Below are 72,089 nucleotides of genomic sequence, written 5' to 3'. Positions count from 1 at the left end.
GCTCGTAGATCTGATATTTTTGAATAGCCAAAGTATAAAATATGGATAAAGTGGTTAAAATGATTGTGATGCTGTATTTTAAATTGAATCGATTTTTTAAAAAACATACTGGTTTTAAATAGACAATTTATTCAAATATGTAAATGTTCTCATTAAATATACACGATTCACATATGCAAAGTACAAAAGTATTCACATTGAAATATACTTAAGTGCTGAAAGTAAAAATAAAAGGATTCCCTCTGCTTGCAATGAGGGAACAGGGCGCATGCGCACGCAGTGACAGTGAGAGATATGTTTAATGTATGTAATATGTTTTGCTAACTCTTGCTGTAAACCTATTTGCCCTTTTGGGACATTAATAAAGTTAAACCTTGAAAGTAAAAGTACTCATTTTTCAGAATATCCCATTTCACACGTTTCCAAAATTTGGAAACGTGTGAAATGGGATATTCTGAAAAATGAGTACTTTTACATTTGGAATCCAAATGTGTAAAAATGCTTTGAAAAGAAAAAAAAACAGCAGATCTACAAGCTCACAACCTTTGTGAGCTTGTAGATTTCAAATAGCCTAAGTATACATAGGACTGTAGTGGTTAATGTATGTTTTGTAATAATATTAAAAATCTATAAAGTAACTAAAGTTTTCAAGTAATTGTAGTGAAGTTAAAGTACAATATTTGCCTCTGAGGTGTAGTGGAGTAGAAGTAAAAGTATTGGAAATACTCAAGTAAAGTACAAATAACTCAAAATTGTACTTAAGTACAGTACTTGAGTACATAGTTACTTTACACCGCTGCTCTGCACAGGTGAAGATGATTTAGTGTTGATGAGTAAAAAGCAGTCTGTGGGGATCTATTCACTCTGCAGGATGAAGATCCGGTCAGAAAACGGAAATGGTTTGTCCATGTGACGTTCGGTTGAACGTGTTCAACGCACCGGATCCAGTAGGCGGGGCTTTAAACCGGATGTGAATACAGATTTAAAAATGGACGCAGGCGCACTAAGTCTGCTTTCAAACATTTTAGATTGCACCACGTCGCGCCGCTCTGCTGAAGGTAATGTTTGATTTATATCTAAAGTTTAAACACTCACTGTGTGGGGGTTTGTAGATCTAACCCTGCCATATGTTCATGTGTGTTTATAAATCTACTTTAGCCTTGGATCAAGACGGCCCGTCAGGGATTGTATTATTTATGGTGATCGAGTCTGATGTTTGTTGGTAGTTTTAAACGGATCATAAATCCCCATAAATGAACCCAATCCAACATATAAAGTGTTTAAACACAAAGACACGGATGTTACCCATCCATACGGGTCTGTTGTGTTCCGTAATATTACGTAGAGTTTAATAAAGACGCGTTTTAGTCCCGTGTGTGTCTGAACGCCGTTCTAGTTCCACATTTACATGGACATTTAATACCTGCTGCAACAGCGCCACTTTACCAAATAGTTTGTGGTTCTGTGTTTAAGGCTCGTGCGTCTATACTTATGTATGCATTGTAAATATAAAGTGATTATCTTAAAGCCACAGATGTTATCCGTACATACGGGGTGTTAGAGTTCAGTTAATGTTCAGTATAGATTAATAAAGAAGTGTTTTAATCCCCTCTGTGGACGAACGTCATTGTATTTCCTGGATTACATGGGGTGTAATACCGGTGTTCACCTGCAACAGCGCCACTTACACCCATTGAATGATATATAATATACAGTGATGTTCAGACAGACCAGATTGAAACATTTATTTATTGAATAATGCGGAATATTACTGAACATAAAGGGTCTGTATGGTGGGATAACATCTGTGGCTTTGGGATAAACACGTTATATTTAGAGTAACATACATTTATCAAGATGTTTGAGACTTTAACATGGAACTAACTCCAAACACCATTTTTGGAGAGTGTTAAGAATGTCAAAGATAGGATAATGATAATAATAATGTCATTTTATTTGTACAGCACTTTTCACATTTCATACTTTTCATGAAATATCTAGAACAAAACAAATGTAAAAGCCTAAGGATAGAGATTAAACTGAGCTAAATTGTAACATAAAATAAATAACACTCAGGCACAGTGGCGTGCACAGACATTTTGAGGGGCAGGTGCTCAAGTAAATTATATTTTTTTGTTTACTTGGTCTGCTCTTTTTTCCCTCTACACCTATACCTCTTTGCCAAAAATAGCCGATCTACAAGCCCACAACGCCTCGCGCGAGGCGTTGTGGGCTTGTAGATCTGCTATTTTTGGCTAAAGTTCTCCTCAGAAAAGGGATGCTAGGTTTCGAGTGGTTATGGTAAAAAGAAAAATCATATCACATAAAGATTTGGCGGACCCCCTGTAGTAACTCTGAGGACCCCCTAGGGGTCCCGGACCCCCTGTTGAAGACCCCTGCTGTAAACTGAAGTGCCCTTTTTTTCAAAAGGGCACTTCTGGTCAAGAGGGCAAAGGGCAGGTGCTCTAGCACCACCCAGAGTCTATCTGTGCACGTCCCTGCTCAGGCAGGATAATAAGTAATCTAAACTAAATATCGATATCAAAATCGATAAGAAATCTGAGTCTTGATCTAAGGCTAAGATGAAATATCGTCTCTATCGGGAGGAAACCCCAAATAGACATTTATTAGCCCGCCGACCCCCATTTGAAAAGATAAGCCAGGGACCCCCATAATAGTAGATTTTTACGGCTCTAGCAGTGATTTTCAACCATTTTAATTTCAAAGACCCCCAGTTTGACATGCATTAGGGCTACAGACCCCCATTTAATGGCATGTATGTCTCTGGGACCCCAATTCATATTGTAAAATCAATGTGAATTGATTTAACTCTGAGAGTGTACAAATGGAACCAAATGGACCCTAACGGGTCCATTTGGTTCCATTTGTACACTCTCAGAGTCACAGACCCATAAGGGTCCATTTGGTCCCTGTCCATCATTTAGCTGGGGACCCCCTGGAACCCCCTCAAGTACCCCTGGGGGTCCCCGGACCCCACTTTGAGAACCAATGTTCTAAATCATACGTTTTTTGAAAAAAAACTTATGTTGCTATAATCAAACTTTTTCATGTCAAGGACAAGGACCACCCAAAATGATATGTATATTTGTTCCAGGGACCCCCCCAGAAGCAAAAATTTGAGTAAAAGAAATTCAGAAATTTTTGAATAGCCAAAGTATAAGATAATGGTTAAAGTGTTTACACTGACGCGTTGCCGGTCTTAAAGGGTTAACACTATAGCATACATGGGCAACTGGCGGCCCGGGGGCCACACGCGGCCCTCACCTTAACTTAATGCGGCCCGCAGGTTAATGGTGATATATTATTGATTTCAGCTGTTCCAATTCCAAACATGCAATCATGACCCGCTTTAATTACTTTAGTCTATATTATTAGTTCAATGACTTTATATCCAATGTATTTGTATTTAACCCATTAATACCTGGAACTGTGTAATTTTTTGATTTTAGCTAAAAAGCATTATTTTACACTTTGGGCTATTCAAAAATAGCAGATATACAAGCTCATAGCGCGGCACCGAGTGCCGCGCTACGAGCTTGTAGATCAGAAGCGAACATTTTTAACTCAAATCTTTGCTTCTGGGGGTCTGATAGATTGCTTTATCATTTTACAAACACCTTAGGCTCAGATCACACATTGGAATAAGATAGACACAGACACAACGGAGATCTCCTTCACGTTTTACTTGCCGCAAGGAAAAATGTACAGCTTGACCTGAATCATTTCTGAAGTACAAATACTTTACATTGGTTTATATACAGCAACATGAGACAGGAGATACAGTTAAGCAGGAGGCAGGGCTTAGGAAGTACTCTATGAGTACTCAGTACTTGAAGTTAGCAGGCAGAGCAGAGGATACAGAGACAGCAAGCTTCTGCTGGACTTAGAGATAAGGAAACTATGTAAACATCTGTAGCTGTAACGATAACAAACCACCTAATATGCAGTCTCTGGCTCCTGCACACATAAGGAGAAGAATATACATCATCTATTCAATTGAATGATTAATTAGTTGAACACATTAACAATATGAATAGAACTTATAAACCCACATTACATAGAACTGAGAATCGGCTCTGTCATTTCCCTCCTGTTGATCAAATTTATTAATCTTCACATTCTTCTTGTTTTCCGCTTTTTCAAAATGGACATCATAACAGGAATCACTTGCCTCTTTTGCTTTCAGTGGCCTTGGTACTTAAGCTATCCGCTTTTCGCACTTTGTCATACAGAGCATAGCACAAAGCTGTTATCAGGGCACATGATGAGACTATTAGAATGTCAATTGATCCTGATCAATAATGATATAAACGATTGTAGATAATGCTGAAAAAACCCACGGATAGGAAAAAGGACATTATCACTCTCAGAATGTGTGGCTTTCTTGTGAGCAGTGGTTGTAACACTTAATAACCTTCAACCGTTTGTATCATTAATTTGACCATTATGAACTGACAATTCATTTTCAAATATTAACAGAGCTTAAATGTCTGTGTCATTTTCATCTTCGAAGGGAGAACACATTCCCGTCATCTTTTAAGTCTTGCCCAGTCTGGGATACCGCAGTATACGTTTGAACGAACGTGTCAGCAACCATGCGTTTCACTAAGGTCCTGATGCACGGGATCACACAGACCGATAACACGCGAAACAGCACCAAAGCACAGAGTACCATTGTTTCAAATTTGCACAGAGCTTGAATCCAACCCCCTCCCATTAACCAAGAAAAACCACCCCTTATCGTGATGTTACCATTCATAGCTTTCTGAAGGGCACGTAGATTGGACATCGCGTTATTGGCCTCCTTAGCATTAATGTCATCTGAAATGTAAACACAACAGGTACTTGTTCGAAAAGTACTTCTCACCAGGACCACTGGATCCCCAGTGGTGTCACGGTGTTTTGATGGCATCATTAGTATGTGGCTTCGGAGAGGGTTTGATGGCATGTTAGGGTGTGGCTTAGCCCAGATGATGACCGTTTGGTCGGTTATCCCGCCCCTCCCTTCGGAGGTTGTCTTAAATGCGCCCTCATTCCACACTAACACATTTACACTCCATGATATGCATTTAACCTCCTCACACTTCATACTTAGTCCGCTTCAGAGTGACATAAAAGCTCTTATTTATGTGCTTAAAACTGATCATACGTTTTGCACGGCAAATAGCATTGACCCCCAAGGCGCACTCACTATTTTGGATTCGAGGCACTTACTTACTACCAGTTAACTGCAACAGGAAATGTAGGATGTAGACATATATATATGCAACATAACAATCATAATTATCTTAGCTTTAGCCTTCCCCTGCTTAACTTTTAATAATAGAGACAAAAGATACATAGAAAAATATACAATAACATAGATAGGAAAATATAAAAATAAAAACAAGTGTGGTGCATCGTCCTTTTAAGTGTAATCAGGTGAGGGGGGGGCACTATTCTAAGTGGATTCTTCACCGGTTAGGGCCTAATATCACTCTATATGTGAGACTCCACCCCACAAGCCGGCCTTCTTCACCTTCTTACGTAATGTTCGATGATGTTTGCACCAACTTGCGAATGTTTTTGTGTGGATTGGACAAACCACACGTCTCACATCAGGTGACATGTTGACCAGGGACTGCATCTCACAGCAGTTGGCATGTTGACGTGACCCGGGCATGGACCCTCCTAGCACGGAGAGTTCAGTTCACACTTGATGACCTGGTCAGCATCACCATAAGCAGTCCCATCGTTCCTGTGGAAGAGATAAAATCTTGGCAGCTTACTAGTTCTTTTGACCTTTGTAACGTCTTCAAATTCATTTTTACAGTGTATGGCTTTTACCAGAATTTTTAAAATATAAGTGTGAATATAGTGTGAATATGCTTCATAATCTTCAACTATCCCTCCTGTTGAACCATTACTCAGATGATTGGTTCAATATATTTCAATTACTGCATTAAGACACTATAATTATAAAAAAATAAAAAAATAAAACAATCGCCTTATAACACTGCTTGGGTACTTCAAATATAGGAATTTGACACACTAGTATCAAGACACAACAAATGAAAGATAAGTTCCATGAGAACTGAACTCGCTTCCTTTGCTTTTTTTTTTTTATATAAGCGTTCCCATGGGCTTGGGACGAGGTAGTCACTGCTCTACCCATAACATCTTGCAGGCTGAGATTAGAATGTCTTCACATGATATACTCCACAATTTGAGTAGAAATACTCTAGTTTCTTACATGTGGAGAGGGAAAGGGCCAAAACTATGAATACTACTGATTCTCAAACATGTACGAAGTGTCAGTTTTGACATAGGGTAACTTTACATAAGTCTTCTAATACTTATGATACTTTTCATTATTGAGTATTTCTTAAAATCAACAACTGCTCTACAGCTTGTAGATCTGCCATCTTTTGGAAAAAGATTTCCATTGCTAGTTAAGACACAAATGTCACTTACAAAAGTAGAGCTATCTTCGCTTAAGTCTTTTAACTATTTTTAAATCAAAACAAAAATATTGAATATAGTTTTAATACAAAAAAAAATGCTCCCTATCTCCCCAAAGTCTGTGAGCCACTTTTCATTATAATGGAGCTTTAGATGGCCCTGCAGTGCCATCGTTCACACCATGATCCTGAAAGCCACACACAAACCCTGGGCTAACTTGCTGGACAAAAATGACCCTTGACCTGTGAGTGCACATGCCTAGCTTGGGGTACTTGCACCTAATACATCGTTCTGCTGGGACTGCTGGGTGTGTGACAACTACTACAATGCTCAATACTTAAGCGCTTTGCTTAGATAATTTACTAAAAACTTCATATTTTACTGTAACAGAAATCATAAAACATCATGTCCAGGGGGGTGTACTTGTACATCAAAACTGGCTCACACTAAGGAAACAGGAGATAGGCTCCTCCCCTATGGGCCTCACACTGTTGCTGGGCAAGGCTTACTTAACAACTTATTATGTAGACAATAAAATAATGTATTGGAAATGCTCCCCACACCGTCACTAGTTTTACTCTTCCTGTGCAAACACTTTGTCGGTCTTGTGTGTCACTAGTTGACTACTGGGAAAGTTTTGGGTATCTACAAGGGGCATTTAACTGTAGCTTTAGACAAAAGGCTTACTGTAAACAGGAAAGGAGCCAAGACATCGTAGCTAATTAATACCAAATGTGTGCCCTCACCATATAAATATACATATAGATAAGGGTTTCTGTCCCAATTAAACCAATGTCCTGCCATGTATCATCTTTCTCCATTCTGCTCTTAGGTTTACGTGTCTTTCTGTTATTATGTCTTTCCTCTTCCCATCCGTCAACCGTAGTGCTCGATTTACAATCTGCTATGAAATGGCCGCTATGGCCACACCGATAACATACTCGCTCTCGCGGGTGCCTAGCGGGGCCTCTCCTCCCTTTTGACTTATCACCCCACTCTCTTTCGTTCTCTCTCACATCCATCTTGCACACCCGCGCGCACTCCCACACAGTCCCACACACAGCACGTTTGAGTACAGTATCTGAGTAAATGTACTCAGTTACTTTTCACACACACGGCTTTCTCTCAAGCAGTCGCTATCTCTCTCTCTCTGCCCACACATGCCCACACACACATTCACTTGTATTCCTATACTCGTGAGGACATACACAGACACTGAAAATCTCATTCATTCAAAGTCACAACACTTTGTCTGCTCATTCAAGCCTTAATGCATCACGTGTCCTGGTACACCACGACATGTAGAGTAATACAAACACACACAAAGTCTTACAAATGACACAGATCTTGACTAAATCACTGTATCTATGTACTTCAATTTCATTCACATACTCATGTCATTCACCAGGCACGCACATTCGCTGGGATCCCATCCATCACACTGTATTTTCATTCATAGATTCATACAGAAATCACCAGTCCACGCGACTGTCCCAAACAGACCTCGTCTCTCAACCACCGTGATTATCATTCATACTTATTTCGAGCGTTATTTACACTGCTGTATACTGGTTGAATCGCACTTCACACATTCCTTAATAACACATCTTAATATACACTATCACCACGTTCCAACGGATTTCTCCGGAAAGGTGCTCACGGTAGTGAGGATCTTTTAGTAATATTAAGCACAAACATACAATATAAACACATTCAGTTTCACCACGTTCCAACGGATTTCTCATCGAACACCCAAGAGTACTCTCATCCAATCTAGACCGAACACCCCTTAGAATGAAATGGGGGTTATTCTAGATTTAGACTGAATACAGATACCTCGTGGGTTATTCTAGAAGATGATCCGGAAAAGTGCTCACGGCTCACTCCTAGTGATGACCGCGGAGAGAAAATCGTTAGACCCGGATAACTCACTCAGATCGCGTTTTGGATACACATATTGATGACGCACGTCTGTCAATATCTGTGATTTCATACACACTACAGTATACAATTTGCAGGAAATAAATCACTCTGTTGCTTCTAAAACGTAGCAAAATATCCTAAGATTTCACTGCTTATTCAGTGCTTAGGCCTATGTCTATATTCACATAGACAACTTTTGTGTCTCACTTACGTGCTATCTTAGTTGTGTGATCAGCGTTCAAATGCCGTCGGCCGTTCCTTGAAGAGCAGATGATAAGACGAGATGACCACCGGCCTGGAGGCGAATTCAACGCTCCAGGATTTTTTCAGGATCCGGGTCCTGGCTGCAGACTTTTCCAGCGGCGTCTTCCTTCTTACTCTTCTTGGAACAGCTCTGACATCCAGGCTCGAGGGACCATTGTAATGATAGATTGCTTTATCATTTTACAAACACCTTAGGCTCAGATCACACATTGGAATAAGATAGACACAGACACAACGGAGATCTCCTTCACGTTTTACTTGCCGCAAGGAAAAATGTACAGCTTGACCTGAATCATTTCTGAAGTACAAATACTTTACATTGGTTTATATACAGCAACAGGAGATACAGTTAAGCAGGAGGCAGGGCTTAGGAAGTACTCTATGAGTACTCAGTACTTGAAGTTAGCAGGCAGAGCAGAGGATACAGAGACAGCAAGCTTCTGCTGGACTTAGAGATAAGGAAACTATGTAAACATCTGTAGCTGTAACGATAACAAACCACCTAATATGCAGTCTCTGGCTCCTGCACACATAAGGAGAAGAATATACATCATCTATTCAATTGAATGATTAATTAGTTGAACACATTAACAATATGAATAGAACTTATAAACCCACATTACATAGAACTGAGAATCGGCTCTGTCAGGGTCCCTGGAACAAAATATTTTGATGGGGGTCCGCGGCCAAAAACATATAATTTTGGGGGTCCTTGACATGAAAAAGATTGAGCACCACTGATATAGAAACATACGTTTTTCAGAAAACTGTTGAGATTTAGGAGACATGTAGAGTCGGCTTCAGGTCTCAATGGGTTAAGTTCATGAAGTTAACTTAATTATAAGCAAATCCATTTGAAATTAAATTAAAAAAAAACTTCAGGATTCCAATTCCAAAATAGCTGATCTACAAGCTCAAAGCGCGTCGCGATGCGACACGCTTTGAGCTTGTAGATCAGCTATTTTTGCTACTTTTGTGTGACATACTAGAATGACGAATTTAATTTACAAAAAAAGTAAAAATAAATATGGAGATAAGAGGTGTCTGCCCGACAACAACAATAATATGCAATGTGTCCCTCTGGAGTGAGTGTGGAAATATAGTGGCCCTCTACACCATCAAAGTTGCATCACCCCTGCACTATAGCCCATTGGTTCTCAAAGTGGGGTCCGGGGACCCCCAGGCGTCCTTGAGGGAGTTCCAGGGGGTCCCCAGCTAAATGATAGATTAGGCACCAAATGGACCCTTATGGGTCTGTAACTCTGAGAGTGTACAAATGGAACCAAATGGACCCTAACGGGTCCATTTGGTTCCATTTGGACACTCTCAGAGTTAAATTAACATTGATTTTACAATATGAATTGGGGTCCCAGAGACATGCATGCCATTAAATGGGGGTCACTCTGTAGCCCTTATGCATGTCACACTGGGGGTCCTTGAAATTAAAATGGTTGAAAATCACTGCTAGAGAGCCGTAAAAATCTTCTATTATGGGGGTCCCTGGCTTATCTTTTCAAATGGGGGTCCGCGGGCTAATAAGTGTCTATTTGGGGGTCCTTGGCACGGAAAAGTTTGAGAACCACTGCTATAGCCTACTTAAAAACTGTATTTTCTATTATTATTGTTATTATTATACAATGTATTAAATTTAATGTTGGTATATATCTGTGTCTTGCAGGTTAATCATGTGACCTTCTGCAGAGTGGACTAAATCTACTTCATACAGTGAGTTAAAAACGCTGAGTCATGGCTCCTAGCTATGACTCAGCGTTTGACTCGCTGTATGAGTTCTTCAGGGAAGGTTCAAAGGATGGATGGAGTCATCAGGAGATAGCTGGTAATAGAGTGTCTGTAACTCAGGACAAGGGGCTTGAAGATGGAACCTCGATGGAGTCGACGCAGCAACGAGGCCCTGAGAGCTGAAACGTATAACGGTGCCAACGAACGTTCTCCGTTTGAGATGCAAGGCGTACGGTGCTCGGGACGTGGTGCCATACAACCTACGCGGCTCTATTAATACCAGCTATCTTCAACCACGCGGCGGGAGACCCCGCACGGTACGTACCTGGATCACACCTGGCCAGCAGTGGTGGAAAGTAACTAGGTGCATTTACTTGAGTACTGTATTAAGTGCAACTTCAAGGGATTTGTACTTTCCTTGAGTATTTCCAAATTTCAATACTTTTACTCCACTACATCTCGGATCCAAATATTGTACTTTTTACTTCACTACATTTATTTGAAAACTTTATTTTAGTTACTTTGTAGATTTTGACTATAATTAAGAAAAAAATGTATTAACCACTTCAGCCCTATATACATTTTGGCCATTTGAAATTAGCCGATCTACAAGCTCACAATGCGATGCGACGCATTGTGAGCTTGTAGATCGGCTATTTTTAAAAGATTTTAATATATTTTGAAAACTTGTGAAACGGGATATTCTACATAATGAGTACTTTTTATTTTTGGTACTTCCAAGTACATTTTGATACCTGTACCTTTGTACTTTTACTCAAGTGAATTTTGAATTCTGGACTTTAACTTGTAACAGAGTATTTCTATATTGCAGTAGTGATACTTTTACTTAAGTAAAAACAAATCAGTATTTTCTTCCACCACTGCTGGCCATTATAAACTAGGGCTGTGTCACCATTACAAAATGGAAGTTGACGATTCATTGTCACATGATTGATTGCGATCAAAGATTTAATTGTGTTTGACGTTGAGCATTGGAACATTATGAATACAAATGTAATTTATTTTTGGCTTTTAGGGCTTCGTAAACAAAAGTTGCACAAGGTAGATATGACACATAATATACATCATTTAATTACAACAAATACATTCATAGTGGGATTAGCAGAGTGGAAATAGCCAATCTACAAGCTCAAAACGTGTCGCATCGCAACACGTTTTGAGCTTGTAGATCTGCTATTTCCACAAAATGTTTGAAAATATATGAACATTATTAACATGGTAATGATTATGACGATTATGCAAAACATATTTGCAAATTCAAATAATTGCAATTAGGCTATTGCGTAATAATTGTGACCGGTCTAGTATAAACCCTAGGGTTTATACTCATGGTAACTGATGGCTGATATCAGACATCACTTTGAGAGCCACTGGTCTAGCGGCTGAGAGCTGAACCAAGACGTCTGTGGTTTTATTTTCAAGCCGAATCCCAACCCTCAACATTCTGCCTCCTCCAGTGTTATGGAGAAATTGGTGACCTGACAAAAGATGTGTCCATCGTGTCCATCACATGTCAAACATCCAAAGTAAATCACTGCTGTTAGTTCATGAACAGAGTTTCTCTGTTCATAAACAAACGGTTGTTATTTACATTTGGACATGGTGATGTTTTTGTGAAGTCCACGAGATGGTCGCATGTTTTCTAAAGGTCACCAATTTCACTGTAACACAACACCACCACGCTGGAGGTAGGAGGCACAAACTGGAGTTTTGGAATCAGCGGCCATATAAATAAATCGGGCCTCTTCCTCACTTCCCTTCACAGGTGTTACGATGATGCTAATGAAGGCTCTGTTCCAAATGGACCCTTACGGGTGTGTAACTCTTGAGTGTACAGATGGAAACAAATTACAGTCCATTTGTTTCCATTTGTACACTCTCAGAGTTATGGGTGTCCTTTGAGAACCACTGTGCTACACTAAATAGAACAGAGCCTTCATTTGTATCATTGGTAACGTGGTAATGTGAAGGAAGTAAGGAAGAGGCCCAATCCTTGGCCAAATGAATATTCATGTGGGGGTCCTTGACATGAAAACATTTGAGAGCCAATGTCTTTAGTTGTTTCTGAAACTTGATGAAATGATAAGCATTGTAGACTTTACTTGAACATGGTGTTTGATACAGGAATAGACGGCACCTCTTTGCTAAATTGGCAATGTTTCTCCCAAAATGTAAAGCAAATGAAGAATTTGCAAAAAAGCAGGGGTCTTCAACAGGGGGTCCGGGACCCAGAGTTACTACAGGGGGTCCGCCAAATCTTTTTTACATTAACCACTTGAACCCTAGCATCCCTTTGTGGAGGAGAACTTAAGCCAAAAATAGCAGATCTACAAGCTCACAACGCCTCGCGCTGCGAGGCGTAGTGAGCTTGTAGATCGGCTATTTTTTAGCAAAGATTTATAGGTGTAGAGGGGAAAAAAAGAGCAGCAAAAGTTTATCTCAAACATAATTTCATACAATATAGAGGGGGTCCCTGCTTCATCTCTCTCTCAGCTAGGGGGTCCTTGGCCTGAAAACGTTGAAGGCCCCTGTCTTAAAGGGATAGTTTAAAACACTTTGTCCTATGGACCCCATGGAGACTTGAATTCATGGATATGTTTTTGTTTTTGTCTCATTCCTAAACCAATAATTTGATGACCGGCAGCGGTTCCGGTAGGAGACACAAAGAGTCTCCTTTGTGCCTACCGGTCCATAATTCAAGGCTCCGTGGGGTGACTAATCGATAGGAAAAAAAGTATGTTTTTGGGTGAACTATCCCTTTTAAGTAATGTAAAGTATACATGATGTGAACATGTACGGGTGGGTACATCATTATCAGACCTAAAACATATGGTTTTATGCCCACAGTGGCTGTAGGCCAGTCAAGCATCTTCAAATCATGTACTTAAAGGAGTAGCTCACCCAAAAAAATCACTTATTTTCTATAAATTGCACACCCCATGAAGCCTTGAATTCATGATTTAGTTTTTGTCTCATTACTAAGCCAATAATTTGATGACCGGGTGTATTTCCGGTAGGAGACACAAATAATTTACTTTGTGTGTCCTACCGGATACATTAGCCGGTAGGATTCGGGAATATAATTATTGGCATAGGAATGCGACAAAAACAAATCCATGAATTCAAGGCTTCATGGCGTGTGCAATTGATCGAAAATAAGTCATTTTGTGGGTGAACTACTCCTTTTAAGTTACTTAATTACTTACTTTGAGGAATAGGAATGGCCAATTACACATTGAAGTGCCCACTTTTCCCGGGTGCCCACTCTTCTAGTTACAAAAGTGTTGATTTATTTTCAGACATGTTCAATGTTCATGTACAATACAATTTAAATCCTTAATCGCAATTATTTGTGACAATTACTCAAGTAAAATGCCATAATGGTGACACAGCCCTGTCAGTGACCAGCTTATGGCTCTACAGACCATCTTGGCTTCCAAAATGTCACCCTGTAAGGCCTGCTCAACTCAACGTTTTTGTTTTCTTTTTGTGTCTTTACAGAACACGAAGATGACAAGAAGAAGACGTCCGTAAGTGAAGATGGCAGGAAGGTAGGAACCTTTTGATTGCAGCTGCTGCTTGTTAAGGGGGCTACATGCTACATGCTACCATACCATGTATGTGGTCATTTGCGTCGTCTATCGTTTCACGTCATTTGCATCGCGTCATTTGTGGGTAAAGCTTCATCACGTCGGTCCACATCACATAGGACCATGTGCCTTTCTGTGATGTGGATTTATGTGATTTTATTTATTGTTTCACGTCATTTGCGCCCAACTTTTTGATCACATCGGTCCACATCACATACGACCATATGTGGTCGTAACTTCTCCTCTTTTTCTCTTTTCTTTGCTTTAATAAAGCAATAACAAAATTATTTGTTATTATTTACTTTTGTGTCTGAGTTATTTGATCGATTTTTTATTTTTGTCTATCTTTCTTTTCACAAACACATTTCTTTCTTCTTGCCTGTCTATTGCACTAGTTCTTCACTAGTGGTTTGTGTGTACAAATGTATGTGATGTGGAGCTATGTGATTTATGTCTGGTATCATTATGGTAGCATGTAGCCCCATTAACACTGTGTTAACAGTCATCTATGCTGTAGGTCTGTGCAAACTAAAAGAGAAGGCAAATGATGTCCGTAGTGTCATTTGCTTCTTTCTTAGTGTTTTTTTAATTTAATTTGCTGTTGTCCGAGTCGTGGCTGCTGTTCAAGGTAAGTGATAGTAGTGACACGGTCTATCATTGGTTGTCGGGCAGAAACCTTGTATCGCCATATATATATATATATATATATATATATATATATATATATATATATATATATATATATATATATATATATATATATATATATATATATATATATATATATATATATATATATATATATATATATATTTATTTATTTATTTATTTATTTATTTATTTATTTATTTATTTATTTATTTATTTATTTATTTATTTATTTATTTATTTATTTATTTATTTATTTATTTATTTATTTATTTATTTATTTATTTATTTATTTATTTATTTATTTATTTATTTATTTATTGTCGTAAAGACATTTCTTTACTTGGTCATACCGTGTGACAGTGTCACACACTAAAGCAGTACAAACAGCTGATCTACAAGCTCACAACGCAAAGATCATGATAATTACATTGGATCCATTGGCACACAGGGTATTTTGTGTCTATTTTAAAAAGTAACAATTTTGGACATACAAGGTTTCTGCCTGACCTCCATACTTTAACTTCCCCTCTTTTCTCTTCATTATTTGCTTGAATAAAGTTATAACTTTTTTTCCTTCTAGTGTGTCTTTGAGTTTTTTACAAATGGAACCAAATGGACCCATCACTGGTCCATTTGGTTCTATTTGTAGTACTGACAGTATACGTATCCAGGCTGTTTATGTAATGACAGGGTACAGTATATGTAGGCCTACGCTAAGCTGTATAATATAGTGACAGGGTACAGTATATGTATACTAGGTTGTATAATAGTGACAGGGTATAGTATATGTGGCTCTTGGTCACATAGCAAACTCACATAGTTAAACATATTTGTGCTTTATCTATTTTTGATAGTTAAAAATATATAGCTTTTTTTTGCCCTGTCATAGTATCAACTAAACATTTTTTTTAGCTTTAACTGTAAAATTTGCACTATCAGTGCCGCTTGCGTTGCGTCATTTAACGGGTGGCGGGCCAGCGGTTTGCGTCGTTTGCGTTCAATGCCCATCATTCGTGAATAATATGTAAGGGACTGGACCAGTTTTTTTTAATTATTGGGTCACGGCCAGCGTTTGTGTGATTTATGTCTCGTAGCATTTCGCGTCATTTGCGTTTTGATTTGATTTGCGTCTCAGGATTTCACGTCATATCCGTGCAGGTAAGTCTTCATCACGTCAGCCCACATCACATAAGTCCATGGTCTAGTGTAGTGTAGTATGTGATGTGGATTGATGTGATGTATGTGTTGTCATTTCACAACACATGCGGGTAAAAATTACATTTGATTTCACGTCGCTTCCGTCATATGCAGGTAAGTCTTCATCACGTCAGCCCACATCACATATGACCGTACACGGGGGCCGTATGTGATGTGCATTGATGTGATGTATGTCTTGTGTTGTGTCATTTCACAACATATGCGGGTAAAACATCATCACGTTACGTCCACGTCACATATGAACATATGTGGAGGTATGTGATGCATGTCGTCCTTTACGTCGTGTGTCGTTTCGCGTAATTTTATTGCCGTTGTACCGTTTCAGGCTATTTGCGAGTAAAGCTTCATCACGTCAATCCACATCACATAATAATAATAATAATAATAATAATAATAATAATAATAATAACATCACATTACTGGTCGTAGGGTTAGGGTTATATGTGATGTGGATTTATGTGATTTTGTGATTATTTCACGACATTTGCGGATAGCTCGTCATTCACATCGGTCGGCAATTTTTTCTTTTAGGCGAGGTACACGCCGTTGTTTACAGTAGGTCAGAACAGGGAGAGATGTAGGGCCATCATTCATATCATATGCATTTAACCCATTAAGACCTGGAACTGTGTCATTTTTAGATTTGAGCTAAAAAGCTTTATTTTACACTTTGGCTATTCAAAAATAGCAGATATGCAAGCTCATAGCGCAGCACCGAGTGCCGCGCTATGAGCTTGTAGATCTGTTGTTTTTTAAAATTCGTGAAAATATGTGCAAATCTTTGAATATATATATATTTAAAGCTAATATTTTTCACTCAAATCTTTGCTTCTGGGGGGGGGGGGGGGTCCCTGGAACAAAATATTTTGATGGGTGTCCGCGGCCAAATACATATCATTTTGGGGGTCCTTGACATGAAAAAGTTTGAGAACCACTGATATAGAAACTTATGTTTTTCAGAAAACTGTTGGGATTTAGGAGACATGTAGAAATGGCTTCAGGTCTTAAAGGGTTAATGACTTTGGTTATTCCTGTTGCTTGTGTTGTATGTTGTGTATTAATGTCATTCATAGTGTTGTATGTTGTGTACTAATGTCATTCATAGTGTTGTGTACTAATGTCATTCATGCTGTTGCTGTATTGCTGACAAATATTGGCACAATTGATTTTGCGTTGCGTCATTTGCGGTAAAGCTTAATCACGCCAATCCACATCACATATGACCAGTATGTGATGTGAAGGTGTGTGACGGATGTCGGCATGTGCATCACGTATAGTTGCTCGTTATTTGTGCCGTCATTTGCGAGTAAAGCTTCATCACGTCAATCCACATCACATAATAATAATAATATAATAATATAATATTATAATATAAACGATACATACAACCATATGACCAGTATGTGATGTGGACTTCGTTTCACGTTGTTTGCGTACAATGCTCGTCATTTGGCAGGAGAATAATGAAGAAAATGGACTGATGCTGGACTGAGACTGATGCAGAGAACATGAAACAAAGAATGCTGCTGCCATAGCGTCATATGCGCCTCGTATGATTTATGTCAATCGTTCACAAATGATGTAAATTATACGAGTCTCTCTATCTATCCTTCTCTCTGTCTCTTTATCCCTCATCTCTCTATCTCTATCCCTCATCTCTCTATCTCTCCCCCTGCTAAGTATGTTGGTGAATGTAATGCACATTACAAAGTGCTTTGGTTAAAGGTACTATAGATAAATTCACCATTTAAATTGTAAACTTTGAATTGAACTCATAGGCATCAGCTAGCACCCACTGTGACACTGTGTAAGAGGCAGTTCAGTCACTGTAGACTGTATTACTCCTGGAAAATAAAATAAACCTTAGTCATAACTGTGTGATTGCATTCTAAACATTACAGTCATAACTGATGTCATTCAAAATTTGTAAGCTCTATAGTTAACAGCTACCAGGCATTATGCCACTGCAGAGGTTCCCAAACCTTTTAGCTCAGGACCCAAACTAGTGAAGATAATAGATTTGCAAGCTCACAACGAGCATGTAAATCTATTTTCACAACCTCTTTTTTTTGTTTTGTTTCTAATTTATTGCTTAGATTTGTTGTTTTCACGAAATGGCACATGTTCTTCTTGCTTCTTATATGTGCTTTTAATTCATTTTAATTGTACTATTTCACCCCAGAAAAAATAGTCACTGTTTGAATCTGGATCTGAAATTATCAATAAACAAGCAATGGCAAAAACACACTGGAATGTAAACATTTCAGTGTAAAGATTTTCATAACGTTTTAGCTCGAGACCCAAAAGAGAAATGTGATGTCTCCCTGGGACCTAGTGAGAATAGCAGATCTGCTGCAAGCTCGGCTTGTAGATCTGCTATTTTCATTACTCTTATTTTAATATTTTAAATGGAATTTCTTTGATTTTTGTTTTTAAATGTATCGGGTTCTTTTGAAACATAAGAACGTTTTACTACTCTAAATATGTTATTTTATTCATGTAAAACAAATGTAGGATACTAAAAGGAAAGAGGAATATTTACTGACTGATCTCAAAAACAAATGAAAACTGGCAGAAATAAAGACTCACTCCATAAAAACCTTAAGGAAAACTCCTTAGACAGAGACTAAGAACATATATTTTTATTTTATTTTTTCTATGTTCATCAAGTGCTCCAAGTGCTCAAAGTGAAAAGTGCAGCAACACACATTTAGGTCGTAGGACCATCGTCAGTGCAATTAAAGCTTCATCACGTCAGTCCACATCACATAATGACCGTAATGTAGTGTAGTGTAGTGTAGTGTAGTATGTGATGTGGATTTCTGTGTTGTCATTTGTGGGTAAAGCTTCATTATTCATGCCGGTCAATAGGCGAGGCACTGACGATGGTCCTTTGACCCAAACGTTTGCTGCTGCACTTTTCACTTTTAGCACTTGGAGCTCTTTATGAGCATGAACAAATAAAACACTAATATATTTTTTTAGTCTCGGTCTAAGGTGTTTTTCTTAAGGTTTTTGTGGAGTGAGTCTTTTCTTCAACCGGTTTTCCTTTTGTATAAAGATGTTAACATGGCTTCACATTTATGGTCTGTAATGAGTAAATTATTACAAATTTCTAAATGTTTTTGTTTGGAAGAGTCAAGATTGTATTTCTCACTTGTAAGTTCTGTGGATATTTTTGCTTTGTTTTTTTGATAAAAATATGATGTATTGTTTACCTGATGATTAAATGCATTATCAGGTTGTCATTTAAAAAAAAAAGTAAAACAAAAAATCCACAGAGCTTTAAAAAGTGTTGAATAAAATAGTTTTTCCTTTAAAAACAATCTTAATTGTGAACTACATTTTGCTCATGTACAGAGCGTTAATCGATAGGGTTATGTTTTGATGTTGTAGATCTTTGATTTGATTTAATACTTTATTAACAGGTTCGGGGGGGGGGGTTATTTACTCATGACCCAAGAAAATGTGTCCACGACCCATTATTGAGTCCCGACCCATAACTTGGGAAACAGTGGACCAGGGTCCATTTGTTGCCTTAAATGTATGAGGTTCTTTTGAAATATGAGAACTTTTTATTTCTGTAAATATTTTATTTAAAACAAATGTAGGAAACTAAAAGGAAAAAGAGGAAGATTTATAGACTGAGATTAAGAAAATCTATTTTTGTTTTATTTGTTTCATGATCATAAAGTGATCCAAGTGCTCAAAGTGAAAAGTGCAGCAACACACATTTAGGTCATAGGACCATCGTCAGTGCTGCTGCACTTTTCACTTTTAGCACTTGGAGCTCTTTATGAGTATAAACAATTAAAACACTAATATATTTACTTAGTCTTTGTCTAAGGAGTTTTCCATAAGGTTTTTGTGGAGTGAGTCTTTTCTTCAACCGTTTTTTATTTTTTATAAAGATGTTAACATAGCTACCCATTTATGGTCTGTAAATGATTACATTATTACAATTTTCAAAAATATAAAATTGGTTGGAGGAGTCAAGATTTTATTTCACACTTGTAAGTTTTGTGGACATTTTTGTTTTTTTGATAACAAATATGATCTATATGTCGTTTACCCGATTAAAAGCATTATCAGGTTTTTATTAAAACAATGTCCACAGAGCTTTAAAAAAGTGTTAAATAAAATGAAGTTCCTCTAAAAATGTCAATCTTAATTGTGAAACTTAATTACATGTTGCTCATGTACCTAATCCATAGGGTTAGGTTTTCATCTGCCGTAGTTGTAGATCTTTAATTAAATGTTCATTTCTGCTGTAGTTGTAGATCTTTGAAATGTGTAAATCAGTGGTTCTCGACCTTATTCTGGATCTGACCACTTAACATGGCAGCCGTGTTAAGTGGACAGATGGTTGGGCCTTTTCAGAGCATGCTTTAAAGACCAATCAATCCATTGGTACTAACTTAGTATAAATTATTTATTTAGTATAACTTTTTTATATTAAATCTTAATGTTTTTGCCAAATATTTAGGAGGAGAACCACTGGTTTAAATTTAAACTAAATGTAAGCTCTATGTTAAACAAATGATTCCCCTACTTTATGGAATTGCTTTTCTTTTTTTTATTTACTTTATGAAATTAGTTTGAGCTTGTAGATCTTCACTCTTGTAGATTTTCATTATTTTCTTTTCTTTATGGAATTTCTTATTTAGCATTTTCTTAAATGACATTATTTTGAATGTTTTTCTTTATTTTTGTGACATTGATCTTGTAGATTGGCTATTTTCACATTGTATAATGTTTTTTGGACATCAACAATATTCCAATATGTCATATCTAATCCATTCAGAACAAACCAATGTCATTTCAAATGTATTTAATACATTACAATGTTCATTGAACCGTAATCCACAGGCCAATAACCTGCTGGAAGCTTTGATTGAATACTTAATTAACAGGTTGGGGGGGGGGGGTTATTACTCATGACCCAAGAAAATGTGTCCACGACCCATTATTGAGTCCCGACCCATAACTTGGGAAACAGTGGACAAGGGTCCATTTTGTTCCATGTTTCCTTAAATATATGAGGTTCCTTTGAAAAATAACGTTTTATTTCTGTACATTTCTTTCTTTTTTTTTATTGTAGGAAACTAAAAGGAAAAAGAGGAATATTTACTGACTCTAGCTGGTCTCAAAAACAAAGCAAAACTGGCAGAAAAAAAGACTCCCTCCACAAACTCCTTAGATGGAGACAAAGAAAAGCTATTTTTATTTTATTCGTTTCATGATCATAAAGTGCTCCAAGGGATCAAAGTGAAAAGTGCAGCAGCAAACATTTAGGTCATAGGACCATCGTCAGTGCTATATCATCAGATCTAATCATTTGCGGTTAAAGTTTCATTACGTCAGTCCACATCACATATGACCATAGTGTATGTCTGGTGTAGTGTAGTGTAGTATGTGATGTGGATTTATGTCTTGTTTCATTTTGCGTAATTTGATTTGCGTCTCGTCTTATCATTTCACGTCACTCAGTCATGTGCAGGTAAGTCTTCATCACGTCAGTCCACATCACATATGACCATAGGCACTGTATGTGATGTGGATTTATGTGTTGTCATTTGCGGGTAAAGCTTCATTATTCACGGCGGTCAGTAGGCGAGGCACTGACGATGGTCCTTTGACCCAAAAGTTTGCTGCTGCACTTTTCACTTAGCTCTTGGAGCACTTTATGAGCATGAACAAATAAAATGCAAATATATTTTCTTAATCTCTGTCTAAAGAGTTTTCCTTAGACAGTTTGTGTGGAGTTTGTGTGGAGTGAAAACATGGCTACCTATTTATGGCCTGTTCATGAATGTTCCATGGCCAGACATTTGGGATCAATAAAAGTAGGAAAAAAGGCTGTTATTCTAGTCCGGACTTGTCCTTTAACATGGCAGCCTTGTTAAGTGGATAAACTAAATTGGTAAATGGATGAACTGTGACGGGATAGATGAGGGAGGTCGGCAAGAGTTTTTTTGTGCAAATATTAATTTGAATATCTGTTAGTTTATTGTATCTTATCTGTATTTTGTTTTAGTTTTTCTCCTTTTTTATTGTTGTAATGTTAATTATTGACATGTATTTTGGGTTATTGTTTTCCTGTTTTCTTCTTGGTCGTCATGACTTCATAGGCTTGTCAAAATTACATAATAGCATTAGTCTTGATGGATAATATCATTGGAAATTATGTAATATTTGCACAAAAAATATTTCAGTTGTAATGTATGTTTTGTTTTAACTTCCATTTACTGTATTTGAATGTGATGGTATTCTATGTATGTGTTTACCTTGTTTATTGTGAGTCACTCTGGACAAAGAGTATAGATGAATATCTACATTGAAAATTGTGAAGTGACTTTACTGTTGAAATGTAAATGAGTGAATGTTACCATGTAAATAACAACATAAAAACAAAGGCTCTGGTGTGGTTCTCCTGGTTTACCGGGATGGGGTTCAATTCCCTGCAGTGCCCTACTCATAGTGTTGTATTTACCATTTTATATGGTCTGTTTTATTTATGTTCATAGTGTTGTATTTACCCTTTATGGTTTTATTCTTTATGTTCATTGTGTTGTATTTACCCTTACATGGTTTGTTTTATTCTTTATGTTCATTGTGTAGGGTTGGGATCCTTCATTATCATTATAATTGTTGATGACCAAATGGACCATTACAGGTCTGTAACTCTTTTGTGTACAAATGGAACCAAATGGACCCGTTATGGTGGTCCTTGAAACGTAAAAGTTTGAAGACCACTGGTATTGTAATGGTTTATCAGACGTGAAGTCCACACACCAGCTCTTAGTGTGATGGATACGGTTCCAAATGCTAACGCAGCTACAAGCTCTTAGCCTGTCTCAAAGTGGGGTCCGGGGACCCCCAGGGGTCCTTGGGGGGATTTCAGGGGGTTCCCAGCTAGAGTAGTTAAGGTAGCATCATAAACATTTTAACCACTTTATCCATTTACTAGAGTCTCGGGGGACTACGCCCCCCGAGACCCCAGCCGTTGCGCGGGGCTTTGCGTTCGCTGGTGCCTACGTGTGTCTGTCTTTGTGTTTGTGTCGCTGTAGCACAGAGTGGGCATTAAGATGGGATGTATGCTCCTTTAAGGGAGGTGGATCGTGGGATTCTGTTGTTTGCAAAGAGGCGTTGTGAATATTGTCTCATTGCAGACTCACCTTATTGTCACCTGATCGTGTGAGTGAGTGTTGTGTGTACGTAGGGCGGAATAGCTTGCGGGGTTGTGTGCTTTTTTGTTTGCTACTGGGCCTTGCATAGGAATGGATATTTTGAAAAGATGTAACAGTGTAAGGAAGCGTCTTTTGTGTGAAGTGGTAGGCCTTGACAATTATGTAGTGCAAGCATAAATGACACATGGAAGAATGCACCTGTGTGACCTATGTGGTGCCAGAAGTTGTTGGAACAGTACGGGATAAAAGTGTATCCCTGTATCACAACGACTTTGGCAACCACCAATTGGTCAGCTCATCGTTACGTTGATAAGGGGGGAAAACTGTAGTAATAGTAGTGGATTGTTTGTTTGACGGGGGGCCACTGCAGGTGGTGGAGGACTGCTGTGAGATGGTCTGTGGAACGGGCACTGGTGTGCGGGCAGTCTGTGAAGTGGTAATTTGCGTCATTGTCAGCAGCACTTATGTAGATGAATGAGAAATGGCACATGTGACAATGCAGCAGACGTACCTCTTTGTGAAGGAGCACTTGACCATGAAGGGAAGTTGCAACGGGCTGAGGTTACACAGATAGTCATCCATGACAGAGGCTGCAGAATGGGAGAAATGGAGAAGGCGGGAAGGAAGCACACAATGTGAGACGTCCACCATGGATCATGTGACAGTGATTTGTGTTTGAAGCGGTAGGTATTGTCAATTATGTAGAGCAATTACAAATGGCACATGGAAGAATGCAAGACTTTTACCTCAATGTGGAAGAAGCACTTGTTTGAAAACCACATTTTCAGTGTGGTCTGTCTGGTGCGGTATGGCACACGTCAGGGCTGCTGGGTCACCCGTCCTTGAACTGGCAACATAAAGCTGTCCGTGGCTGAAGACAGGGGACTGTAGCCAGACTCCCACTCTTCTGAGGGTCTGCCCTTGGGACTTGTTGATGGTGGTGGCAAAAGCAGTGTGGATCGGAAACTGTCGTCTGGCCCAGTCAAAAGGGAACTGTCCAGCTTCAGGAAGGAACTTGATGCGAGGGATCAAGACTTCCTGTTGTGTGGCTGCGATTGTGCACAGCAGGAGCTTGTTGTTGAGGGACCTCTGGAAGAAGAGTTTGGTGCCATTGCACAGTCCGTCTTTAGGGCTGATGTTGCGGAGTAGCATCAAGGGCATTCCAGGCTTGAGGGTGATGATGTGGCGGGGAAATCCACTGGTGCAGAGGGTGTTGAGATATTTGATGGTGAAGCGCATAACATCTTGGTAGTCCACCAGGGTGTCAGCACTGGTGAGCTTGGTAGCCATACCTGGCATCCAGGTCTCCATGATGTCATTGATGGTGTCCACCTCTTTGTTGGTAGGGGCAAGCAGTGATCTGCCGTGCAGCCAGTCAGTGCGTGCGTAATTGGTAGGCAAGTCTGGAAACACTGTGTTGCAAAATTCTTTCATGGATGTGGCCTCTGCGACGTTGTTGCGATCTGTGTTAGGTTGAATGTGGAAACGCATGCTTTCAGGGATGGAGACGAAGTCGTTGGCATCATTTGCTGTGCCATCGCCAAGGCTGAGGGTCCACGTGTCGAAGTCCTCCAGACGTGGGTCTCCACTGGCCTTGACGCGCATGTTTTCTGTGAGGGAGAAGACGGAGAATTTTTCCCAGAGTGTGGAATTTTTCAGGCAGCTGTCTATAATCTGGCCCTCATTGGCCCCTCGAATCACTGGGAGACACTGTCGGAAGTCACCTGCCAAGACAATAATTTTGCCACCAAATGGAGTGTTTGGCTTCTGGAGTAGGTCTTGCAGTGAGCGGTCAAGTGCCTCTAGCAGGTGGCGGTGCATCATGGTGGCTTCATCAATCAGCAGGAGGCGTGAGCGGCGTGGTAGTTTGGCCAGGCTGCTCTGTGCTGTGATGTTCAAGGTAGTGTTCTTTTTGAGGTGGAGAGGAGCTTTCAGGCGCGAATGGAGCGTTCTGCCGAGGTGAAGGAGTTGGGCTGCAATGCCAGTGGTGGCCATGGCAAGGGCAATGCAGCCACCTGGTTCCAGACTCCGCACTGCATCTAGGAGGGCATTGAGCAGGAAGGTTTTACCGCAGGCTCCACGTGCAGATATGAAGACTTGTAGGCTTTGTTGTTGTGTGACAGCTGACTTGACTGTGTCGTAAATCTGTTGTTGTGCTGTAGTGAAATTTGGTATTGTTGCCTCCACAGTGGCGGAGAGCTCGCGCACATCGTAGTTCATTTCTTCACGGATGAGGGCGTCTTCCATGTTGACCAGCCCATGGACAGTGGCCTTTTCAGCATCAGTCATTGGTGCCAGGAAAACGTTGTGGAGGTCCTGGTGATGTGACTGGAGTGAGGCTTGTAGATCCAGTCGGACCATGGTTTTCAGCTGGTCCTCAGTGAAGGAGAGATTCCTACGCTGTGCTGTGCGCTTGAAATCATCAGTCCACTGTGACCAGTTGTCGTTGAACAGTGTTTTGGGGTCAGCTGGTTGGCAGAAGAGGAGGATGATTACGAATAAGAGACGAATCTGTGGGCACAGCTGTGTGATTGCAGCATCAGTGAGGACAGTGGCCCACTCGTTGTCATCATCCAATAGGCCGAGCTCCCTGCACACTTCCTTGTAGGTTTCCAGGGTCCTGCCATTGATGGAGTAGAGGTCGTCAAAACTTGTTTTCCCTCTGCAGTGGTCATGGTGGAGTAGCATTCTCAAGTAGAAGACGTCGCCTGCCACGGGGTTGACGGTGTGGACGCGACCAATGGTGACTGCCTTTTTTTTCCTGAGCTTCCATTTTTTGGTTTGTGGTAGGTAGGTGTATTTCTGAGGCATGTCAACATAGCGCGGCATGGTTGTAGGGTCAAAGTGTGGACCTGCGAGGGCTTTCTGTTTGTCATTGTTGTCGAAGAAAGCAGTCAACTCTGTGGCCCTCTCCTGCTGCACCACAGTCTCCTCATGACCATGGGCAAAATAGACTTGCTGCTGCTCTTTCAGATGCAGGCGGAGGGCTTTGACAGGAGGGTGGTTCTTTGATATGCTGAAGGAGAAGAGTTTCCAGCAGGCCTCACTGGATCCAACTGAACGCATGTCCATATACTCACGAATCTCATCACGTGCCGGTTGGACGCCATCCGCTTCTACAGATACCATTGCACGGTCAGGCCCTTTGGCAGGCAAATGTAGATAGGGGTGTGGGTGGAGAGAGTAGTACATGCAGGCGTTGCATGTTGGTGTGTATGTAGTGTGGTGTGCTGTTTGTGGAGGGGGAAGCAGTGTATTAGTTATAGGGCATGTGTGAAATGACTCTGCCGTCATGTGGAATGTGAAGTGCATGGAAGTGCAGAGGAGGGGCAACTAAGGAGCAGAGATAAGGGCAAAGAGGGCTGTGTGTTGCAGACAGAACATGCACACACACACACACACACACACACACACGCACACACGCAATGCACAGGGAGACACATACCCAGACTGTGTGCATGTATGTGGTGTGTGAGTATAGGGTGTATGACAGTGCAGTGGAGAGAATGTGTGCAAGAGTGGAGAAGAGCATAAGTCATTACCTTGTTTGGGAGACAGCTGCAAGGAAGGTTGTGCTGTGGCTGCAGCCTGACGCAAAAGTCTCAAGGAGCGTCTCGGTGTGTTGGGCTGCGGTTGGTGCTGCTGGCAGCGTGTGTTCTTTGCGAGGAGTTGAGCTGAGAAGTGAAGACAGTTGGCTATGAAGTAGTGTGAGGAGCAATTATGCAGTGTGGATGAGAGGTGCGTGAATTGGCAGTAAGGCAGTCTGTGTGATGTAAGTGATAGATATTGGGGGCTGGTGTAGTAGGTAGCTAGTGTTCAGTGTGAAGATGTACATAGGAATGTGGGGTGGAGACGGAAAGAATTGCACACACATGTATGTTGCGGTGTATATAGTGTGTGGTGCTGTTTGTGGAGGTGAAGCAATGTGAAGGTGAAAGGCAATGAGGGCAAAGAGTGTGATGTGAAGGCCAATGCAACAGCAGAGGACGTCCAACTGAGGACAACAGATGTGCGCAAGGACGTCTGTGTCGTGCAGACAATAGAGTGAAACACAGACACTCTGTGTGACAGAGAGACACAGACACACAGACACACACACACTGCCACACACACACACACACACACACACACACACACACACACACACACACACACACAGACACTGCCACACAGACAGACACACACACACACACACACACACACACACACACACACACAGACACACACACACACGCGCACACACAGACACACAGGCTGTAGTTGTGTGTGCATGGTGGTGATGTGAAAGAGTAGGTAGTACATGGATGACAGTGGACTGCATGAGTGGAAGTAATGAGAATTGCATTAGGCAGTACCTTGCTTGTGAGGCAGCTGCAAGGAAGGGCCTGCTGTGTGTGCAGCGTGCTCCGGTGTGTGGTGACTGTGTTGTTGTTCTGTGCCAGTAGGCAGGTGTGTGCTGAGGCGATTGGGTTGATGGTCTGCACCTAATAATGGAAGACAGTTGAGGTGGATATATTTGTTGCATTGGAAAGGCAAGTAAAGGCATCAATGAGCATTGTGTTTTTGACACGGTAGGTGTACTGTGGAAGAGAAGTAGGTGAGGGTGATGTGGTGAGGATGTGAAATAAAGAGGTCCCTGAAGTGAAGAGAATGTGTTGGAGGTCAATGTAATACCATGAGTCATCACCTGTGGCATGGGGCTGGGTGAATGTGCGTGTCCGTGAATTGTCTGGCGGCTGTTGCTGGTCGTGCGGGTGTGTGTCCTTTGCGAGGAGTTGAGCTGGGAAGTGAAGATAGTTAGAGATGAGGTAGTGGAATGAGCAGTAATGGCATGTGGATGTGATTATTGCAAGGACGGCTGCGTGTTGCAGACGATAAAGGGCCACGCACATAGACAGACACACAGACTGGCAGTGTTCCTCTGTGTGCATGTTGGTGATGTGAGGGAAAAGGTTGTACATATGCTTTTGCGAAGAGAATGGCTGGAAGTTTGGGAATGCAGTAAAGTCTACCTTGGCTGTCAGGCAGCTGCAATGAAGGGGTGTGAAGCTGGCGTTGTGGTGTGGCATCATGACCGGCATCTGAGAAGTGATGTGGCATGTACAGTATATGATTGGATGAAAAGGATTAAGTGCAGGTGGGAGACGTGGCGTGCTTTGGGTGGACATAGAATGTGCGAGAAGGTGAGTGTAGTCATGATGGGAAAGTGTGCGCCAGTAATGAGCAGTAATGCGATATATGTGAATCAGTGAGACAAAAGAAGTGGTGGTGTGTTGTTGTGCTGGGCAGAGCATATGTTGGTGATGAGAGATTATAGGTGGGAAATAGTGTAGAGTGGAAAGACTGCATGGAATGGATGAGGACAACAGAAGTCATTACCTTGGCTGTCAGGCTGCTGCGGTGAAGGTGTGGGAGGTAGGGCTGGTGATGTGGACTCACTGGTGATGTGTCAGCTGAGAAGTGAGGTATGCATGTTAATAGGTGTTGAATAGGATTGACTGCATGTGTGGTGACACACACACATATGTATGCATAGTGGCTGTGGCATGATGTGTAATGCTATGCGCAAGGGAAGAGCTAAGGACATGCAATGGAGGGGACTGCATAGTGAAAGAGACGTACAGAGAAGGTGGTGAAATGGAAGTACTGCATTACCTGATGTGTGTGGCAAGTGTGGCCGCTTGCGTCGTCTAGCCAATGCAGGCCTTTTCCTTTTCATGACTGCCAGACATTGTGACGGTCCCAAGCAGGAGTGGGGTGGTTGTAGGTAAACTGTGAAGTAGGGAACATTGTGAGGCAGTGTAAGTGTGGTGTGACACCTTGTGAGGGCAAATGAAAATGTAATAACGGTGTGTACAATACAGCTGCGTTCCTCATAGACATGCTGTGCAAAGTGCTGTGGCCAACGAGAAGCAGCAAAAGGCACAATAGGAATGACAACGTAAAAGAGGGCCGAAGAAAACAATGTCTTGAAAGTAATGGGTCCAAGACAACATAACAGGCAGTGAGGCAAAGAGTGAAGAGATGAATTAGAACATAGAGAGTGGGAAGAGAGGAATGGAACTGAGTGCTAGAGTGAAGGAAGAAGTGTCGGCGTGTGCTTAGAAACACACGTGCAGTAAGTGGGGCCACAGACGGGTGCAATACGTTAGTCCGACAGCGCATTCCTCCGACAGCGCAGTGCTCCGACATTAAACAGTAAACCCGAACCAAACCCGCACCCTAACCCTAACCGCACGCGGATGCCACATAGTCGGAGAAAAGGTCTGTCGGATTAACGCATGCCTCCCGCCACAGACAGCGTGTGAGGTGATGGGTGTGTATGGCGTTGTTGTGATTCAGTTAGATGGAGACATGGTGGCAGTTGTGGTGTGAATGATGTACTGCCTTGGCATGAGATGACATTACATTGTTGGTATGTGAAGGCGTGATAGCATGTGAAACATTTGTAGTGGCAGTGTGTTAAAGAGCAGTGTGCTGAGGTGGTTTGTAAACATGTTATGGCATTAATGTTAGCAGTCATGAAATACAGGGGAAAAAAGCAGCATCCGTTTAGAAAACAATCATACATGTGCATAGAAAGAGTGTGAATTAGCATGGAGAAAATGCGAGGTTGTGAAAAGCATGGAGATAAGATGGAAGATGAAAGAAAGAGGTGAAAACATGAGTGTTAAAAAGGCATTACACATTACATTGTTGGTTTGTGAAGGCGTGATAGCATGGGAAACATTTGTTGTGGCGTTGTGTGAAAGTGGTGTGTGCTGTGGTGCTTTGTAAACATGTTATGGCATGAATGTGAAGAGGCATGAAATAGAGGCAAAAGAACGTGCATCCGTTGTAAAGACAATCGTACATGTGCAATAGAAAGGGTGTGAATTAGCATGGGGAAAAGGCAGCGTTGTAAAAAGCATACACATAAAAGCGAAGATGAAAGAAAGAGGTGAAAACATGTGTTGAAAAAGCATTGCAAAGTGCATTGTGTATGTGAGTGTAAAGAAAGGCTCCATACTAGAGAGTGGGCTCAACTGGGGAGATCTTGAAAGAACCGCTAAGAACCGAGTGAAATGGAGGACACTTAAGTCAAGTAAGTCAAGACTATATTATGTTGTAAAAGAAAGTATATGCTGTCATACTACGTTGGATGTTTCCATAGTGTAAAAGCAACACCACATGAAGCCACAACCTCCCCAGTTTGATTACAGAAAGAGAACATCAATTGCAGTCAAAATATCATCGCCGCCGCTAGCATCACTCAACGCCATTGTCGGGAGTTTACATCTTGAATTATTTAGCGGAGTGACGAATCTGCCGATCCACACAAACCATCTTTTGACCTCTCCCTTCAACCTCAAATAGGGTGCATTTCGCCTTTCCGACATGTCGCCTTTCCGACGTTAACGTTACGAACCCTATACCTAACCCTAACCCTAACCCTAACCGCACGCGGACGCAACTAGTCGGAGTGGCGAGATGTCGGAATGGAAGGAACCCCCCCCTCAAATATGCCCTTAAACATCTCATCGATGTGAAAGGCCTGTCTGCACAAGAGAAGGTGGAGATGCTTCACAAATCTGATGATTGGGGGTTTGAATCTTAAAGGTCCGGTGCAATGACATTTTCTGATATTTTTATACAACTACATTCTGACAAGGAGCACGTTTTTAAGATTGAGTAATTAATATTGTTTTTTTAATGGACTTTTGATACAAAAATACACAAAAATTAGTTTAATTTGTTTTGGGCATCTATTGTTAGGTATGCCCATATAATAACGTGCAGCTATGAGTATCACACAGGTGAACAAAATCAAGATAAATTCATACTCATAAAAGTGTATATCCCTCCTCACACTTTCACTCACTCAATGACATATGTCAGTAACATGGTCAGTATCATGGTCAGTTAAAACTTAGTGTCAAAAGTAGCAGAAATAAGCGATCTACAAGACCCCAACATATCGTGTGTGTGTGTGTGTGTGTGTGTGTGTGTGTGTGTGTGTGTGTGTGTGTGTGTGTGTGTGTGTGTGTGTGTGTGTGTGTGTGTGTGTGTGTGTGTGTGATCTTTAATTTACAGAGAGGAGGAAACCAGACAAACTGCTGTCCTGTGCATTTAGGGGAATAAAAAATACCATTACATCACCCTAATAATAATAATTTGACCTATTTGATCCTGTGGCGTAGACTCAGTTTCCAGCTTTACCCAGCTGATGGTTTACCACAGTTAGGGGTCCAATGCCTTGCTCATAGACACGATGACACACTCCGATGAACTCTCCAATTTTTTTTTCGTTTTTCATGGAGATTTTTTTTGTTTTTGACACATTCCTGATCCTGAGCACAGACTCTCATATTGGTTGGATGCATGGTGCATATAATAGGCTATCGCATTGTAGATTAGTAGGCAATAATTCCAATATTCACTATACACGCCTCATGTTTAAACCTAACTGAATTATATATTTATGGACGTATATAAATTGTATATATTTTTGGACGACTTGTGCATTTAATTTGTAGGCAATACTTTGCCACGCTTTATCCTTGGATCCATTTATTGCAGCCGTGTTTCCTTTCTTGCTTATTATACATTTTACTTCCTCGTATGATTCCAGGGAGACATCAAATTTCTCTTTTGGATCTTGAGTCAAGACAGAGGATCCCGCGGACACATCAAATTTCTCTTTTGGGCCTTGAGTCTTGGGACTCAAGTCCAAAAAGAGAAATTTGATGTTTCCGCGGGATCCTCTGGTTCGACTCAAGACTCTTCTGGGTATTGAGTCTTGGGAAACGAGTACAGGCTACTAATCCTACATACTTACTGCTAGTAACCCCATTCATACTTTAAAATGTTCATCTTACTGTGGACATGTTTGCCTGAAAAGGAATCTTTGAAATGTTTAATAGTTTTAGAATTGTACTCCTTTAAAAGTTCAGAGATTTATAATGGAGGTCGATGGAAGAATTTGGGACCTAAAAAAAACACAAAAAAACACTTTCACCTAGAAACTCCATTCACATTTCAAAAATTCCACCTTACTGTGGACATGCATGATAGTGACAAAAAAATGTTTCGGTAGTGACACAAAAACGTTTTGGTAGTGACACAATGGTGAAAAAAAAAATACTCCACTACAAAGTACTACCAATCAACTCTAAATTGCCTGAAACGTACTCCTAACGGGTTTTTGGCGGGCCGATTTTGGCCTCCACACTTAGTGATTTTTTCATATTTAACTTTCGTTTCGGTAGTGACACAAAAACGTTTCGGTAGTGACACAATGGTGAAAAAAAAAATACTCCACTACAAAGTACTACCAATCAACTCTAAATTGCCTGAAACGTACTCCTGACAGGTTTTTGGGGGGACGATTTTGGCCTCCACACTTAGTGATTTTTTTTCGGATTTAACTTTCGTCTCGGTAGTGACACAAAAACGTTTCGGTAGTGACACAATGGTGAAAAAAAAAAACTCCACTACAAAGTACTACCAATCAACTCTAAATTGCCTGAAACGTACTCCTAACAGTTTTTTTGGGGGACGATTTTGGCCTCCACACTTAGTGATTTTTTCATATTTAACTTTCGTTTCGGTAGTGACACAAAAACGTTTCGGTAGTGACACAATGGTGAAAAAAAAATACTCCACTACAAAGTACTACCAATCAACTCTAAATTGCCTGAAACGTACTCCTAACAGGTTTTTGGCGGGCCGATTTTGGCCTCCACACTTCGTGATTTTTTCATATTTAACTTTCGTTTCGGTAGTGACACAAAAACGTTTCGGTAGTGACACAACGGTGAAAAAAAAAATACTCCACTACAAAGTACTACCAATCAACTCTAAATTGCCTGAAACGTACTCCTGACAGGTTTTTGGGGGGACGATTTTGGCCTCCACACTTAGTGATTTTTTTTCGGATTTAACTTTCGTCTCGGTAGTGACACAAAAACGTTTCGGTAGTGACACAATGGTGAAAAAAAAAAACTCCACTACAAAGTACTACCAATCAACTCTAAATTGCCTGAAACGTACTCCTAACAGTTTTTTTGGGGGACGATTTTGGCCTCCACACTTAGTGATTTTTTCATATTTAACTTTCGTTTCGGTAGTGACACAAAAACGTTTCGGTAGTGACACAATGGTGAAAAAAAAATACTCCACTACAAAGTACTACCAATCAACTCTAAATTGCCTGAAACGTACTCCTAACAGGTTTTTGGCGGGCCGATTTTGGCCTCCACACTTAGTGATTTTTTCATATTTAACTTTCGTTTGGGTAGTGACAAAAAAAAGTTTTGGTAGTGACACAAGGGTGAAAAAAAAATACTCCACTACAAAGTACTACCAATCAACTCTAAATTGCCTGAAACGTACTCCTAATAGGTTTTTCGGAGGTAGATTTTGGCCTCCACACTTAGTGATTTTTTCGGATTTAACTTTCGTTTCGGTAGTGAGACAATGGTGTCACTACCGAAACGAAAAAGAAAATTACTAAGTCCAGAGCTCGATGAATGTTAGGGACCAAAAACAAAAAGTCACTACCAATCAACTTTAAATTGCCTGAAACGTACTCCTAACAGGTTTTTGGGGGAACAATATTTTTTTCGTCACTACCAATTTTTTTTTCGTCACCAATTTTTTCGTCACCAATTTTTTTTTCGTCACTACCAAAACGGAAAAAAAAAATCACAAAAAAAGTCACTACCAATCCACTTGAAATTGCCTGAAACGTACTCCTAACAGGTTTTTGGGGGAACACATTTTTTTTCGTCACTACCAATTTTTTTTTCGTCACCAATTTTTTTTTCGTCACTACCGAAACGGAAAAAACATTTCACAAAAAAAGTCACTACCAATCCACTTGAAATTGCCTGAAACGTACTTCTAACAGGATTTTGGGGGAACATTTTTTTTTTCGTTTCGGTAGTGTCACTACCGAAACGGAAAAAAAAAAATCACAAAAAAAGTCACTACCAATCCACTTGAAATTTCCTGAAACGTACTCCTAACAGGTTTTTGGGGGAACAATTTTTTTTTCGTTTCGGTAGTGACACCATTGTGTCACTACCGAAACGGAAAAAAAATTACTAAGTCCAGAGCTCGATGAATGTTAGGGACCAAAAAAAAAGTCACTACCAATCAACTTTAAATTGCCTGAAACGTACTCCTAACAGGTTTTTGGGGGAACCATTTTTGGTAGCACTTTACAATAATGACCCGTTATAAAGCATTTATAAACGTTTATAAGTAGTTTGTAGACTATTAACAAATCATTAACAACCTGTTTGTTGACATTCGTAAATGATTACTAAAACCTTTATAACTACGGTTACAAATCATCTATAAAGGTATTAGTAACTATTCATGAATAAGCCATGTATAATACATCTGTAAATGATTATTAAATCATTTGTAACTGATGTTACATAATATATACAAGCTATTGGTAGCTTTCTCATGTTTAAAATATGCTTTGTTAAACATTCCTAAAGTATCTATAAATCCTTAGTACATGTTATTATGTGCCCTATAGTAAAGTGAAGACAGTTCATCATTTACAACTGTCTGTTAATGTGTTTGTTCATGTTTAACATGCTTTGTAAAACATTCCTAAAATATCTATAAATCCTTTGTACATGTTATTATGTGCCCTACAGTAAAGTGAAGACAGTTCATCATTTATGACTGTCTGTTAATGTGGACTTTCTCCTTACCTGTTGCAAACTACCTGGCTTTCATGAATGCAGACACCAAACAATTACTAGAATTATCATTCATGTTAAGCAAATGATGCGTAAGACATTCGTAAAGAGTATGTAAACCATTTGTGGTGTTAGGGACCAAAAAAGTCACTACAAAGTACTACCAATCAACTCTAAATTGCCTGAAACGTACTCCTAACAGGTTTTTGGGGGGACGATTTTGGCCTCGACACTTAGTGATTATTTCGGATTTAACTTTCGTTTCGGTGGTGACCAACTTTCGTTTCGGTAGTTTGATTACAAAATATAAGTTGTGTAAAAAATAATCTGACTATACGAAGTTGTTATTTGTTTGTTTAAGTCAGGCTATACTCTACTCAGAGTCATAAGTTTACAAAATGTACAGTGAACGTCTGTGCGGTTTGTCTTCATCACTGAAAATAACGTACATGTAAACTGATGTCATGTGCAGTTGGGGTGAAGAAACACAACCATTTCACTCCTAATAATACCTATTTGATTTGACATCCTGACTTGCTGCTGTAGCTGAGGCTTGAACCTGTTACCTGCGGCTCACTAGTCAGTGACTCTATCTATTCACCTACAGCTGTTTCCTTGGAATCTGCGGTTCTGAAACGTTTTGTTGTCAACCCCCCAAATTGACATGTATTTGGGCAGTGGACCCCAATGTGAAAAGATGTAGTGTCAGGGCCCCCCATGAAAAAGATTTATATTTATGCTGTAACACATTTTTTTTAAAGTTATTTGTCTTGTTTGTTGTTCAAGTCAAAGCACCAGGAAGGCTGCATTTGTCAGCCATCTGTTAGCTCAATGGGTTGAGACGCAGTATTCATGATCCAGAGGCCATGAGTTCAAATCCCATTGATGTCTGTCCTATGATTCTTTCCTTTGCAGACTGGCTTCCAGAAGATCAACTGAAAACTACCAGGAAGGCTATATTTGTCATCCAACTGTTAGCTCAATGGGTTGAGACGCAGTATACATGATCCAGAGGCCATGAGTTCAAATCCCATTGATGTCTTTCCTATGATTCTTTCCTTTGCAGACTGGCTTCCAGAAGATCAACTGAAAACTACAAGGAAGGCTGTACTTGTCAGCCATCTGTTAGCTCAATGGGTTGAGACGCAGTATTCATGATCCAGAGGCCATGAATTCAAATCCCATTGATGTCTTTCCTATGATTCTTTCCTTTGCAGACTGGCTTCCAGAAGATCAACTGAAAACTACCAGGAAGGCTGTACTTGTCAGCCATCTGTTAGCTCAATGGGTTGAGACGCAGTATTCATGATCCAGAGGCCATGAGTTCAAATCCCATTGATGTCTTTCCTATGATTCTTTCCTTTGCAGATTGGCTTCCAGAAGATCAACTGAAAACTACCAGGAAGGCTGTACTTGTCAGCCATCTGTTAACTCAATGGGTTGAGACGCAGTATACATGATCCAGAGGCCATGAGTTCAAATCCCACTGGTGTCTTTACTGTGATGCTTCCCTTTGCAGACTAACTTCTAGAAAAACAAGTTAAAACCACCAGAAAACCTGTAACTCTCAGCCAACAGCATAGCTCAACTGGTAGAGCGTCTGTCCAATAACATGACTTGACTTGACTTGAGTGGGTTCGATTCCCACTCGAGTCAAGTGTCCCGGTAAGTCAAGTCAATAACATGACTTGACTTGACTCGAGTAGGAATCGAACCCACTCAAGTCAAGTCATGTTATTGGACAGACGCTCTACCAGTTGAGCTATGCTGTTGGCTGAGAGTTACAGGTTTCCTGGTGGTTTTAACTTGTTTTTCTAGAAGTTAGTCTGCAAAGGGAAGCATCACTAAGGATATCAGTCAATTTATCCGTTGCCGCAAGTTACCGGGGACACTTGACTCGAGTGGGAATCTAACCCACTCAAGTCAAGTCATGTTATTGGACAGACGCTCTACCAGTTGAGCTAAGCTGTTGGCTGAAAGTTACAGGTTTCCTGGTGGTTTTAACTTGTTTGTCTAGAAGTTAGTCTGCAAAGGGAAGCATCACTAAGGATATCAGTCAATTTATCCGTTGCCCCAAGTTACCGGGGACACTTGACTCGAGTGGGAATCGAACCCACTCAAGTCAAGTAAAGTCATGTTATTGGACAGACGCTCTACCAGTTGAGCTATGCTGTTGGCTGAGAGTTACAGGTTTCCTTGTGGTTTGAACTTGTTTTTCTAGAAGTTAGTCTGCAAAGGGAAGCATCACTAAGGATATCAGTCAATTTATCCATTGCCCCAAGTTACCGGGGATAATTGACTCGAGTGGGAATCGAACCCACTCAAGTCATGTTATTGGACAGACGCTCTACCAGTTGAGCTAAGCTGTTGGCTGAGAGTTACAGGTTTCCTGGTAGTTTTAACTTGTTTTTCTAGAAGTTAGTCTGCAAAGGGAAGCATCACAGTAAAGACACCAGTGGGATTTGAACTCATGGCCTCTGGATCATGAATACTGCGTCTCAACCCATTGAGCTAACTGTTGGCCAAGAAATACAGCCTTCCTGGTGCTTTGACTTGAACAACAAACAACACAAATACATTTATTTTTTCACCATTGTGTCACTACCGAAACGAAAGTTTGTCACTACCGAAACGAAAGTTAAATCCGAAAAAATCACTAAGTGTGGAGGCCAAAATCGTCCCCCCAAAAACCTGTTAGGAGTACGTTTCAGGCAATTTAGATTTGATTGGTAATTTTCGTTTCGGTAACCGAAACGAAAATGCCTGAAAAAATGCCTGAAACGTAATGCCTGAAACGTACTCCTAACAGGTTTTTGGGGGGACGATTTTGGCCTCCACACTTGGTGATTTTTTCGCATTTAACTTTCGTTTCGGTAAAATAAATTTTACCGAAACGAAAATTACCAATCAACTCTAAATTGCCTGAAACGTACTCCTAACAGGTTTTTGGGGGGACGATTTTGGCTCCACAATTAGTGATTTTTTCGGATTTAACTTTCGTTTCGGTAAAATAAATTTTACCGAAACGAAAATTACCAATCAACTCTAAATTGCCTGAAACGTACTCCTAATAGGTTTTTGGGGGGACGATTTTGGCCTCCACACTTAGTGATTTTTTCGGATTTAACTTTCGTTTCGGTAAAATAAATGTACCTATCAACTCTAAATTGCCTGAAACGTACTCCTAACAGGTTTTTGGGGGGACGATTTTGGCCTCCACACTTAGTGATTTTTTCGGATTTAACTTTCGTTTCGGTAAAATAAATTTTACCGAAACGAAACATTTTCTTGATTTTTTTGGGTAGGCTAGAAAATTGGAAAAATGGCAAAGACATTTTTTGATTTTTATTCTGGGATGAAAGATTTGAAAAAAAAATCTATTTTGAGCTTTTCTCAGTGTCAGTCCCAAATCAAAAGAAGCCAAAATACTAAGCAGAATATCAGAAAAATGGAGCATTTTCCTGATTTTTTGGTGGGATAGAAAATTGAAAAAATGAAGCAATACGATACGATACGATACGATACGATACAACTTTATTGTCAGCTTTCACCGAAATTTGCTTTGTGTCCATGACGTCACCGTTCAAGATACAGGCAGGACATACACAATACATTACACAAAGTACATTACAGGACATACATCACAGAAGCAGACAGAAACAAGCAATGTTTTATTTAGGTTCTGAAACGAAAATCAGTAAGATAGACTTATCTTTCTTATGGGGGGCCCCCCATAAGAAAGATTTGTATTTAATTATATTTTTTTAAAGTGCACGGAACAAGACACTTAAAAGAATAGTTCACCCCAAAAAAACTCATTTTCTATCAATTACACACTCCATGAAGCCTTCATGGAGATTTTTTTGTTTTTGACACATTCCTGATCCTAAGCACAGACTCTCATATTGGTTGGATGCATGGTGCATATAATAGGCTATCGCATTGTAGATTAGTAGGCGATAATTCCAATATTCACTATACACTCCTCATGTTTAAACCTAACTGAATTATATAGTTATGGACTTGTATATAAATTGTATATATTTTTGGACGACTTGTGCATTTAATTTCTAGGCAATACTTTGCCACGTTTTCTCCTTGGATCCATTTAATGCAGCCGTGTTTCCTTTCTTGCTTATTATACATTTTACTTCCTCGTATGATTCCAGGGAGACATCAAATTTCTCTTTTGGATCTTGAGTCAAGACAGAGGATCCCGCGGACACATCAAATTTCTCTTTTGGGCCTTGAGTCTTGGGACTTAAGGCCCAAAAGAGAAATTTGATGTCTCCGCAGGATCTTCTGTCTCAACTCAAGACTCTTTTGGGTATTGAGTCTTGGGACTCATTTGTTTGGATGCATGGTGCATATAATAGGCTATGGCATAGTAGATTAGTAGGCGATAATTCCAATATTCACTATACACTCCTCATGTTTAAACCTAACTGAATTATATATTTATGGACTTGTAAATAAATTGTATATATTTTTGGACGACTTGTGCATTTCATTTTCATTTGGGGATGAAATGAGATTAAAGAGATTTAAACCGATTCCACCCTGTTGCAACTTATTCTGTTTAGACAGAACTTTACCGTCCAGACTAGTCAACAGTCAAAAATCTAAACTAAGAAACGTACAATTAAAAGGGAATAAAGAGATGTGTAAACAGAGCTCTCTCTCTCTCTCTCTCTCTCTCTCTCTCTCTCTCTCTCTCTCTCTCTCTCTCTCTCTCTCTCTCTCTCTCTCTCTCTCTCTCTCTCTCTCTCTCTCTCTCTCTCTCTCTCTCTCTCTCTCTCTCTCTCTCTCTCTCTCTCTCTCTCTCTCTCTCTCTCTCTCTCTCTCTCTCTCAAAAAAGTATAAATACCCAAAAATATCACTTACCCTACCTTTAAATAAGTTTCTATTTCAGAATGGAGAACGGAGAACAAAAGCAAAAATCAACTTTTTTGATAGATAAAAACAAACATTTAAATAAACTTCAATGTTTTAAAAACAACATTTCACTTTAATTGTACAAGAATTAAAAGCAGCCATACAGCACTGTGAATGTAACCCCCCATTGAACAATTCATGACGTGTCGTTATCTTATACAGCTGCTACTTTTGAAAAACATTACATTTCTTTGGAAAATGTTCACCTAATGAAAATAATAGAAGATAGAGAAACTGGTTAAAATTGCATAATTGCGATACCAAGGTCATCAAGTAAAATGATGGCTTACTCCATTGGTTCTCAAAGTGGGGTCCGGGGAGCCCCAGGGGTACTTGAGGGGGTTCCAGGGGGTAAAGAGAAAAAAAAAGGTAAGATAAACTTAGTCCAAAATTCTCCTTTAAGTGACAAAAGTAAAAGTTCTTGCAGAATATCGGCTATTATTCGAATAGACAAAGTATAAAATAGGGCTTAATTGATTAATGTTTTGTAGTAGCTTAGGCTAAAAATAATAATGACGGAAGTCTACAAAGTACCTTGCAACTAAAAGTTAACAAATAACTGTAGTGGAGTAAAAACTACAACATTTACCTCTGAGATGTAGTGGAGTAGAAGTATAAAGTATTGAAAAATGGACATTCAAGTAAAGGAAAGGGGGGGGGGGGGGTTCAAAATTGCTCTTAAGTACAGTATTTGAGTAAATGTACTTGGATACTTTCCACCACTGATTATAGTTAAACTATTGCTCATTTGGACCCCACTTTGAAAACCGCTAGCCTGGCTACATTGCTAAGGCACAGTAAACAGCGGCCTCTAGTGGCTCATTGCTTTAGTAAGGCACTGACAGCAAGGCTCAAGGTTGACTTGTGTTTTTAAAAAAAGGATATCAGGAAGAGGGGCACCTAAACATTATGGGCACCTCAATGTTAAATTGGCTATTTTGTTTAAAGTATAAAAAAATATATATATAAAGAATTTGGAAAAATGGTCGGAAGTAATGTCAATTATACATGATTCGAACATTTTCTTTTTTCTCTTTCTCTTTGGGATGAGCTGCCTCTGTGTGTCAGGCGGTCTCAATCTAAACGGTCCTATAAAAACAGTGTGAAAACACTGTTGTGGAAAAAGCTACAGGCTAGTGATGCACTTTCTAATTAGTGTTTTTATGGCTTGATATTTGCTAGGGATTCTAGGCTGTTTTGTATTTTGTGAGTTCATGTGATGCGTTGAGTGCTCTATTGGAGCTGTGTTTATTGGACTATTCATGAAACAAGTGTTTCATTACGCTTTCATGTATATTTAGCCCTGAAACATGACTGTCATACAAGCGTCATGTGAACCATGGCTAGTGTATATCCTGGATTTAAGTTACATTGTGATTACTTGTATGTCTTTTACCAAAATCTAATCAAATCAAATAAATCAAACATGCACGGTACATGATTAAACAAGCTCAGTGCTTAATGAGTCTTTCAGTTTAGTAGACCTTGTATTGTGAATTTGTACTTCCATGTACTGTTGTTCTCATGTCTTACTAAATAAAGTACATCAATCAATCAATCAATCAAAACAGACCTAAATATAGCCTTCAACTTCTTTATTTTTTTCTTTCTTTCATTTATGCCCAAACTGACTGGCTATACACAGGGGGGGGGGGGGGGGGGGGGGGGGTATTCTTTACATTACTTCAGACCAAATTTCCAAATTATTATTATTTTTTCTTCAAATGTTGTAATTAAATAGCCAATTTAGGTGCCCACTCTTCCGGTCACTGTAAAAAACGATAGTGTTCACGGTCAAAGTGCTAAGAGACAGAGGCTTTGTTCAGACTGCATGCAAATCCCATCTGTTTCTCTGGTCTGATCTTTAGGACTGACTGCAGTTGTAAAATCTACAGTAAACAGCGACCTCTAGTGGTTCATTGCTGTAGTTACAATAGCAGTGTGGACAGTGGACTGACTGTCCACACTGCTATTACGCAAGTGATCTGATTGGATTTTGTGTATTTATTTAGGTTTATAGCGACACATGGTGAGCTTGCAGATCGGCTATTTTGGGGCGAGGAACGTCGTACGATGATGTCAGAGTGTCTACCAGACTGAGACTCATCTTTATGATCTGATTCACACAAATATGTTTCCCTGTGGATTTTTCCACCGTTCAAAACAATCTGATTCCAATTTTGATAAGGCAAAAAAAAAAAAAAAAAAAAAAGGGTGCTGCCAGTTGTAACATATAGCCTTATTGGTAATCGTTTGGCAATCGTTCTTGTTGGCAAATAGTAGTGCTGATGGGACGATGTCAGGATCTCCGGTCCTGACTCTTCATGAACCGTGTTCAGTTCTCTGCTCTCTGGCTATGTTTCCTTGTACCTGCAAAATGAGGAACACATGAGAGGAAGTGTAAAACATTGGTTCTCAAAGTGGGGTCCGGGGACCCCCAGGGGTCCTTGGGGGTCCCCAGCTCAGCATCACACTAATTTTAACCACTTCAACCTTTTATACTTTGGCTATTTTTGAAAAATCGTTAAAATGTGTGCAAATCTTTGAATATACATATTTTTTAAAGCGAACATTTTAAAACAAATCTTTACTTCTGGGGGGTCCCTGGAACAAAATATGTTGAGATGGGGGTCCGCGGCCAAATACATATCATTTTGGGGGTCCTTGACATGAAAAGGTTTGAGAACCACTGGTGTAAAATATCTTGCAGTAACACCAACAACGTAAAATAGGTTACAGAAGTAGATAGTTTTGCACTCAGGAGGCAAAGCATTATCATCACTTTTTCATCAGGTGACATCAACGTTCAAGGCCAACACTCCCACATTTTGGGTAGTCAATTGTGGCAAGCTGAAACACAATGCATTCTTACAACTGTTGCAATATAAATGTAAACGTTTTCAGCCACATGACGTGAATGTAAAATCATAAAATGACCAATATGACCAGGCAATGCAGAGTTGATCTTTAAGCAACACGTGAAGCAAAGTTTCACGTGAAGTTCTGCATTCTCTTTCGCTTTGAGTACCCACCTACGCGCCCCCAAACCAAACCAAAGCAGAAGTTCCCATTGGATCAGCATGAATCACTTACTACAAGTTTTGCATCAATGTTACCATGCCCTCTTATTATAGGTTTTGATTGATTGATTGAATATTTCATCAGGCAAAAAAAATTAAACAACGCAATTACATTTATGATACTTTGTCTAAAAAGTCCTTGCGGTCATGTTTCCATTGTGGTCCGTGGTATATTCAATTACTAGACTAGGTCATGCTGGTTGCATTTTTTGGGGGCTTGTTGCTGTAAGTGTAGTTGGGCTTGTTTCCTAAATGTTTGTTATCAAACATTTTCATGTCAAGGACCATTAATGTGTATTTGTTCCAGTATGTGTGTGTTGGTGTGTGTGTGTGTGTGTGTGTGTGTGTGTGTGTGTGTGTGTGTGTGTGTGTGTGTGTGTGTGTGTGTGTGTGTGTGTGTGTGTGTGTGTGTGTGTGTGTGTGTGTGTGTACGTGTAGGTGTGTGTGTAGGTGTGTTTGCATGCCTGATAGTGTTGTGGTTTTGGAACAAAGCGTTCTAATCTCTTATCGGCCGTCTCTCATAATGAGCCATGCTGTGTGGGTGACCTGCTGCAGGTCGATGTTTTCAGGAAGTTGTCAGAACCGGTTTGAGCTCCCTGTCCTGTCCCTCTCCACAGCCTGGCTTTGTTTGTTTAACATCCTCTGATCATTTTCTCTGCTAAAGCTTCCTCTTTGAATTTCCTCCTGTGTTAAATGGGAACGTTGTATCTCTGCAGGTGCTTTCCACCAGGATGTCTATAACCGTCTCTGTCAGGTGGAAATCTCATATGTTTCTTTCAAATCTATGAGCTCAAAACTCGTCGCTTCACCCAGCGTTTCCAGCTTGTAGATCTGCTACTTTTAATGCTGTAGTGTGACGCTGTAGTATGATCACGATATACATATATATATATATTTTCCCCCTGTGTTTTCACGTATGGTGTGGTGTGTGTGTGTGTGTGTGTGTGTGTGTGTGTGTGTGTGTGTGTGTGTGTGTGTGTGTGTGTGTGTGTGTGTGTGTGTGTGTGTGTGTGTGTGTACTGACGTAAGTGAGAATTCGGCCAAGGCTCCCAAAGCCTTCAGCTGCTCCTCTAGAGCCACGATCCTCAACCCCATGTACCCTGATGTGAACACCAGCACCACCAACCTACAACACACACGCACACACACACACACACACACACACACACACACACACACACACACACACACACACACACACACACACACACACACACACACACACACACACACACACACACACACACACACACACACACACACACAGACAGACAGACAGACAGACACACACAAAATTATTAAAGACTATCAACCTTAGGAGAGTTTAGGACCTCAACTCCATAATATATTTTTGCATGATTCCAGAGGCCATTCACACCAACTTGAAGTCTGGATGCTAACTTAATCATCATTATAGCTATAGTTAGCGTTTTTCTAAGTACCAAAAGACGCCTTACATGGGGGGGGAGGAGAAGACAACAAAAAGAAAATCTACTTTAATAGAAGGAAAAAAAGAGCTAAGACTGTGAAATAAAATCAACAGTGGAACAGTAAAAAGGGGGGTGTGCGGTTACCTGGGCAAAGCCATATTGAACGGGCGGGTTTTGAGCGATTGGAGAGTGGGGGCTTCTCTAGTTATCATGCTCAGTGTGAATGGTGCTTTATACTTGGTTGTGCATCATATATCACACTGGAAATATGACTTTTGGTGCGAGACGCTGACACTCAACTAAGTACAAATCAGGCCTATAGGTGGGGTTGGTGAAAGGGCCTTTCTGTGTGGAGTTTGCATGTTCTCCCCGTGTCCCCTAGGGTAGGTACCCTCACAAAAAAACATGCAGTAATCATGGTCTCTATACTGCCTCCCCTGCCTGGTCAGCCGGGGCGCCTGATGGAGGGGAGAGGAACTGGTGGGAATAATGTGTTACTTCCACGCTACGTCCTACCGGGGAAACCCCCCCCCCCCTGTCAGGTGATAAGAAGCGGCCTGCTCACTCCTCATGCATTGAAGGAAGCATGAGCTCAGTTCGGGGCTCTCCCCAGGCTGGCAGAGGGAGAGTATAGCGACCAGGATTACAAGCTTAGGCAATTGGCACTGGGTGAAAAAATGGGTTACAAAATCGTGGGATAAAAATGCAGTTAAAAAGAAAAAAAATCAGGCGTTGCTCTTGTGAAACGTGCCCTCCTGTTCACCCAGGGTGGAGGGACAGAAGGACACACAGACTGTAATGATACTCACAACAGCAGATAGATGTAGAACACCATGCTCAGATGATTGGTTTCTTTCTGGAAAAGGAGCGAGGGAACCCTTTCAAAGACACCGTCAAGAGTCCACAAATCACCTGCTGAATGAATGATAAAAAACACACTGTCATCTCATCTGATCTCTCACACCTCCTTCCTCAACCTTTCCTTAACTTCGTCCTGACTGTCACCAGGCTGGTCTTGGACCTCTGCTCTTCCTCGTGGACCTACAGTACAGTAGCTGTGGATTTATACCAGTGAAAGTCAGCTTTTTGTGGTCTTGATTGATTAGAAATTGATAATTCAAAATATGCTCCTCATTGACGTACATTGTACGCTGAAACAGCTCTCAAAGTAACTATTTTAGCACGTAAACGAACACAATCAAAGCTAATTCAGACAATATAGAGCATCACCAAACCCAGTACTGTTTATTCTCTTAATAAAAATGTCAACTTCCTGATGATTTTACTATTTGAAGATCCGGATCCGGATCCGCGGATCCAGTCCGGGTTTTCTTCTTAATAAAAATATCAAAATCAACAGGAAGTTAACATTTTTATTAAGAAAACAAACAGTACTGGGTTTGGTGATGTTCTATATTGTCTGAATCAACTTTGTTTGTGTTTGTTTATGTGCTAAAAGAGTGACTTTGAGAGCTGTTACCGTACAATGTAAGTCAATGAGGAGCATATTTTGAATTATCAATTTCTAATCAATGGAGCAATTATTTTTTATTTCTTGTCCACCTTTGGAGTTACATCATGACAAGGTAACTAACTACACAACCCAAACCTCTACCAAAGTGGTCTTGCCCTTTAAGTAAAAAGCGTGAGTACTTCTTCCACCACTGGCTGATCTGCTTAATCTCACGTACGCCACACTGATACTCTTCTTGCACCTTTAATCTCTATATCATGTACAGTAGGCTATAATCTGCTGCTATGCTCATGCACCTTATGTGTAAACCTCATCTACGGATGGATATGCTATGTGTAAATATGTACATACAGTGTGTGTGTGTGTGTGTGTGTGTGTGTGTGTGTGTGTGTGTGTGTGTGTGTGTGTGTGTGTGTGTGTGTGCGCGCATATCTCACCTCTCTCCTCCAGCTTACTGGTCATTTTGGAGGCCATCTCCTCCACTGTACTGCTTCTAGGAGAGGAGCTTCTGCTTGCAGGAGCTGTGGAGGAAGCACAAACACAAACATGAGTTAGATGCTTGTATGCACTCACACTAGAGTCTAGTGTTTGAGTGCATGCGTGATGTGTGCATGCGTTCATCTCACCTCTCTCCTCCGGTGTACTGGGCATTCTGGAGGCCCGTGTCTGTACTGTACTGATTCCAGGAGTGGAGCTTCTCCTTGCAGGACCTGTTGGAAGAAAGAAGCACAGACAAACGCACACACTGAATCTCACATCAATTCAATAAAGTGACTGAACCGTTGCACCAGACTGCACCATGCAGCCAATATCACTCTGACAAATACCCAAACAACACTCGCAAAACACAGTCAGACGTACACTATGCAAGGGATAATGTACGGGTATCTGGTCAGTATTGAAAAATAAATCCCTTCAGGGTGATTATAATCACCCTGTCGGGATTTATTTTTCAATAATGACCAGCTACCCGTACATTATCCGACTTATTACACGGCTACTTAATAAACAAATAGACCCAAAAGTAACAACAAAACAAAGTATGTCCTTGCCGGCCATCAAAGTATTCCATAAGTGTTGGGCTGGGCGGACAAGTTCGCCTCGGAAAACAAGGAAGTGTAGTGGAATACATTTTTGGTTACTGCATTGTCCATTTCTCGCTTCAAATGTTTACAAAAATATTCTTGAGAGCAACGTTTAGTTGTAAATGACATGGTGTGTTTGTTTACACGGCTGTCATGTTGGATACAGAATAAAATCAAGCAGCTCAGGTTGATATGAGCAGGTGCTCTGAGTCTTTGATTAGGCAGCAGTCTGTTATTGAGCTCATCGGTCATTATTCAGAAATAACAACGCTGAATTCAGCAATTGCCAATCAGAATCAAGCATTCAAACAAGCTGTGAAATAAAAGAAAATAACAGTGAAGACAGGAAAAGGAATATGCAGTCAGGCACTGAATCGTTTCTAACAATATTCTTTCCATCTAATTTACTTTGGCTGCCCATCTCCTTCAGGACTGAATGCAAGATCTCCCGTCTTCACACATCAGTGCATCCACGGCAAATAACATGTATTATTATTATCATTAGCACAGCCAAACATCACTTTATTCCCTGCTGAAACACCCATTCCACATTTCTACTTGTGTTCTTGTGGGGCTGCAACTATCAGATATTTTTGTAGTCATTATTTTATGATGTTTTTGATTAATCGAATAATTACAAAAAGAAAGTCAATGAATAAAATTACCACTTCAAAATGATTTTATTTACACTGCATTGCACAATGGTGTCATGCAAAAATAGTGAAAGTAGTGCTATGTTTGACTATAATAGAAATATTTACAATAGGATTTAACTTTTCACCCATTATGCCATACCCAAATCATCATCAATCATCAATAGGGAATCGATTATTTAATAAATTATCGATTATTATTTTGTAATCAGAAATCACACCCGAATTGTGTGTGTGTGTGTGTGTGTGTGTGTGTGTGTGTGTGTGTGTGTGTGTGTGTGTGTGTGTGTGTGTGTGTGAGTGTGTGTGTGTGTGTGTGTGTGTGTGCGCGTGCGTGCGTGCGTGCGTGCGTGCGTGCGTGCGTGCGCTGTTGTCACTTGCCTGCGTTGGTCAGGTCAAGAAGGTCATTGTCCACACATAGACTGTTGTTACGACTGACGGGGACACTGCCATCCAGACTGGACGGGCTGGACATCTGTAGACAGACAGGGAGACACGTTCATAGCTGGACTGCGGACAGGAATCAGTATAGTATTGTATTGTATGTATTGTACCACAATGGAAATAAACCCCCTGGGAACGTTTGGTGTTTTAAAAGAGCTTATGACTGTACTACTGACTTTTGATTGATTGATTGATATCTTTATTGATCATGAAAAAAACATATGTCACATGTAACATACATCTGACCCGCCATAATCAAAGCAGCGGCGGACTGGCCATTTGGCGTACCGGGCAAATGCCCGGTGGGCCGCTGGGCCAGTGGGCCCAGAAAAAAAAAATGTTTTTTTTTTTTGAAAAATATTTTTGCTCCCGTTTTAGGATTATTACGGTCATTTACGGGTCGCGCGGCCCAATTATTAGTTACGTTAATGTTTGGGCTGGGATGCTTTCCAGCAGGGGCCTCAGTGCGGCTGCAGAGTTCATGTGCAGGGCTGGGCTGAAGCAGTGAACCCCCCCCCCGTTGACAAAACGACCCTGGGGGGTGGTGGGCCGGTCCGGACCAAAATGCCAGGGCTGAATTTTGGTCCCAGTCCGGCCCTGAATCAAAGGATAACGCACACAAGCCTAGAGCTTGTTTCCATTGCCCACAGGTTGAGAACCAGATTTTTTTCTGACAGTGATGCATGTACATAAATAAATAAGTTGTTAATAGTGTGATAGTGCATTAGAGGACATAGTATGCAGGCAGTGAACGCACAATGTCCTGATCCACTTCATTCTCTGCAGAGGACACTCTGGGACTGCTGTTGGCACTCTCTGCTCCCTGCTGAGGACACCACGCACGCACGTACGCACGCACGCACGCACGCACGCACGCACGCACGCACGCACGCACACACACACACACACACACACACACACACACACACACACACACACACACACACACACACACACACACACACACACACACACACACACACACACACACACACACACACACACACACACACACACACACACACACACACACACACACACACACACACACACACACAGTGTTACACCGCCCCTAATCTGTGGAACACATTACCTCAACAAATCAAGGAGGCAAGCATAGTCATCATCTTTAAGGGTCAACTGAAAACCCACCTTTTTAACTTTCTATTCTAACCAGCATCTTATCGTCACCTTGTTAAACTAATGGCCTAAGTCATTTTTTGAGGACAATTTTATTTCACTGGCCACCTCTGGTAAAATCACCTAATTGAAAAGGATCATGCTGTTCCCTCCCCTTTTAGTATAATGGCCTAACTCCCTAGTGTGACTTAGGCAAATATAGGCAATTTCTTTGGCCTAAGTCACATGGTTTTGTGACTTAGGCCGAATTATTTACTGATTTAGGCCGTTTTTTTTACATTTTCTTTTTTCTTTTTGGCCTAAATCAGATTTAATCCTATTCAAACCTATTTAAATCTCTTATGTTACATAACTGACAGACAGTGTTATTTCTATTTAAATAGTCATAATTTGTTATAAACATTTTGGGTGAAATGATTAAGAAATATCATATAGTTTTGTTTTGGATCAGTTTTTTTTATTTTTCCTGAAAAACTTTTAAAGAAATGACATAGGCCATTAGTTTAGCAAGGTGACGTTATGAGATGTATTACTCAGCACCTGTGTTGCTGCTGTTTTGTTGTTGTTTTTATCTGTTGTTGATTATTGTATTGTTTTTCATACGTTTAGATTTTTGCTGTATTGTACAGCACTTTGAGCTGCATTTCGACATATGAAAAGTGCTACATAAATAAATATACACAGATACCATAGGAAGACTGGGAAAATTGTCCTCACAAACATCTGTTTCTCAAATTCTACTATACTTGTGGGGACATTAAGGCTCTCAAGGTTTGTCCTTCACACGCATGTCCTTCACGTGACGCACACACACACGCACACACACGCGCACACACACACACACACACACACACACACACACACACACACACACACACACACACACGCACACACACACATACCTGTGTTTGTTGTGAACAGATGGACTGCAGCAACTTGTAACAGGACTCCCGGTTCCTCAGAGACCCAAAGGAGTACTACACGCGCGCACACGCACACGCACACACACACACACACACACACACACACACACACACACACACACACACACACAGTTAATGATCATGTCAGGGTTTATTTGTAACACACTTAACAATTTTTGCAAATGACGAAATGCTACAGGGTTTAGAGCGATTTTTAAAACGATAATATTTAGAGTTATCGTATCGTTATAGTTATCGTGCCCGGTGGGAACGGCGCTTTATACTGGTTTTCTTTTGAGTGAGTGAGAAAACAATGTTGCACATTAAGCTAATCATCCGGGGACCCCCCCCCCGAAATAATTCGGGGACCCCCAGTTTGGGAACCACTGGTCTAATGAATGGTTCAGTTTACAGGTTAAGTGTGAGAGTGTGGTGGGGGTCAGCTGACCTTGTCTCCAGTAGCCATGCGGACAGACACCATGGTCAGGTTCAACTTGTGCTTCTTCACCTCGGAGACGCTGGCTACAGGAATGACCACCTGCAACGTAATGGATGGACTGTTAGGCATTCACACACAGCTTAAGGCAGTGGTTCTCAAACTTTTTCATGTCAAGGACCCCCAAATTGACACTTATTAGCCCGCGGACCCCCATTTGAAAAGATAAGCCAGGGACCAGTGATTCTCAACCATTTTAATTTCAAGGACCCCCCAGTTTGACATGCATTAGGCTACGGACCCCATTTAATGGCATCTCTATCTCTGGGACCCCAATTTATATTGTAAAATCAATGTTAATTTAACTCTGAGAGTGTACAAAAGGTACCAAATGGACCCGTTAGGGTCCATTTGGTACCTTTTGTACGCTTTCAGAGTTACAGACCCATAAGGGTCCATTTGGTTCCTATCCATCATTTAGCTGGGGACCCCCTGGAACCCCCTCAAGTACCCCTGGGGGTCCCCGGACCCCACTTTGAGAACCAATGGCTTAAGGAGATACGTGTTTCTCCAGTAGTGCATTCTACTGTGTGAAAAGTACAGAATGCTAATTAAACCAATTAAACCAATTACATTATGACATATTAAACGTTATCTCCATATTCCTTTGAATGGCTACTTCATCATACAAGAGTCTCGCACAAAAGCAGTGAAACTCACCGACTTACAAGCTCTGAGCTTGTATTGTAGATCGTCTAATTTCACAGTTTCCCTTCTATGTCAGAAACGGTTTCTGACATACAAGGTTCCCACCCCGAGGGCAACGATATTCAACCTATCTCTGTCCCGAGCAGCTGTCTGTCCCCACTGGCCTCAGATCAGCAGCCATTGTTCCAGTGAATGGAGCATCATTGTGTCTCAGGCAGGCATCTTGCTCTGTAGCATCACGGGAGGAGAGCCTCACATTGTGACATCACTGTGATGAACGGTTCCCACCTCCATGACATCATAGAGTGTGAACTATAAGCATGCAGTCAGGTAAAACCAGAGGCACTGCAGTGGATTCAAGGGGTGAGGGGACAGGTACTTTAACCCTGTGCCACCCCGGCACCACGGGCCATCTGGAGGACTGGGGGGGCATGTACCATCATCACAATGCTGTTCATGGACTACTAACAGCTCTGCATTTTAGCCCATTCAATCCGGGAAAGCGTCTCTGTCATTTTAGATTTCTTTGGGCTAATCAAAAATAGCAGATATACAAGCTCGTAGGGCGGCAGCGAGTGCCGCCCTACGAGATTGTAGATCTGCTATTTTAAAAGAAAATTGAACATTTGTGCAAAAGTATGAACATATATTCTACAAATTTTCGCTTTAAACATATATTATATATATTCAAAGATTTAAAAAAAAAATCAAACATTTTCAAAAATAGCAGATCTACAAGCTCATAACCCTAACTCTAACCCTAACCCTATGAACTTGTATATCTGCTATTTTTGAATAGCCGAAGTATAAAATATGGATAAAGTGGTTAGACAGACGCGTTCCCCGGTTTGAATGGGTTAACAACCTGACCTCCAAACTCCACCACCTGGACCTTATGGCACGTCACTCTGCGTCTGAACCCTGGACCTCACCCCCACCTGACCCTTAAAAAAGACTGTCAGGCTGGACAGACACTCCCTCATCCTCCCACCCGTGACATTGAACACCGGCGCACCACAAGGATGTGTACTGAGCCTTCCTCCTGTTTGCACATCCCACTATATGGCAACATGTCAGATCTCATCTGAGAGAGAGAGGGTAACCAAAAAAAAGGCTTCATCATGGGGTAATTGATAGAAAATAGTATAACATCCACCAGATGCTTCAGGAGAATACATAACATGGCAACACATCCACACACTGACCAAACAGTCTGCTCCACAGGTCAACTCTAATAAAACAGCAATCAGCATTCTCTCTCTCTCTCTCTCTCTCTCTCTCTCTCTCTCTCTCTCTCTCTCTCTCTCTCCAAATTAAGGAACACATTTTCATAATTAGGCAGTAGCAGATGGCCTGAACATGGTGGTACAGTACGTGCCACTAATGAAAACGAGGTTTCATCAAATGCGTCCAGAGACATGTTTACTTGTGACACTGTCTCATTACACAGCCCCCCCCGCCCCCCCCCCCACACAAGTGACCATCTCAGTACACACAGTACGGAACAACAGGTGCAATGCAATACAAATATCGACCAATCACAAGAGGGGGCGGAGCTAAAGTAACACCAATGAAGGACAAGGACTTTACCCCTTAGCTGAGAGAGCGATGAAGCAGGGACCCCCACTACATATTGTATAAAATTGTGTTTTAGATTGAACTTTTTTTGTTTACTTGGTCTGCTCTTTTCTCCCCCACACCTATACCTCTTTGCCAAAAATAGCCGATCTACAAGCTCACAACGCCTCACAGCGCGAGGCGTTGTATAGATCGGCTTGTAGATCGGCTATCATCCCCTTTTTCTGAGTTCTCCTCAGGAAAAGGGATGCTGGGGTTCAAAATATATCTTATCACACAAAGAGTTGGCGGACCCCCTGTAGTAACTCTGAGGACCTCCTAGGGGTCCCGGACCCCCTGTTGAAGACCCCTGGTTTATACCATACGAGTTTTGGGTGACAGTAGACAGCAACGTTACGTTACCTTGGTGTCTTTGAGCAGCACTGATGAGTAGAAACACAGGAAGTTCACAGACAAGTACAGCTTCCCATGGTAGAGACCTTCCTTCTGCAACGCACATGTGAACGCTGACACACACACACACACACACACACGCGCGCGCGCACGCACACACACGCACGCACGCACACACACACACACACACACAGACACGCACTTTAAGCAGGGACACATGAATTATTCTTAAAATTTAAATACAGTATGACAAGCAGTGGTGGAAAAAGTACTGACATTTTTTACTTAAGTAAAAGTATCAATACCACAATGTAGAAGTACTCTGTTACAAGTAAAAGGCCTGTGTTCAAAATGTTACTTGAGTAAAAGTCCAAAAGTATTGGCGTCAAGATATACTTAAAGTACCAAAAGTAAAAGTACTAAAATGTTTCAAAATAGCAGATCTACAAGCTCCCAACGCGTCGCGATGCGACGCGTTGTGAGCTTGTAGATCGGCTATTTTCAAACAGCCTATGTATAAAATAGGGCTGAAGTGGTTAATGTATGTTTTATAATATAATATTTGCCTCTGAGATGTAGTGGAGTAGAAGTAAAAGTATTGGAAATTGGAAATGCTCAAGTAAAGTACAAATACCTTAAAATTGTACTTAAGTACAGTACTTAAGTAAGTGTACTTACTGTCCACCACTGATGACAAGCACAGACGACACAAAATACAAATGACATCAAACAGAATAACCCAGTGGAGCAGCTCTTTATTAAAGGTGCTGCTGAGTGTAATGAAAGACATAGACCTATACTGCATCTTCCTCAGAGCCATGACTCCATGCTACGTTCACACAGGCAGCTACAAAGCTACTTTAACTAGGCTACCATTCATTTTCAACGGAAGCCACACAGCGATGAGGATACAAAGATACATCTGACTGTTTGTAGCTGCTAATATACAAAACGGCTACAAAGCTACAGATATGCTGTGTATAGCGTTGTATCTTTTGTATCTGCCAGTGGGGACGCAGCATGAGGAAGATGCTGTAGCATCAAAATGTCAGTCTTTATAAAATATTAACGTTACATTTTGCCAACAAAATTGGCTTCGGAGTGCGAAAAAAAACAAAAAAATATCCATGAATAGGCTCTATGCACAGCAGCCACATTGGGAATGAATTGGGCCCCTTCCTTACTTCCTTCACAGGTGTTACCAATAATACTAATTAAGGCTCTGTTCCATTTAGTGTGGCATAGTGGTTGTCTTATTTACAAGGACCCCCATAACTCTGAGAGTGTACAAATGGAACCAAATGGACCCGTAAGGGTCCATTTGGTTCCATTTGTACACTCTCAGTACACTCTCAGAGTTACACACCCACCATAAGGGGCCATTTGGGAACCAAATTGGAGTGTTTCTAGTGAGCCAACATGCACGATATCAGCACCCTGACCAGAATGGAACAGAGCCTTCATTAGTATCATTGGTAACACCTGTGAAGGAAGTAAGAAGAGGCCCAATTTATTTCCAATATGGCTGCTGTGCATAGAGCCTATTCAAGTCTCCATGGGGTGACTAATCGATTGGAAAAAAAAAACATTTTGGGGGTGAACTATCCCTTTAACAAAGACACATGTGAACTCACTGTGTGTCAGGGCCTCTCCCTCTGACAGCTCCACAAACAGCTTGTGGAAGGTCTTGTTCTGTTTTACAAAGCTCTGTGAGGAAAACAACGCAGTCATGAATGTGCATAAATAGAATAGAAAAATAATCAACAAACAGCTTGTCAAAGGACTTGTTCTGTTTTACAAAGCGCTGTGAGGGGGAAAAAACAACAACGCTGAGGTAAAGTCATGATGAATGTTATCAGACAGTGCTGGGGTTAGGCATAGAGGTTTACCAACACACAGGGATTACTGTGGGAATTACATCAAATGGGATTGTAAGAATTGAGAGCAGCATCTGTCTTGTTGCACTGCTACCCATCTGCATCTGCTGCGGTTTATTTACGCCATACATGGGCAACTGGCGGCCCGGGGGCCACATGCGGCCCCCACCTTCACTTAATGCGGCCCACAGGTTAATATCAGAATACTGATACATTATATAATTCAATTCTAAACATTATTGATTTAATTACTTCAGTCTATATTAGTAGCTTAGACAATTCTATTGTCTTTTTTTTGGTCAAATGTTTTTGTATTAAGTTCATAAAGTTAACATAAGTATAACTAAATGCATTTGAAATTTAAATAAGAATGTTACTTTTCAGGATTCCAATTCAAAAATAGAAAAACAAAATCTGTATACCAATTCAAAAATAGCAAAAATAGCAGATCTACAAGCTCAAAACGCGTCGCAGCGCGACGCGTTTTGAGCTTGTAGATCGGCTATTTTTGCTACTTTTGTGTGACATAGAATGGCGAAAAAAGTTGATGTGGCCCTTTGTAGTTAGTGTGGAAATATAGTGGCCCTCTCCATCATCAAAGTTGCCCACCCCTGATTTACACCGTTTATTTACTGCTGCTTATAATCCTATAATTCTACAAAGCTCTGTGCGTCTGTCTGTGCCCAAAATCTCTTCTGCCCGGTTCTCCTCAGTGGCTGGAGCAATTGATCTGCATCATTTGCACACAGCCATTGACCATTACCATGTGCACGCAACACCCGTTTTTTTTTCTTCTCGCTTTCCCCAAATGTCAGCTGTTTATTAGCGTTTTTGTGTTTTCGCTGGCTCCCGGGTTGCCAAATCAGGTGCGTGAAACAAGCGCCGGCGTCGCCACATCCGTGAAACAAGCGGACCATGACGCGCGCACGCGTGTGTTTGGTTGTTTGGTTGTATGGGTTTGTGTCCCAATGGTACAATGGTACAATCGTAATTAACCCCGTACGGATTCACGCTCTAGTAAGGCCTGCCACTAATTCTACAACCGGGGACCCGCTCCCCGGAGTTTCTTTTATTTCCCACGTCGCAGGTCCATGGACTGTCACTACGGACCCCCAGCTGCGGCTCAAGACTGTGACTGCGGCCGGGCCTCTCCATGGAGCACGACCGTGGATTTCTACTACACTACACTATACCACTATACTATATACTGTATATTATCTTAACATTCTTATTATACCATTATATACTACATACACATTATTGCTGTACTATATTATACTATCATATATATCTTACACTATTATATGTGCTACTATTGTTACTGTTACTACCTGCACTGTATCTCTGTCTGTCTGTCTGTCTGTCTGTCTGTCTGTCTGTCTGTCTGTCTGTCTGTCTGTCTGTCTGTCTGTCTGTCTGTCTGTCTGTCTGTCTGTCTCTCTCTCTCTCTCTCTCTCTCTCTCTCTCTCTCTCTCTGTCTGTCTGTCTGTCTGTGTCTCTCTCTCTCTCTCTCTCTCTCTCTCTCTCTCTCTCTCTCTCTCTCTCTCTCTCTCTCTCTCTCTCTCTCTCTCTCTCTCTCTCTCTCTCTCTCTCTCTCTCTCTCTCTCTCTCTCTCTCTCTCTCTCTCTCTCTCTCTCTCTCTCTCTCTCTCTCTCTCTCTCTCTCTCTCTCTCTCCCCCGACACGGTCGAGGCAGAAGGCCGCCACCCTAGAACCTAGGGTCTGCCTGACGTTTCTTCCAGTTAAGAGGGAGTTTTTCGTTGCCACTGTCGCAAAAAATTGCTTGTTCAGGGTGGGATTGTCGGGTCTCTTCTCTACATGTAAAGTATCTTGAGACAACTTGTTGTGATTTCACACTTTAATAAAATTGAATTGAATTGAATTGAATTGTGTGTTGGAACTGTTGCAGCTACCAAGTACTAAGACACTTTTTATGCCTGATGTACTGTCTGTGCACAGCGCATAACCCAAACAGCACATACTTTGGGTGCTCATATCCCCCGACGGGTATGGTCTAGTAGTCTGTATAATACTGTATATTTTTTTCACCCTGCACTTCTTTCTAGCTCTATTCTTCTACTCTTTCCTGAGAACTGCAAATGATGGAGCTTGTATGAAAACCTGCAAACCGGTGATGTGACAATAAATCTGAATCTGATCGGGATCAAAGTGTAATTGACCAGTTAATGAGGACCTACAGTAGTGTTGATGAGGCCATCGGGCTGGTCCGGGCTCTCTTCTTCTATAGGCTGTGACCTATAGCAGGAGACAGACAGAGGAAAGGAGGAAGAGCGTGAAACAGGCACCAAAGGTTTCTCAGTTCATCTTAAAGCCAATGCAGAAGTAATGAAAATGCTGTGGTTCCTCATTAGTGGCCCCAGCAGGTGGTCCCCTCCTGTGGCTGCAGAAAAAAACTTTCATTCCATCCACGTCGATGGGAATTTGACCGGACTTTACGCTTGGGTCTTATTACCTTAGTATGTAAACCGTTTCATGAAGACTTTAATGTCTTCAAACGCTAGTTCTAAGTCTTCTTTCACACAGCATGATACCTGTATGCGCTTTTGTAAATGATGGACCCATTAAATTAAAGCATCCAGGCCATACTTTCGGCTCTTTTGATTGGGGGTTTTACTGAGTGAAGACCCGGTAAGACCCAAAAATATTTATATCAATTATTTTAAGCCTAGAATCAAGCCATCCAGGGTCCTGGTGAATCATGACCATAACACGTTTGATTCTGTGAAAAAGCTTTTTTGAAAACGGCAAAACAAAGGGTATTTATTAAATATAGTATATCATATAATTAAATACATTTACATTTTTTGGTCATGATTCACCAGGACCCTGGATGGCTTGATTCTAGGCTTAAAATAATTGATATAAATATTTTTGGAAATGTCAATGGTAAAAATGCATTGACTATTTTGAAGTGGAACCAGAAAATGGCCGCCACTGCTATGCCCTATAGCACACCGGTTGCAGTTGCACTTGCGGCGCTGAACTAGAGGCTTCTAAAAAGGGCTTTGTAGGAACAAACGGGTGAGGTTTACAGCCCCTTCGTCCACGTGTTTTCAGTCTATGGAATGAAAACATCAGGAGTGAGGAGATAAGGATACCGGTTTATTATCCCTCCATGACGTTCTCAGCAGTAATGTGAGGACCACGCCTTCTGTTGGACGTTCCCATGCCTCGTGTCGCCATGTTGTGGACATGTCAGCCGGCGTCTGCCTCTGATCTTTATCATTAGTAGAGCCCGACAATGACAAATGAATGATGGCAAATAATGGCCCATGTATTAATAAGATATAACTGACAACACCAAAGGCCAAGTGTCCTTCCAGGCCTGGTTGTACCTGAGAGAGAGGCTGGCGGTGTTGAGACTGTAATGGTTAGTACCCACGGTGGTGGAATGAACTTCCCACTGATGTCAGGACAGCTGCCCATCTTTCGCCGCAGTCTGAAAACCCACCTCTTCAGGAAACACTACCCTTCCTCTTTGCGGTTACATGGCGGCTTTCCGACATGTCGCCTTTCCGACGTTAACGAACCCTATACCTAACCCTCACCCTAACCCTAACCGCACGCGGAAGCCACTAGTCGGAGTGGCGAGATGTCGGCGTGGAAGACTGTTACCCCTCTTTGCCTGGCCTACTTTTTGTTAACTAGTTGTACGGACTCTTGTTTTATTGTTGTATTGTTTTATTGGATCTTGTTTAGTCGATACACTTATTTGTTTTAGCTCGTGCTCATTTGATTCTGCTATTTTGTCTCTTTTGTCTCTATTTTGTCTGTTTAAGAAAGTAGGTAGCTGATATATTGCACTTTTACCTTAGCACTAGGTATACTCTTGGTTGCTTGTTTTTGCAGAAAATGCACTTAAGACTTCTGGTGATTAGTAGTTTCGTTCCCTACCTATGTTGAATGCACATATTGTACGTCGCTTTGGATAAAAGCATCTGCTATGTAATGTAATGTAATGGTACCTGAGAGAGAGGCTGGCGGTGTTGAGACTGCGGCCCAGCTCCTGGATCTGCTGCTGGGCCTCTGCCAGGCTCTGACTGCCTCTGGAGGGCTTGATGATCAGCAGGCTGCCTTTACGACTACCATGGGATCTTCCAGGAGTCCCAACCTCCAGAAAATTGCTTAAACTAAAACAAAATAAAAAAAATAAGTACAAAAAATAAAATACAATGAAAGTGCAGAAGAGAAAGAAAAATAAAAACTCAATCAATGGCAGCAGCAAACAGATAGTTTAGATTACATTACATTTTAGAGTGGCAGCAGACCTGCAGTTTTCTAGGAGTTTGTTCCAGATATGTGGAGCATAAAAACGAAATGCTGCTTCCCCACGTTTATTTTTGGTTTTATATATAATCATATCATACTATACTTTACTGTTGTTCTCATTCGGTGCAATTATGCACCCAGTGTCACCAAGACAAATAACAAAGGAAATTAAAATAATTGTGATTGTGTAGAGCTACTAGCGCTCACTGCTCCTAATAATTAGGATGGGTAATTGAGAGGACAGATTTCACGTACTGTATTATGTGCAAATATTGAATTTATGTATTTGTTTGGTATATTTTATTTTCTTGTACAAAGCAACTTTGTACAAGAAAGTTAAAAAGAACAATAAAAATCTGAGCTATTATTATATTAATATAGAATATTATATTATTTTGCTGTATCAGTTCAGTAGATCACAATGTGCAATTATGTTGACTCCATCAGTGATTCTCAACCTGTGGACCGGGGACCATTAGTGGGCCGCAAGGGTATGGCAAGTGGGGCCCCCAAATAATTGGCGAAACACTTACTGTAAGATTATATTTTTTTCTTTAAAATCTTGAAAAGAAACGTGTTTTCCCAAGCACATAAATTATAGTGCGATTTCAGATGATTTGGCAAAATATGCAACCATGGATAATCATAATCATACAAATGACTGAGTTATTGTGATATAAGGAAGCTCAAACAGATGTCTTTGTGTCTAACAGGAAAACCCTGGAGGCATAAATAAGCTGAAACAATGAAACAATGCACTGTAAACTAAAACATCTTTGATTCTTATCAGTAGCTCTGGTACATCTTGATTGTCTACTCTAGAAGGACAAATGGAATTTAACTGCTGAACTTCACTGCAACTGAAACTGAATCTTAATCCTTGAACACAATTCATCACGTCAGGCAAGGGGTTCTCAAACGTCTTCATGTCCGTGGACCCCCGTCTGAAAATATGTTGTGCCAGGGGGGACCCCCACACAAGATTTGTGTTGTTAAAATGTTTTTGAAAATATCCAACATTTTGTACATTTTTGTACACGTTGTTTTGAAAATAGCAGATCTACAAGCTGAAGTTGCGAGCTTGCAGTTGGTTCCTAGCCGCAAGCATTGAAACCGAAAAGTCCTATCTGATTGTATTAAACAACGTTAAACTCACCAACATTGCAGCTGTACGGAAAGCTTAAGTAGCCCTATGAGCTACTTACTCGTTTTCAATAACGCAACGTCCTGCTGCCTCCTACATTATTATGTGCAATTTCAAAACAGGTGGTGCGGAGGAGTGATTTCCAATGAGTGCATTGGAGCGCTTCCAAGCGCGAACACTAATCACCTGCAAAGAATGTATTGACAGAAAGTAGCTCATAACATGTCTCTACGGTGGATTTGAATTAAATTAAAACTTGACGGATACATAGAGGATAACGCAAGCTTTCCGTGCAGCTGCCATGTTGGTGAGTTTAAAGTTTAACAGACTTGTACTCACACAGCACTGTCCAATGAGCGCCTCCGGATGTTCGTCATGTTGACGAATACCTGCTTACAAACGACACAAAACACAACACATGGGCACGTGTACAGCAGTGTTAATTTTGTTCACAACGATCTACAAGCTCAAAACGTTATGAGCTTGTAGATCGGCTATTTTCAGCATGCAACCAAATGTAAGATCTGCCATTACGACGCCATCAAGGCCCAACAAAATATATGTTTTTGTCTTCGAAATCAATCGTAGATTTAGTCGCCAAAAATGATATTCAGTCGACTAAATCTGGACTAAAACGAAAACATTTCAGATGACTAAAATATGACTTAAACTAAATGAAATGCTATTCAAAAGACTATGACTAAACTAAATCAAGATTTGCTGTCAAAATTAACACATTCACACACACACACACACACACACACACACACACACACACACACACACACACACACACACACACACACACACACACACACACACACACACACACACACACACACACACACACACACACACACAGTACCTCACTAAACCTACTGTGTAGTCTTGTTCACTCCAACAGTCAGTGTGTGTGTGTGTGTCTGTGTTTGTTGTAACCCTGGAAGAACTGCAGGCAGTCAGGGACCAGCCCACAATGTCTTTACAAAACACAGCAACTTTCTACGATTGGTCCATTGCTTGTGGGTTTAACCAAAGAGCTTTCAGGGGCGGGAAACTAAACCACAGCTGAACCAATCGGGTAGGAGCACAAGGAGGAAGTAACATGATGGTTACTAAATTGATGTTGATGTGGTGACATGGTTGCCATGGTGAGAGACACACCTCCCAGCCTGAAGCTTTCATTTAGCTAGGTACACAGTAAAGGAGGCCATTCATTATTTAATTTAGCTACGTACACAAAGTATGGACTAAAATGCATACAAATGTACACAAATGGAAATGTTTGTTTAGATTTCAGCCATTTAGACCTGAGGCCGATTTAAAAAAGTGCCTTCTAAATCCTAACCTAAGTTTCCTGAAAAACTGACACAGATACTTTCCCGGATTGATAACAATGTGTAGGTTTTCCAGGTCTAAATGGGTTAAATGGAAGTTTTTTGCGTGTACACACGTGTACGCACGCACGTTACAAATTATACCATTTCTAGGGAAGTAGCCAATCTATAAACTTACAAAATGTCACTGCACGGCACAATGTAGGCTTTTAGATCTATTTTCTGTGCACGACGCCGACATGCAACCAAGTATGAATCAGGCATAATCCTGACCCTGAAAAACATTTTAAGTCTGCACTCTGGATCATGCTTCAAAGCTTTCAAATGTATTTTTCTTCCACAGTATGTGACGTTTTCAAAGAGACATATTGCCCTCAGTGCCCTAACACCCTCACATCACCCAAATGTAGAACAAACATGGGGAAATTCTCATTCTACTGCTCTGCCACCAAAATGTGGAATGCCCTGATATCATCCATTAAAAGGATGTGAATCGCTGATTTCTTTCAAAGTTGGCCTGAAAAACATCTATCAGGAGACAGCAAGGCGAGGTAAACGTGTTCTCTTTTGTACATAGCCTATAGTGTTAATGACATGTATGTATGCTATGTCGATGAGTTGAATACATAGTCCCCAGGACTTCTTTTTGTGTTATCCTTGTAGCCTTAATGTCTGACTGCACCTGCTGTTTACATTTCTGACTAATAAAGTATTCAATCAATAAATCAAAGTGGCTCTTCCTCAGATGATCCAGTGTGCAGGACTCTATTATAGTGACTACTACAGTGACTTCTGTCCTGCTGCACGTACTTCTTCCACCACTGACACGCACGCACGCACGCACGCACGCACGCACACACACACACACACACACACACACACACACACACACACACACACACACACACACACACACACACACACACACACACACACACACACACACACACACACACACACACACACACACACACACACACACACACACACACACACACACACACAGATAGACATCAGAGAGTGTCTGCTATGAGGAACAGCTTCTTGGTACATATTTGCATCGCTGCCAAAACAAATAACTTACGCAATAATGTGCAATAAAGTGCTTACTGCTTCCCCTAATTAATCTGGTTTTGTCCATTGATTGAATCCTTTTAAAACTACACAGAGTCACAGGCTGTTTGTTTTCTGCAAACTGGTGCTCAGCAGTTACACTTTTATCACCGTTGTGTTTAGTTTTATACCACTGTTCAAAATCAAATAGCGCTGTAGATCACTGGTTTTCAACCAGTGGTCCGGGGACCACCAGTGGTCCTTGAGGGGGTTCCAGGGGGTCCCCAGCCAAATTAATTATTAGGAATAAAATTGACCCTTATATGTCTGTAACTCTGAGAGTGTACAAATGGAACACTCTCAGAGTTAAATGAACACTGATGATGATACTACTGTGTACATTGGGACCCCCAACAATCTCGTACGTTTCTCCATTAATTCGAAACTGTTTTTTGCGTCCGAATGTAAAGACTGGGCGATCTCCTCCCAGCTGTTCTGGATTATGTTTTTGTTCTTTTGATCGGGGCTTGTACAGTCATAGAGCCATTGATATCCACGGACTAGTTTGCAAAGTTGTTCTCGATGTGGTCATGTTGGCGTTAAGTGTTGCTATGTGAGCGTCGATGCACGACGTCACTTCCACCCACTCTTTCTTGGAGACATCATTTTCTCACTACTGCCCCTACAGTTGACAAGAGGTCGCCAAGGGTACTTTTTGCTAAGGTACGGTGAACGCACGTCGGGTTGAGTTCAGTCCGCAGGCGGACGGATGGAATATTTGACGGACAAAGCGTGACAAATTTGTCTCCCCCTCCTCTCCTGTTGTCTGCCCATGCACGGGCTTTATGGACACTATGTATGGGCCTTAAGACCCTATTATGTACCTAGGGAAATATCACACGTCATTGCCGTCTGTGTTTACATACACCCGAGGGCTGACGCAGGGGCAGCGTGTGAGAATCTTACTCAAAAGGCCTAGATGGTGCAGAGCGAGTGAAATGTTTGTGGCTGCAAGATTCAACACTTTTCAAGCTGTTCTTTGGAACTTAATGTATAGATTCATGTGTGGCTTGGATGAGTCTGTGAATAGCATCATTGTCAGTATAAGTAACCCTGTGAAAAGCTGCACTAGATACTCCTCTAGGATAGTGGTTCTCAACCAGTGGTCCGGGGACCACCAGTGGTCCTTGGGGGGGTACCAGGGGGTCACCAGCAAAATGAGTTAACATAGCGTCAAAATCATTTTAATCACTTAGCTTTGGCTATTCAAAAATAGCAGAGCTTGTATATCTGCTATTTTTGAAAAATCTTGAAAATGTGTGCATAGCTTTGAATATATATCTTTTAAAGCGAACATTTTTAACTCAAATCTTTGCTTCTGGGGGTCCCTGGCACAAAACATTTTTAGATGGGGGTCCGCGGCCAAATGTAAATCAATTTAGGGGTTCCTGGCATGAAAAGGGTTGAAAACCACTGCTCTAGGAGACATTGGCTTAAAAGCCTGTATTTATAACTGTCACAAATGGCCTGTCTAACATGTTCATTGTTTTTTTATTTATGTTTATTGTTTGTATGTAATTGTGTTTTTCTATGGACCTTGAGTCTGCAATAAAGACATTAATTCAATCATTTATTCATTATGGTATTAATACCTTTACTTAAGTAATAAATGTGAGTACTTATTCCACCACTGCAGACAGAGAGACAGTGTAATCAGCAAGATCAGCGCTTGGTTTTTAGCTGATCTAAGCCGACATGTCCAAGAATGAAGAAGTGCTGAGTCAGTGTGAGAGGAGGATGAGGATGACTGATGTCTTTTCATTCACAAATGCCAGGCTGTCAGTCACTTACCAAAAGGGTGATTTATACTTAGTTACGCGTGTCTGTGTCCTGCGCCGAAAATAGCAGATCTACAAGATCGGCTACACGTGCAGACGGGCTATTTTCGGTGTGCGACACAGCCAGTGGTGGAAAGTAACTATATTTACTCAAGTACTGTACTTTAGTACAATTTTGAGGTATTTTTACTACTTTACTGGAGTATTGCCAATTTTCAATACTTTTACTCCTCTACATCTCCAAGGCAAATATTGTACTTTTTACTCCACTATGATTATTTGAAAACATACATATATATATATATATACATACTGTATATACTTTGGCAATTTGAAAATAGCAGATCTACAAGCTCACAACGCGTCGCAAACAATGCAACGCGCTGTGAGCTTGTAGATCTGTTACATTCTGCATAATTGAGTACTTTTACCGTTGGCACTTTAAGTCTATTTTGATGCCAATACTTTTGTGCTTTTACTCAAAAATGTTTTGAGTTTGTACTTGTACTTGTAATGGAGCATTTCTACAATAGGGTATCATATACTTTTACTTAGGTAAAACATGTGAGTACTTCTTCCATCACTGGACACAGCACAACAACCATAAGCCAGGCATAAGACTGACATAAGACTGAGTCTATATAGGTGCCAAAATTATTTATACATGAATCTTTAGAAGTGTCTGACGGCTCTCTGTGTGCACCGGGCCAGCTGTCATAATAACCTGTCACACGTTAACACCTATAACAAACTCATTAAAAATGAATAACCGATGTGCTTATAGCAGCAAACGCTAGAATATGGACGTAAACAACGATATGTAGTGCAGGGTTTTTTTTTTGTTTATGTGGTCCGCTCTTTTTTCCCCTCTACACCGATAGCTCTTTGCCAAAAATAGCAGATCTACAAGCTCACAACGCCTCGCAGCGCGAGGCGTTGTGAGCTTGTAGATCTGCTATTTTTGGCTAAAGTTCTCCTCGGAAAAGGGACGTTAGTGTTCAAGTGGTTAAGGTAAAAAGAAAATAAACATATCACACAAAGATTTGGCGGACCCACTGTAGTACCTCTGAGGACCCCCTAGGGGTCCTGGACCCCCTGTTGAAGACCCCTGATGTAGTGCATCATGCGTGAGGCTTTTCGCGGTGACATTCCACCTGCTGACTGTACCGTGTCTTCTATGTGGAATATGATGGTTCACTGTGACTGTGCATTAGGCTGACATAATGGTGGCTTATTGTGTCAGACAGTATAGGGTTAAATACGATGGTTCCTCATTATGTCATAAGGATAAGGATACTTCCTTTAACAGGTCCGTTCATGAAAGTCCTTGCGGTCTTGTTTCCAATGAGGGCCTGTGAGCAATTAGGGGTTAAGAGTCTTGCTCAGGGACAAATTTCATGTCATCGACACATTTGCTGGCCTGGCCTGGAAGCGTACCTGGGGCAACCAGGGCCTCTGGCTCCCTAGGCGGGCTCACTAACCACTCAGCTATGGCCGCCCCTAAATACAGGGTTATAGGGTTAACTCCTGTTACCATATTGACAGAACAAACACAAATGCATCATGAACTAACAGGGCTTCCTATAGGTGAGAGATAGATACTGAATGGCAAACAAAAAGGTTTCATGTTACAGGGCCTGTTCCAACACATATCTACTGTACCGTCTGTCATCTATACACAATACAATGTCACATGATGGACACAACAATGAGCTTCATTAAGCAATGTATATTAACATGGTTTTGGTGGAAGAAGAATTCTAACTTTTCACATTGCGATGGGACGTGTTGTGAGCTTTGTAGATCTGCTATTTTCAGAAGTTTAAAATAGGGCTTAATTGGTTCGTGTATGGAGTGTGTTTTATGATAATGATCTAAATTCACAAAGCAACTACAGTAACTAAAGCTGTCAAATAATCGTAGTGAAGTAAAAAGGACAAGACGTTTAAGGATTACCTTTAACGAGATGGGTGTCAGCTGGAAGGGTCGCCATGCAGGGACCGGAGCAGATGAAGGGGGCTTGTTGCCCAAAGTCCCAACAAGAATGGAAGCCAAGGAACTATGTCTAGGTTAGTAAGTAAAAAGAACAATATTTGCCTCTGAGCTGTAGAAGTATACAATTATTGACAATTTTACATACTTACATAAGTAAAGTCAAAGTACTTCCAAATCATACTTGAGTAAACACCACTGGTTCCTTCCTGGTTTGAATGTATTCCCCAGACAGTATATCTAAAGACCATGCAGTCTTATGCAAAGGTAAAAATGTTTTGTTAGGTTCATTTGTTGACCTGGCATCCTATAGTTTCAATGTACAGATTATTATACTGTCTAGACTGATTCTAGGTTCTTGGTTTACCTATGAGCCTAGATTACTGAGGCACTTCACTGTCTCTCTGCATTTGATGCATCTGTTTATCTTGCTTACTGAGTCACTCTGGATAAAGAGTGTCTGATAAACGCCGCTGTCTGAGACAGACACACAATGACACATTTCAAGGTGATACTCACTCTGTAAAATCCCCAGTGTACATTTAACCCAGAGACAGAGAGCGTAACAAAATGGACACTTCAAAACAAGGAACACTCAGGAGTTTGTCAGAGTAGAAGTGAGAGGAAAACACTCCCTCCTCCTGGAGTGCTGGCTGTCTGCAGGTGTAAGCAGCTGTCTCTAACAGCAGGGGGCATCATCATCACCACAGCTTGCAGGAAGGACACTCATCCTACCTGATGATGCACCTTGTTGTGTGTCTGTCTGCTACATAAGTGCTTCTCAAACTTTTCTGTGTCAAGGACCCCCAAAATGATATGTATTTGGCCGCGGATCCCCAGGAGTGAAGAAGGTGTAATTCAAAGTTATTCAATAATTTAAAAATAAATAGCAGATACAAGCTTGAGCTTGTAGATCTGCTATTTTTGATAGCCAACACAACATGGATAAAGTGCTTAAAATATTTTGATGCTACACTTTGCTGGGGACCCCACTTTTAGAACCGATGTGCTACACCAGGGGTTTTCAACAGGGGGTCCGGGACCCCTAGGGGGTCCGCCAAATCTTTGTGTGATATGATTTGTTTTTTTTACATTAACCACTTGAACCCTAGCATCTCTATTCTGATGAACATTAGCCGAAAATAGCAGCTCTACAAGCTCACAACGCCTCGCGCTGCGAGGCGTTGTGAGCTTGTAGATCTGCTATTTTGGGCAAAGAGGTTTGGTGTCGAGGGCAAAAGAAGAAAATCAAGCACCAAGTATTGAATGTTTAAGTGATTAAATGTCTGAAATGAACAAAACATTAATATACACAGCACTGATGATAGTCAATGAAGCTATCTATTAAATCTATGAAAAAGTGTAATCTGTATGCAATGTATGGGGGTCCCTGCTTCGTCTCTTTCTCAGCTTGGGGGTCCTTGAGCTGAAAACGTTGAAGACCCCTGTACTACACTACTCGAGAGACAGGGAGGGAGACAGAGTAGAATTGGTGACGCATTTACAATACAGAAGAAAAAGACGTCAAGGCCTATCAAATAATAGAGTGTTGGTGACGCATTTACATTACAGTGGAAGAAATAGACGTCAAGGCCTATCAAATAATCTATCTATTTTAATTGGTCCTCACCAACGCTCATTATAAAATGTCACCATTCCTGGACAGTGGACAGTTCAGAAACCTGCCTACCAGGTCACAAACCCAGAGGGCTGGAAAAAAAGATTTACAGCAGACTAGACTATCTTATTCTTAATTAGGTGAACAATGGGGAGGAACAATTAAGTGCTTCTGGTCTCTCCTATGACAACCACATGAGCTGCTATAATAGCTCAGAACAACACTATGAGTTTTTAAGAATAATAAATATTTAAAAAGCGTATTCCTGTTAGAAAACCCGTTCTTTAAAGCTCTCTTTGGGAGCGTGGTATTTTTAAGAATGTAAACTGGTTTCTTGCTATCTGTCTAAAAAGCCCTTCCTTGTCCAAGACATGTTAATGATCTATTTATTGAGCTGTAACCTAGATACTACAGTATGAGCCATTGTCTCTGCTTGTGCAGCTGCCCTGCTTAAAGAGCCCAGCTGCAGCTACTATACATCATGGTAAATGTGACACTTCTCCTCCATGCCCTTATAAAACCCATTATCAGACCATTAACTGTGTCTTCTAACTGATGACAAGACACCAACATGTCATTATTTCCCCCAACACAGTGTACAGTAGTAGCAGTGCTGCTGCATTAAGGTCTATAATATGCAATCACTTCTAACCTCTACAAAGGTTACAGCCACTGACTAGTTAGTGTGCCTTGCAAACAGTGCAAATGTGCAGAACTGTGAAGGTTGGCTCCACCATGTGGACGTAGAGAGAATAGCCTCTTTCAGGCCTCAGTACAGGCCAACCACCAGGGGTCATCGATGAGTCAATTACATGCCAGGTAGGTATGGTACATGGACAAACCTGTCAGCCACAATTGTCCTTGACTTCTTGTCCAAATTAGCAAATCTTTGGTGAAAAACGTTTAACAATGTGTGATGGAAGCATCAACTGTACTGATACAACACAATTATTGAAATCCCAAGCACAGAATAGACACTGCTGCCTGCATACACCCAATATACAGAACATGTGTCTACACACACACACACACACACACACACACACACACACACACACACACACACACACACACACACACACACACACACACACACACACACACCAGATCTACAAGCTCATGACACGGTGTGAGCTTGCAGATCGTCTATTTTCAAATAGCTGATGTATAGAGGGGTTTAAGTGATTAAACAGATTTTTGTGCTGGGTACCCCCTGGAACCCCCTCAAGGACCCCTGCACTTTGAGAACCATGGCCTAGCCCTAGACAGTATAGTCCACCAGACTAGTATACATTTAGGGCTCGGTCTGTGTGTTTGAACAGGTAAATACACACAAAAATAATCCAAGTATGTGTAATGTGTAAAAAATAGACAATTAAAATCAAAACATGTGGAATGAATCACGGTAGGACCCACTGTGCCGTCTATCCAATCATCCTGTTTTTAATACAAAGAGAAGATACAATATCTACATCCATTGGTTGAAAGGAAAGTACAGGTACATTGGTGCGAGGGCCCTCACAGGCAGAACAATAGTCGTCCTCTTTGTGCCTTTTTATATTTCTCTTGACACAATATCCATCAGAAAAGTTTAAAGTCATACTGCATAACTTTTTTTCAAGAAAACAAAAGTAGCTTTTTTTATATAATCTGTCACTGGTATATTTTCCACAATAGCCATTCCACGTACAAATGTGCTTTTTGACAACTTCTCTAAGCAATATTACACACATTTTAAACGTGAGTGTCGGGGGGGGCGAAATGTATTTATATCCTTTTCATTTGTTTACGGTTAATAAATACTGTTTCCGACAATGTGTTGTTACGGTTCCATAATATCCTCAGGGCACTAGGACCCTGCAGCACTCCTTATTGAGAGGTGCGGTTCCGCATCTCTAGATAAACGCTGTAATGACGGGACGTCGCCAGAGGGGGGCGTCGCAAAAAAAAACCAATCGCTACACAGTATGACTTTAAGGAATAACATATTTTCTTTTTATATATGTCACAAATCGTCAAGACTATCGAACCACACATAGATTTATTTCATATTGTCAGGATATTTTTCAGGTTTTCTTTTTCTTTTTAAAACAAGTAACTTTTTTGAGGGTCGATCAGTTCAACGTGTAGCTCTTTGTCGTCGAAGTTAAAAATAAAAATACACTTGGCTACCGTGTGCTTTCCTTCCTCGTCGTCGCAGCAAACTAATTGGTAACTGTGCACAGCTTGCCGTAGACTTACAACTACTCGGCTTCTATTACGTCTAGATCGCCTCCAAAATGTCCTAAGGCCCATTTTACTGTAGGGTGGATCACTCCACTGTCGCTATAAGGAGGGGGGGGGGGGGGTTGGGGTGATGGGATGGGATGGGATGGGTAACGCCAGATTTATAGTCTGTCATACGCCGTTGTCGCTAGGGATGATGGGTATCGTCAGGACCCTGCCTAATCCGGTTCCTGTTCTATAAGCTCATAGCGAGCTTGTAGATCTGCTATTTTTCAAATATCGTGAAAGTTTGTGCAAATCTTTGAATATATTATATATATTTTTTACAGTGTGAAACTCTGTAAACTAATGTTTCATCAATTATTGTCACCTGTAATGAATAGTAACCTCCAGTTGATTCCACGAGAACACAATAGCAGCTACAGCTTGTTCTACGCTTTTTTTATAGGAGCAAATACTGGACCCTTAAATGGTTAGGATTTTATCAATTCTGATTAAAGTCCTTCATTTTTGTATGGGTACCCGGTACCCGGCAATTTGGATTCGGTTCGTATACTTGGATCCTAGTTTCGATACCCAACCCTAGCTGACTTCTTACGACTTACGACAAAGCATAAACCGAGCTTATAAAAGGGGAATCAGTGTAAACTTAAAACTAGTCGTGGGTCTAAGACGTTCATGTCTAACTGAACTAGTCGGACATCAGTATCAAATAGCACCCCACACATACCAGATATACTAAAAGCAAATTAAAAAAAGCACCAAAAAACTGACCATTTAAAAAAAGAAGAAAATAAATTAATAAAAACATACGACAATATCATACAGTAACATTGGCTTGCCGAGTAAACAACATCTCATTGGTTATTATATTAGCTAGATATCTCAAATAAATAAATAAATAAAACCAAAAACAAAAGTTACAAAATAGAATCATAATTGTTTGTTTTTTCTTCTTCTTCTAAAAAAAAAGAACAAAACAAAACCAGGACCATTATATCAAATAAATATTTGACAAAGTGAACAGTTAATGATAAGGCTTTCTTTTTCTTCTTGGTAAGAAAAGAAAAAAAGAGAAGGAACTACCGTACGTCCATGACCCCACGTTTATAGAAGCTTGTGCTCTGGCCTACTGTACTTGTACTGTACTGTATGTTATGTAACCATACTGTAGAGAACTCCACTGAAACGACTTCTTATGTACAAACAGCAGGAACTCAGGGAGCTCTGGTACAATGGAACGTTTTTCTTTTTTTCTACTGTGCTCTTCGCTCAAAACATGGCTACGGACTGACTGTGGTTATAATTATGTCAAATCTAAAGTTAAGACACCTCAGTATTTCACCAAATGACTTGTTGTGCCATGTACTGTATTGGAGTAGGCTGGAGGGACACTGTAAGCTTGGTACAGCTTGATCTACATAGAGGCTTTTTTGGGGGGGGCGAAGGTATACGTGTCCGCAGAAAACGTTTTATGAGGAGCAGCGCTTTGAATTATCATGTCCAGAGCGCTCACATTGGAGTGTTTATTGATGCCCGCAACATTCGAAACGACCAACTGTTGCTGTGCTCATAAATGTCCTGTCATCTTCGTTATAATTAGCACAAATAGCTTAGCCGCAACAACGTAAACACGGACTTCTCGCAGTTGTGGTTATAACGATTCAACGTCGAG

At 40.8% G+C, this 72,089-nt stretch overlaps 1 protein-coding gene across 1 annotated transcript; it reads right to left on the bottom strand.

The window, feature by feature from the left end:
* Window positions 1-40,303: 40,303 nt before the first annotated feature.
* On the bottom strand, window positions 40,304-66,637 carry LOC311045597 (uncharacterized protein). The gene is made up of 16 exons (XM_084057545.1): window positions 66,535-66,637; window positions 60,690-60,739; window positions 58,903-59,067; window positions 57,115-57,172; window positions 54,675-54,747; window positions 53,050-53,153; window positions 50,374-50,463; window positions 49,905-49,979; window positions 48,620-48,688; window positions 47,800-47,893; window positions 46,307-46,390; window positions 46,118-46,201; window positions 45,016-45,121; window positions 43,801-43,902; window positions 41,270-42,066; window positions 40,304-41,146 (listed from the first exon to the last, which is right to left on the bottom strand). The coding sequence occupies exons 2-15, from the start codon at window positions 60,725-60,727 to the stop codon at window positions 42,051-42,053; spliced, it is 1,158 nt and encodes a 385-aa protein (XP_083913671.1). The 5' UTR covers window positions 60,728-60,739; window positions 66,535-66,637; the 3' UTR covers window positions 40,304-41,146; window positions 41,270-42,050.
* Between the last annotated feature and the right edge of the window lie 5,452 nt (window positions 66,638-72,089).

Source organism: Gymnoscopelus microlampas, assembly GCF_963454915.1.
Source record: "Gymnoscopelus microlampas genome assembly, chromosome: 5".
Classification (NCBI taxonomy): domain Eukaryota; kingdom Metazoa; phylum Chordata; class Actinopteri; order Myctophiformes; family Myctophidae; genus Gymnoscopelus; species Gymnoscopelus microlampas.
Note: the sequence above shows the minus strand (reverse complement) of the source record. Positions and strands in the feature narration are given on the sequence as shown.

What these genes read in the sequence shown, in the direction of transcription:
- LOC311045597 (XM_084057545.1), bottom strand. Translation starts at nt 60,727, where the DNA reads ATGACGAACATCCGGAGGCGCTCATTGGACAGTGCTGT. An exon ending in TCTTGACCTGACCAACGCAG is followed by an intron (nt 46,391 to 47,799) that starts GCAAGTGACAAC and finishes TTCTTCCAACAG; the next exon opens with GTCCTGCAAGGAGAAGCTCC. An exon ending in CAGTACACCGGAGGAGAGAG is followed by an intron (nt 46,202 to 46,306) that starts GTGAGATGAACG and finishes CTTCCTCCACAG; the next exon opens with CTCCTGCAAGCAGAAGCTCC.